Source organism: Lepisosteus oculatus, chromosome 18 (assembly GCF_040954835.1).
Source record: "Lepisosteus oculatus isolate fLepOcu1 chromosome 18, fLepOcu1.hap2, whole genome shotgun sequence".
Lineage (NCBI taxonomy): Eukaryota > Metazoa > Chordata > Actinopteri > Semionotiformes > Lepisosteidae > Lepisosteus > Lepisosteus oculatus.
In genome coordinates, this window is record NC_090713.1 from 17,706,006 (window position 1) to 17,766,953 (window position 60,948).

The 60,948-nt window shown below is 40.8% G+C and overlaps 2 long non-coding RNA genes, 1 pseudogene and 1 gene segment (V, D, J or C); 1 reads left to right on the forward strand and 3 right to left on the reverse strand.

Annotated features, from left to right (window-relative positions):
* LOC102696355 (L-amino-acid oxidase-like) overlaps positions 1 to 11,377 on the reverse strand; it is an 11,839-nt pseudogene extending 462 nt beyond the window's left edge.
* Positions 11,378 to 30,275: 18,898 nt separating this feature from the next.
* LOC138224038 (uncharacterized) lies at positions 30,276 to 31,157 on the reverse strand. Its single transcript, XR_011182392.1, has 2 exons — positions 31,089 to 31,157; positions 30,276 to 30,869 (listed from the first exon to the last, which is right to left on the reverse strand). It is a non-coding gene; the product is annotated as an uncharacterized lncRNA (long non-coding RNA).
* Positions 31,158 to 41,515: 10,358 nt separating this feature from the next.
* Positions 41,516 to 54,856, forward strand: LOC138224030 (Ig kappa-b4 chain C region-like). The segment is given in 5 exon segments: positions 41,516 to 41,601; positions 41,772 to 41,849; positions 41,939 to 42,074; positions 52,712 to 52,749; positions 54,302 to 54,856. Coding segments are annotated over 5 exon segments (624 nt in total).
* LOC138224034 (uncharacterized) lies at positions 46,428 to 47,350 on the reverse strand. Its single transcript, XR_011182388.1, has 2 exons — positions 47,264 to 47,350; positions 46,428 to 47,039 (listed from the first exon to the last, which is right to left on the reverse strand). It is a non-coding gene; the product is annotated as an uncharacterized lncRNA (long non-coding RNA).
* Positions 54,857 to 60,948: the final 6,092 nt, after the last annotated feature.

Below are 60,948 nucleotides of genomic sequence, written 5' to 3' on the forward strand. Positions count from 1 at the left end.
ATGGCCGCCAGGTCGCTCAACGCCAGCTCCTGGGAGTCCTCGTCGCTCATCCCCAGGAAGAACAGGGACTCGTCCGAACAGGTGTAAGAGGCCAGCACCACACTGACCCCGCTCTCAAAAGCTTCGTTCATGTAGTAGATAAGCCGTGATGGGCGATCTGTGATGGACTTACCCCCGTGGATGCCTTCCTTCTCCCAGAACTTCTCCTTGAAGACCAGGAATATTTTAGTTGAACTGTCATAGTGGATGTTCCGCAGGGCTACTCTTTTGCGCAGGGGGAGAGGGGGGTTAAATCTGACAATCAGAGTAGCCTTGGCCGTGCCAGTGAACAGGAGGTAGTCCCCTGAGGTCGTTTTAACTGAGTTGTCCGTTTTGTCTCTGTACGCAACCTGGACGCCCTCGCTGGTCTGATTTATTTCCAAAACTCTTGAATTCAGAAGCACACTGGTGCTCCGAAGGTCTTTTCTCACAGCCTGAGGCAGCCAATCTGTGCCTCCATCTATTTTGTAAAATCTGGGGTAAAAAGATAAGAAGGACAGATCATTTGTATTATTCATTTGACTTATCATTTTCCAGTTCTGTCAGAAGTTCAAGTTGATGACTTCGTCAGGCTGCAAAGGAACAGGTAAAGGTTTATTCCATGCTGAAAATAAAATAAATTAAAAGCTACACAACATTTTGGCTGTGCAGCCTTCTTCAGGGATGAGGGAGAGAGGAAAACTGGCAGTTGATATAACATGGGAGAACAAACGCCAATAGTAGTGAAGAGATGGGAGCACGAGAGAAGCAGCATCGACACTCAGGTGGTATAAAGTAAAAAGTCTGTTGTTGAGAGAAGGGAGAAGGTGGGATCCTAGTTTCATGATTAGTTTGGTTTTGGATGTCTTTCTGGAAGAGGAATTCCCAAACCCCTCTTTGAGACGGAGACGGAGAGATAAGTATGATCATGGCTGTTAGAGGTGAAATGGGAAACTGTGGGAATGAAAGAGAGGAAAGAGGAATTTTCTGCAAGAGATGCAGTAAATAAAGTTGCTGGAAATACAAGATGCCATCGGAAGTGATCTGGAATTGTCTAGAGGGGCTGTGAATATGCGTGCCATGGGATATATATTAACAAGTGATTCAGCAAGTTCTGTTGCAAGGGAAAGTATCTGGTGTGGATGGTTGCTGAGGGCGGTCTAGGGAACTGTTAACAAGAAGGTTATGCAGATTAGGTGGCTGGCAGTATGAGATGATTGGGTGGTTGGAAACAGTGGAGTACAGTGGAGAGATCATCCTGTAAGATGGGGAAGTTGTTAATAGTCCTAGAAATAGAGAGTGTGTTAGGGTTGTAGGGAAGCACAATGAAGCAGAATGGAATGTGGTTCTGAGACTGGGAGTTCCTAAATGATAAATAATATTGATCCGAGGGCTGTTTTTGCCTCAGACGAGGGCCCCGTCAATAACATAGGTGGGGTATCAACTTGTTAATGAAAACAAGGGAAAAAATATTTAAAATGTTAAAATGAGTTTGCAAAATGTTTTTATTGCGAAAGTTCTAGGTCATGTTTCTCTTTGATTTAGTGATCAGTCACGAGTTCTAACTGAATTGTAGGACTGCAGAAAATATCCAAGATTCTTTATCAGGGACTATACTGTACAGTATACCTTATGAGCAATAATGACGCCCAAGACTCAGATGCTTTGCAAACATTTGAGTTTTACTGTAAGTATAATAAGTTTTGGCTTAACTCGTTTGGTTAAGAGGCAGCCTCCTGACCACAGGATGAGGAGGCTCAACCATACAGAAAGAAATAAGTGAATCACAATGCTGCCAACAGAAAAACAGAGACAGAAAAAGTGTACAGGCACAGTATGGTATGCAGACATTATGTTGAAAAGAGATAGTAGATGTTTAAAGCTGTAGGACACCAGAGGTAGGATGTCAGATAGACCCAGGGCCGAACTGAGCACCTCCCTAACTACAGTTAAGAACTTCTGTATGATAGCATGTTTAAGGCAACTTGTTCAAGGGACCATTTTTGGAATAAATGAATACATTGAGGGTGTGGGAAAATTTGAATAAATAATCAGATCAGCTCCACAGATCTATGTAGGAGAGACTTCTTCACGCAAAGGAAGAAGGTTGTGGGACTGTGAAACAAGCTGCCCAGCCATGTTGTTGAAGCTGATAATCTTTCAAGAAACACCTGGATAAGATCTTTGGATCAATTAACTACTAAACTACCAAACAGGCTGAATAGCCTCCTCTTGTTTCTAACCTTTCTAATGTAGCCTGTAGAGATACTTTTGAAAGTGATACATTAACTCCATCCATTCACTTTCTAACCATTTCTTCCAATTCAGGGTCACTGGGAAGCTGGAGGCTATCCCAGCAAGCAATGGAATGTAGGGTACATCCTGGATGGGACGCCAGTCCATCACAGAGCAAACACACAGATACAGACACACATTCATACCAGGGCTCTGTTCTCCCAGACGCCAGTGAAACTACCAGTAAACCTTTAGACTGTGGCAGGAAAGTCACACAAAAACAGGAAGAAAATACAAATTCCATGCAGGTAGCATACCAGGTCTGGGATTGAACCCAGGGCCCAAGCGATGCTAAATGCTGCACCACTGTACTGCCCAATACACATTCATTCTTAAATGAAATTTCCTCCAACTTTCCTTTTTCACAAGTTGTTTAAACAAGTTTACCCTTACATAAGTAAGATGGAATTGCAATGCATGACATTTGTAAAGTACTGTATTTCTCCCCAACAAGGTATACTTCATAAACAGACAGCACTGACAGCTTGTCACTCAGGCTTGTGTGCTGACTCTTAAATTACTCCCTAGGGGATGAATAAAGTATTTTGAATTAAATTGAATTACTTTGTAGTTACTCCACTGTCATCATTGTAATTGTCAGTATTGCAAAATGTTCTTCCTTCCAAACCTAGTTTTACTACGTAAGAAAATGCCACAGGTTTAAAAATCTCACTTGACATCATCATTGATGTCATTCTCCCTCCTCAGATTTTCGCTGAAGGCCGTGTAAAACAGGGACTGTGCGTTTAAGACATCTCCAATCATTTGGATAGCATGTCGGCTGAGGTTACTTTCTCTCTTTAGATATTGCTGTTGAGACACAGAGCAGACAAATCAAAAATCCATTTTGACTGGTAATATACAGTTTTTAAAGCTTGGAACTTGTAAGCTCTTTGTAAAAGAAGATAACATGGTCAAAAATCACAGATTTATTTTAATTTAATCTATTTAATTACTAGTAGTTGGATGTGTTGTCTTCTGTCAATGCTAACTACTGTGCCACCAGATACCAATCATTAAAAAAAAACTAAACTAGATCTGTAAACAAACACTGAAGTGGTTTAATCTTTAGACTTTTGCCAAATTACAGTGTAAGGTGTATCTACAGTATATTTCACTTTATGAATGTATCTGTAGAAGGCTCAAACATGATTATTATAATAAAATATGATCATCAACATTTTTTTCTCTATACACTGCGGGGATAATTAATGCTAAAAACCATCATGATCAGAACTCCAACGTTCCAACAGCCAACATCACCTTTACAGAATAGGTATCATATTTCTTGAGGACACGCTGGCACTGTGATGGATCTTTCTCAATTTCATCAATGACCTAGATAAAAAAATATTCTCTTAGATCATCAAGGCCATGATAATCTAATTTTTCTTGAGCTCAATAACATGTCTAACAGAGTGACATATTATTAATCTTTCACATAAAATCTTAGATGATGACCGTTCTCATTTTAAAACTCAGCTCATCACGTCAATGTGCCACTAGAGACTGCACTTACCAATTAACAGCACTGATCTTGATCTTAACCTTCTGGACATTGAGATTAATACAAGCTTCTTATTGTTCTCCTGTTGCAAATTCTGTTTGTGACCAGGCTTGAGCTTCAGGTCAGAAGATACTGCTTTTTGACTAAAATCTCCTAGTATACTTTGAAATCCACCAGTTCTTCAGTTCTAACTAGGACAGCTGGTCTAGAGGAAGTATACCATCTCTAAAGTAGAGCAGACGCATTTCTGCTCTCCACATAAGGGTTGCTATTCTGGTTTACCATCAGCTTCAGCTTTCGTCCAATCATATTGTCTCAGCTATTGGGATTCAATTAGTCACTCATGTCTCACTATGGAAATCCTACAGTCCAAAATAGATTCATGAGGCCAGTGATGAAAAGAGAGAGAGTGTCTTTATTTTCCCCGGGGGACAAGTTGTTTTACAGCAGCAGTGTTGGTGTACATTGGTGAACAGACAAACAGGGAAAAAAAGACAGAACCAACAATATACAGACATATTTACATTGAAGGTCAAGGGGTAAGTAAGGATATGGCTACAGGTATGAATGAGAACTTAAATCTGTTGGTTTTGGAGTTGGGGGTGAGAAGGGTAATCACAGATGGATTGTGCTTTACGCAAAACACGTGAATGGAGAGAGCTGGAAGATCAGCGTAAATGACCTTCTGACATATTTTCACAAGTCTCCCCAGTTTGTTCTTGCTTCTCAGATACAGGTCACCAAACCAGTAGTCCAGGGTAAAAGTTAGAACAGATTCAAGGAAGGGGTCTATTTACCCACCCATCTTTCTGGGTTCTCATTGAAAACCTTTAATCTACCCCATTAGACATGATCCTCTAGATTGTGAACATCACAGTCAAAACTCTCATGGATATATTACCTTTCTGATTGCTTCAGAGTACAGCTGTTTAGCAGATTTCCCCCTTTCAGAATCCTTCACAGTGTAGCCCATAAGATCTGGATTCTTATCAACATCATGCACCCGGTTGAGTTTCCCATTAGTAAAGTACCATCTGCGTGGATGAACTCAGATAATTTGAGTCCATAGTGTTGTACATAGTGAAGGACTAGTCTGAAAATATCACAAGAGTTACAGAACACAGAACATTTAAATGCAGATCTGAGAAATATCAGAATGTAAATTCCTCTGTTAGGTAACTGTTGTCTTAAACAGATATGATCATGTTAATATTTTGATATAATAGTTCAACCACAAAACTGTTGAGTCACATATTAAAATCCAGCATTAAGACAAGACAAATTTTGTCCAAAATATTGTTTAAAGCTCCTGTTCAGGGACCTGGGGTGTGTGTGCTTGGTTTAAGTTAAAACTTGTCTTTCCAGAGGAAGGCATTCACTCAATGTAAAGGAAATATGGCTTCAGAACACAGAGCTTTCAGAACACAAAGTTTCTTTATTAGACTTTTGAAAAGCTTGAAAACCACATGTTAGTCAAGAAGACATCTTGAGAAGGGGAATTATTCTTCAGGATGCTTAGAATTCTGCTACTTAGAAGTCTAGATACTCACAAGATCAAGATAATCAGTGATGACCTATCATGACCTAGAGTGATAAAGGAAAAAACATCTTAGATGTGCACTGGACCCCTGGGTTCAGGTCTAGACCTCTGTGGAAAGCTCTCTGATGGGAGGTTGTGTGCTCTCACCATGTTCTGTGTGTTGTTGCCCATAGTCCAGAAACCCACAGTACTGGTATCTTAATTGATTGCTAGGAAAATTGGCCCTGTTGTGTGCATTTCTGAGTTTATGTCTGACCTGCGATGGAAAGCCTGTATCCTGACTCATGACATCCAGCTCCCTGCATTTTTCTAAGACAGGTTAGAAAATGGATTGTAGTTCCGTTTAAGGTACCAGCCTGTAAGAGCTGGGGGATGCTTTTAATCTTAAGTTAAGTTTAGTTGCTGATTAGCTTCAGCTCAATAACACCGGGACCAATTCAGTCACCAGTGATAAAGGAAGCTGCAAGAAGCATCTTTTATCAGGGGCCCGATAGTAATTGTCACTAATCTGACATTCAGGATGCCCTGTCAACACAAGGATGAAAGAGCTCAACTCCATTTTGACATGCATGAGCATCTCCATCACTTCTTTATTCACGTTACATCGTGGAGAATAAAACCTCTTGATTGAGGGATGTTTGAAGAGGAAAATCGAAAACCCCTTATTAGACAAGTGTAGAGAACGAACCCATCCATTTCCCAGTGCGGGGTCATGGGGCAGCCACAGCCTATACCAGCAAGCCACTGCACTGCATGGTCAGTGAACTCTAACTGTTGCTTGAGCAGAATATAATAGGTCAATTGCAATGGACTTTGATACAGCACACAGCTGCTTTCTAATTCGCTGACTAGTTAATATGGCACCTTGTGAAGTATATTTCCAGCTCTGAGCTCAATTGAAAAAAAAATGTGTGGAACACAGCTGCAGAGCATCTGAACTTGTGCTTAGTACGGTGCTGAGGGCTCTAGTGTTGTTGTTCTAATGTTGTTCTAATGAGCACAAACCTCTGGAGGCGCCCGATTCAGAGCATTTCAATTCATCTGATTAATAAGTTATTATAAAGGCCATGTTAATATAATTACTGTTTGTCTCATGTTCGTATAACTGAGTAACTCCCAGACAAATAAGGTTTTAATTTAAGAATTTAATTTAAGAAGTGCATTCATGCTAAACTACACCAAATGAGGGTCTGTAACTACTAGTGCAAAACTGAATTGCAATTAGTCAGGAAAGAAATGAGTACAGCAGCTATAGATTTGAATTGAATCAAATTGTAATAGCTTTTATTTCTAAGCACCATAATTTCAGCTCCTCTTGTGCCTTATCAAACTCTGAAGCTAACACTACAGGGAAACACTCTGTCGGGAGTTGAAGGAATTCTCATGGCACCCAGCTCTGCCCAGCTCTGCCAGCCCCTGCTCTCATAAACTGTAATGTAGCTGTACTATAAAGTTGAGTCTTATGCACTTTCAGGGGGTATTTTTTGCTCTTCGTCTAAGTTTTTTTTCTCTTAAGCAAATGCTCAAATTTCCCTACACAACTATTTCTTTGTACCCCTAATCCCTCAAGATCCCTGATTTCCCCTGAGAACCACAAGTGTAGAATTCCATCCCAATAAAAAATATTCATTACTCAGATGTGAGCACATTTAACACTTACAGTGCATACATTTCAATGGAGTGTGTTTCCTTCAATTGCCAGAATATTCACAATCATATTCTAAAGGCTCTACATGAATTAGATCTAAATGTAACAGACTTAGTCATTTATTAATGACTCTGGGGTTAGAGCAGGGGATGCCAACAGGCTGAAAAAGCTCATCAAAGAGCAAGTTCTATCATTGGGTCTGATCTGGACCCCATGGAGGTAGTGGCTGAGAAGAGAATGGTGTCCAAATTAATGACCATCATTGACAACATCTCTCACCCCCTCTATGACATGCTTGTTAGAATGAAGAACATGTTCAGCAATAGGCTGATTCAACCATGGTGTGACAGGGAGCGCTACAGAAGGTCATAAGACTTTTCAACTATGTGTCTGGGCGGGGGCAACATTGACATTGACCTGATTTTTGTGCAATATATGCTGGGTGATTTGTGCAATATATTTATAATGTGCAATACATCTTTTTGTGTACTGTACATTCTGGTTTGTTTTGTATCTTCTGTACTGTTCAATTCTGTATACTCCATTTTTTACTTTTAACTGCACTTCTCACTGACTCTACTGACAGTATTGTATTATTGTATTATTGTATTATTGTATCATTTTGTTACACTGTGCTGTGTTGACTATGCCAGGCTGCTGTTGCACTGCAATTTCCCTCACAGAATTAATAAAGTATCTAATGATGTTTAATAAGCTTAATTAAAAATAATTGTGATTTAACAGAAAGCAATTTTAATTAATTACAACATGATCCATCACTTGGAGAATTTCTTAGTTACAGTTCCATTATATTCCATTTCAACTATATACGGGAACATTCTAACGTCATCCAGTGTTCTGCTTAGTACGCTACCAAGATGCTTAAACTACTGTACAGTATATGAGGAGGTTAAAGTTAGTTCCCTACTTTTAGAACGACTAGAGGGCAGCAGCTGTTACTTTTGTTTTAATATGGAGCTGCATGCTAATCATGTGTTCACAATTTCAGGCTAATATTGTTAAATAGCCTGGCATGACCATTTAATATCTCAGCTGCAGCAATAATCACAATTTTGTTCTACCAATTTACTCAATAGTAAAAAGTTAAACATCAGCACTATTTTAGGTCATCTTGTGCCATATCAAATCCTGAAGCTAGCACTCCAGGGAAACACTCACTCAGAAGTTGCAGGAATTCTCATGGTGCCCAGCTCTGCATGCCAGCCCCTGCTCTCATTCCTGTAGGTGAGAATGCGTCCCCCGACTCTGTCACTGGCTTCCAAGATCTGGACCTGTAGAGAACAAGTCACTGTGGGTACAGAGGGCAAGGGTAACAGGACTGTGACAGGCCTACCTCTCAGCTGCTGACTGATGGGTACCAAGCACATAAAGAAACACACTTAAATCAAATTACCATAAAGAAACTTTATTCAATCAAAGGACTATACTCAACACAAAACCCAACACCTACTACTACTCTGAGTGTCTCTTTATATACCAAACTAAGTTTAAATTAATCCTTTGTAGGAATATGGCCTGCAGCCCTTCACCTGTTATTTAATTAGTCCTATGATGAATCATGTAATGCAGTTTTCGATGAACGGAAGACCTACTGACCTCTAGTGGAAGGTCAGCTGAAACGATTATCTTAATTAATGCTGACACAATGCAATGACAGGTTCCTGCTGGGGTACTATTTGCAATACTATATTGGCAAGAATATTACTGCAATAAAAATTTGTTAGTGATCTGAAGTTTGTGGAGAATGGTAGCCAATAGAAATAAAATGTGTCCTGTCTGGGATATTTTAATGGTTCCTTTGCTCAACACCATTCTGTGCCAGATTCTCCATGTGGTACCATCAATCCCAAGTGTATTCCGTGTCAGTGTTTATGTGCTGGGAGTGGCATTTATGTATTCCTTCAACTCCGAACAGCTGAGAGAGGAGAGAGCTCCACTTTCCATGCATGGATCCTTTTTGCTTGTGTCCACCTGGTACTCCAGTTCTCAAATGGAATAAAGCAAGCCAACCGCGTGAATAAATATTTTTTTAAAATGCTGAAAACAAGAATTTCTGAATGTGTTCTTTTCTGGGTGTATTACTGTTTTCGAACTGTATTACTGACAATACAGTGTCCACAAAATATTCCTGTTTTGCAAATTATGTTGCTATCTGTCCATAAATCTCTTATACATCACATCTAATTAAAAAAAAACTCATGGCCACCTAGCACCATAGCATAATTTGGCCCTTGTGAATGAAATGTTTGCTTTTTTAAGAAAATAAATAAACATGAGAACAGTCTATAAAATCTTTGCTGAATCAATATTGCAACTTAAGGTCTCCAAAATTCAAACCGGAGCAGAAGAGTAATATAGCATCAGTGGATGAGGTGTGGAAGGATTTACTCAGTCCTGAGCCACTTCAGTTACCACGAACACCAGGCAGGATTCTAACACCTTCCATCCTCCAGCACCCCATGTCAGCCTGCTCTGCCAAGAGGATTGTCAAGCAGTTGGGTGGAAACAGAATTGCTGAACCATTCTTAACCTGTTCTATACTAGAATAATGTACTGTACATGAGAGACCAACATGTTTTAGAAATACAAGGCTGGAACATTATAATAACTGTCCCCCACAAATCAGAACAGGGGTCTGAGGGTCAGTTCATGGAGCGTCTAGTATCTTTTGTTTTTGTTCCTCCTGAGTTTCAAAGTTTGTCTACATGATTAATGTCATAAGATAAGATAAGATTACTTTATTAGCCATATATAATTTCTTGTATAAGGAATTTGTCATTTCGCATACACCAGCTTACTCTCCATGAGACACACAGGCAGGGAGAGAGAAGCTTGGGGTCAGATCGCAGGGTCAGCCATTTATACAGTGACCCTGGAGCAGCTGGTTTTAAGGGCCTTACTCAGGGCCCAACAGGGCAGGATTTCTCTGCCAGCTGCAGGATGTGAACCTTCCAGCCATAGGCACAGATCCTTAGCCACAGTGCCACTGCTCCCTATGTTACCGGATAAGTATGGTCATTTATAAGTATGGTCATTTAATTACCTGAGCTTTTACTGCCATTAGCAATGTGATTGTTTTCACTAATTAGCCATCCAAGACCTTCAGAAGTACAAGACCAGCCTGTAGATGTCTAACTGTGCAAATCATGGAGTATGAACAAAATTCTGAAGACGCTAGACCCTCTAGGAGCTGAGGGTGAGACTGCTGCCTCCTGAGGCAGTATGTGAAAATCATACATTGTGTCCAGCATCCTCCAGGAGTTTGGCAGCGATTAATCCGGAGATCCCTGCTCCAACAATCACAAAGTTCTTCGGAGGGCCAGTCCTGATGAGGCCTTGCTTCACGTCTTCCAGCAGGTGCTTGTAATCGTTATCGCGGAAGCACTGCTCAATGACACTGCTGCCTGCTTGCACATGTGCTAAGAGCACCACAAAGCAGCCCAGCAAGATGACTTTGGGGAGAAGAGCAATATGAGGTTAGGCAAAGGACACAAAAGCATTAACATGTGCCGTACGGGGCAATGAAGTTATAAAAAATTATACAGGGGTACAAATTAATACACCAGACAGTGACTACACTTGTTTCTGTGAGTTCATAACATTTTAATCCACAAGGCCCAGTGACTCAGATTCTTAGGTCCTAGAACAACTCAGGCTGGAGGACCTTTCTATATTTTCTTAAAAGCTAAATGCATGTTAATGAAACAGATTTCCTATATGATCTTTTGTTTGAATGTTTATTTTCAGCGATGAGTATAGATCAAATCAATGAAAACACAACCTTTTCATGTGAGCCTGACACCTCTTGGGCCAATTAAGGTACAAAACAGGGCCAGCAAAAATACAACCAGCTACACTGTGTGGCAAATGGCACCAGAGACATCAAGTCATTAATCTTTTCTTGTCCTCTCTTCATCCCACTGACTGATGGTCCCTGCTTGAGCGCTCACCTGTACACTGTACACCTAGCACTCTGCTTGAGAGAAGAGTCAAGGTCTGGGAGGTGAACTGTTTGGGAGGCTTATTTAAGAGATTGCTCTGTGATGACAATCTCATCAAAACTGCCTCACTAACCGGACAATATGTCCTTTGCAACCACTAAACAGAATAAAGCTAAATTTAGAAATGAAAAGTTAAAATTAAAATCAGACTTTAAGATTTTCAATTATGCATTTTTGCATAATAAGTCACTTACACTTTTAATTTGCAAATAAACATTTAGTTTTAACAATGCATTTGAGCTGAAAACCTTCCAGAATAGCTTATGAGTTAATGAGAATCGTTAGAGAGAGAATCAAAAGAATATAGTTACTTGCACATGATGCCATGGTCCCAGTCTGTATTTTTCCTTTCTATAAAGAAAAAACAAGGACAGTCCTTTGCACTGAGGTACCATCTTAACTATATAGCACCGGAGAGTCCAACTTGTAGGAGTTGCTGGTGTGGAGATGAGCACTAGACTTCCTTGCAGTTTGCTGAATTACTCAATGAATCCCTAAAAAGTGCATACCTGTTACAACTCCCTGGAAGGGAGAAAATTACGTCTTTAGTACCTACTCTGTGTCCATTTAAGAAGCAGAAAGACAACAGTTCTAAATAATAGTGTTGTTTTATCACAGCTATGCTACAGTATGTGGGATTCAATTTTAAAACTACAAAAGAGCTGCATGAATAATTATTTTAATGAGACATTAAAAATAAGTGCACAAGTAGAACATGCATGTTGCCATCACTAGAATCCAAAATAATAGCATTTCTGCTGGGTTTCCCTTGTTTAAAATGTTTCTAATTGTCACTTACCTGGAGGGATGATCTTGTTGCGTTCAAAGTTGGGAATCCAGCTGTTGCCCTTGTGCCTCGTATTTATACTGTATCTTCTCTGCAGTGGGAAGGAGAGCATCTGTTTTGGCAATCTTTGAAGGAAAGACATCTGTGCCTCACAGTCACTTAACTCGTTTTTCCAGAAAGTGGTTCGCCCAAGAAGCCATGTGGGAAAAAGTATTTATTTTGTTTATTGATAATTTGCTTTTATTACACAATATGAATTAAAGGCAAATAATGAATGGGAAGCAAAAAGGATTGCATAACATGTAAAACAGCAGTAATTGAGAGCTAGCTTCATACTTTGACAAAACGTACATGTTGCCAGCCCCTGAGGAAATTAAAAGAACCCAGTCTCATCACACAGCCTCTTCTTGTGAAGCAAAGCATGGAGATGAGAATTTCTGTAAATTCCTCCAACATCTTTCTCAAAACATATTGTTTCTTTTATGAGGAAACAAGCTATGTTTTATATTTGTCTTTCAGTGGAGCTGTCCAGTCTCTTTAGACAACATATTGTTAACAAAAGTAGGTTTGTGTTTGGCATTAACCCACTGACCATGGGTTAAGCGTGTGTGAGTGTGTGCTTGTGTCTGTCTGCCCTGGTTCCATTAGATACTTTACCATCAAGTACCAGGGCTCTGGGTTCAGTTCCAGGGGTGCTGTCTGTGTGAAGTATTTATGTCAGGTCCAGTCTTGTTAGACCTGGAGGACAGCTTGTCCAGTGGTTCACATCCAGTCTTGTTATACCTGAAGGACAGCTAGTCCAGTGCTTCAGGTCCAGTCTTTTTAGACCAGGAGGGCAGCTGGTTTACTGGTTAAGTTCTAGGGCACATCTGATTCAGTGGTCAAAATGCAAGAAGTGTTATACCACAAGGCCATCTGGCCCAGTTTCTTGAAAGACGTTTTGGGATACTCATGGAAAATATATACTGTATCGTGATGGAAAAAAGAAATGCATCACCTCCTCCTCCACACACTGGCTCTCCATCTCCGTGGAACAGGCTGAAGAGTGACTCACCCGTGAAGAGGACCCAATGCCTCTGCTGACGAGTCCATCACAGCCTCTGTCTGGCCCACTCCAGTCAGGTGTGATGTCTAGGAGGTGTGAGCAGAGGGTCTCTGACAGGTCACCTTGCTCTAATTCCAGCAGCATGGAGTCTCACTGTCCTGTCACTGATACAGGCATTGTGTCTGCCGGCAGTTTCAGCAGCAGTACAGGTGGCAGATCTGAAACAATCTCTCAGATGGACCAGTCTGGTTTGTCGGTCCTACTCTGGTGTGGTCACTCGACAGCGACCGGATCTTGGACGGTCATCTGTCCTGCCGGTCTGCTGAAACCCTCTCTGCAGTCGGGACACAGTGAAGCGGCTTACTCCAGTGTCTGGCAACACTGGCACATGACATGCCTGCCTGCAGCATGCCAATGGCCCTCTCCCTGGCTTCTGGTGACATTCTAGACATTATGTAATGCACAGAAAAGTGTGGCCTTTTTCTTGCAGTGACCTAAGCTTTGAATTAAGGCCTTTTTAAAGGTGACCTGATCAGGCATTGTTCCACCTGGACCTCGTTGTGTAAAAGTGCACCTTTTGTGTGATTGGCAACTTGCAATGCCTCACTGCACGAGCTGTATTGCTGGTCCGAGGGCTGATAACAAATTGACCACTTTTTGTGAAAGTACATAAGCTATAACTAAAGTATTCTCATTCCAGAAAATGTTGTGTTTTTTCTATCAGTATACAAGTATATATATGAATACCGATTACACAAAATACACAATAATGTTAATATTGTCAATCAACTATACTAGTTGATTCACACAAAAAGAAATGTTTGGAAAAAAACAAAATAACCCACAAGAGGAATACATTTTTTATTGCATTGATGATTCCTCCCTAGCCTTTGTCTGCTCACACTCTTTTTAGTTGGCTATATTAAGGGAACATTTTCAAAGGGCTGAACTGCACCATATATGGTACAGTGGTCCTGTAATGGTGGGAGCAGACGGGGGGGACTACAATTATTCCTCATCAGCTCAAGTAAAACCTGGCAAAAGCAAATAAGTTATATGTGTCTTATTTCAATGACCATGAATTATGGTTCCTTACCAAAAACTATGAGGAGGACAAATCTGTTCTAAAGCAGAGGAACAATACTGTAGCCTCTGCAAAAGCCAGAGAAGATGCCTGGTAAAGAATCACAGATAAATGTAATTTGAAAGTTATTCATGTAATGCAATGGAGTATCTCAGGATATAACAAAATATTTGAATTTGGTGAGCACTCATGTACATTATTTATATCACTTTGCTTACAACCTTATGGTATTGAAGTGGAGTTTGCATTTAAGCCTTTAAGTGATTGTACTGTATTTTTATACAGCATTAATTAATAAATATATAGTAATACATTATAATAAAAGCAATATATAAATGCAGCTCTATCACAACAGGAGGACCTGGCAGCAGGTCAAGAATAGAAGTGTAAGTGGTTCTTCCTTAGAACTTGTCCTGCCCAGTCCTAGGCTCATTATAACACACTGGGGTTGCTGTCTGTACACCCATCCCACTATCAATCAGGGACTCAGTCTCCCAATGAATCATGCCAGTTGTAATCCCTGGAATGCCACTGAAAAGGTGCTCTAACACTGATGTAACTGAAGTAGTGCTACACTCATCTGTACTCTATGTGTTAGCAGAACCCTAAAACCCCAAAAAGCCCTGAAACCTTAAACCTGTTACTTGTTAGAGCGTATATCCTCAATGGATCACAGGAGTTTGTTTTTTTTCTGAAATGGCCTGTGGGAGGCTACTCTTGAGTCGACTGCTGGTTATTTCAGCACAAACGTTTCAGAAGGGCAGTTACATGAATGACCAGTAGCACAGTGGTGAGTCGTTAATGCACTTAGATGTTGCTGTATTTACCCTTTTTGCATTTTGCTCTGATCCATTGAAATACAATTCTATCTCTTTTCAATTATTTAACAATTTCACTGTTAAAAATATTATGACGAAACAACAGCCACTGTTAAAAAAAAATCTTGGTGTTCAAGCAAATAATAATGATGAATAATTTCACAACTTAACATCGGGAAATATATAAGAGTTCTGCATTGTCTTTTTTTTAAATTGCCACAGTTGTGACGATAAAGCAGTTTAAACCCAAACCCTGGTTATTATAATATTTTTGCATCTTTTACTAAAGACTCTGTCCATTTGTATTTTTTGGATATTCTTTGTTATAAGTCAAAGGGAAGAAATTAGTATACAGATGCAGCCATTCAAAGTGTGTGGCACAGACACGTACTGGAGGTAATTGGCTACGGCCTCGCATGTCACGATGCAAAATACCGCGGTACGTGATTGGTTGACCAACAGGGGCACTCGTAGTGCGTTGGTCGGTCGTAGAAAGATTTAAATGTCTTTACTGTGTCCGTTTTAGTATTGAATATTTATATGGAACTTTACCACTGAAAGGAAATCTTAGTAGCTGAGCATAAAAAGAATAGGAGCATACTGTAATGTGCGTGAAGGCCATAAACAATATTAATTTTGGAACATAAACATACAGTATATGGCTGGTCTCGGTACTTTAAAGAAAAAATACATATCAGTATTCCATTTCTCCTTAAACATTTTAAGCATCGAAGTCTTTAACTAACGTTATACCGGAGTCAACAAGCATACTTTTAGAATTTGATTAAAAGGGAATATAATATGGAATCGCGTATCTAAAAAAATTAATAACGATATAATTATATTCATGTACCGCAACACAAGAATTGTACATGCTGTACGATGTCTGTTGTTAATGTTTGTAGGGCTTTTTCAACACTTCTCACGCGACCTTGCTGGTGGTGCTATGGGTTAGGTCCCTGACTCCCACATCACATGTGGAGTGTTCAAATCTGGCTGGAGCCATGACCTTTTTTTTTTAACAAACATTTCTTTGAAAAAAGAAAACGTTTCCCTGGGTCAGAGATTAAATAAAACTTCACTCGCACCAAACAAATTTATATTTCTAAATATCACAACAAGATCGAATTTAAGTCATTTTAATAACGATTAATGGTCACCTATGCGTTACAATATAAACATTTATATTGATTTAAATCGCATTTAAATCGCCTTTATTTAAAACCCATAAATAAAGCTGATACTGTTTGGACTTTTACTTATTTAAAACTGTATTACAGCAGCACAATGCACAATGCAATGTAAATCGCTATCTTTGTCTTCTGCGTAATAATGTTCACCTCTCTGTCCAGCAAATTAACAATAGTAATTATAATGAACTTTATTGTATATGGCGCCTTTAAAGGTGGGTCCTCAAAGCGCTTTACAGGATAAAAACAATAACAACAATACTGTTAGGCTGGGCAAACTATTATTATTTTTTTTAAAGAAATACAAAATGTGATATAATGATGTGTTCCGGCTTAGACATTAACGAATAGCATAACACAGGGGCAGTGTAGTGGTCGGCTCTGGCTTTCCCATCTATACCGACGCACTGCAAGTACAAACCCCCTCAATGCGGGAGTGCTGGGTGTGACGAATTAAACCGGTTTCACAGGTATTTTCAAAGTAGAAGGGGGCGAGATTTCCAGCAATCCAAAACACAGTAAGTACAGTACTTACTAGTTAAGAAAGCTAGGCTCCTCAATGAAATCGCTTTAACATCCTAATGCATTGGTGTAACAGTCCGGGCAAGCTTCTAATGTCTCCCGACTACGGCGAAAGGAACCCTTATTTCATTGGAAGACAATGAACATATTCTAGCCCTAAATGAATTAATTGCAAACATGGTTTACATAAAAGACATTTTTCCAAGAACGTTTAGCCTTTGTCACTAATGAAACCACTAAATAAAGACATAAATATAGAAATCTTAAGATTTTTAAAATACATGACTTTGCTAAAATGTATTTAAAAATAAAAACGATTACAAACGCCAGCGGAGAGAGAGAGTGCTTACTTTGTCAGCACCCAGACAAAAATACAATGATTTTTATTCATTCTTAATCAGATTGAATCATTGAAGGTGAGGAAAAAGAAGTGAAAGAGGGGAAAGCTTAATTGACTAGAACAGGGGAGGGATATTGGTTTTGCATAAATGGCGGGCTATGGAAATAAGGTCTATTTGGGAATGTGGAGTGACATGTTCTGGCTGTTTGTGAATTATCATTGTTGTGTATGGAGTGTTGAGGTATTGATTTTGTGTAATGCTTTATGTTGAAAATTGAGATGGATTTTGTTTATGATAAAGAGGATAAACTGGGATGGGAGAAGGGTTTGGTTTTGTATAAGGGGCGGGATTATGATAATTGGAAGAATTTGAGAGAGTTTACAGGCTGTTTTTGGTTTGTATTTCGAATAATTTGTAGAAGATATTGAGATTAATTGATAATTGGAGGACGGTTTTGCTTTAATGGTTTGATATATTTGATTTTGTATTGTGGTTGTTATCTATGTTTTTGGTTGGTATTATGTTTAGATGGTTGTTTTTGTTGGTTGGTCGTTATTATGGTTATTATGTTTATTGTGTCATTTTTGATTATTGGATGTAATAATCAAAAGAGAGAGAGAGAGAGCGAGTGCCTTCTTTTTACTTTTGTAGCCAACAGGCCTCGCAGATCAGATTCCCTTCCCCCTGCGGAAAGACAGACACATGTTTTCACAGTTTAGAAGTTGCTCTTCAGAGGCAGGCGTGCAGCCCCTAGATAAAACATCAACTTTATTTAAACTCCAACAAAAGTATTTATGGTTTTTAATTACCATACTCTTATGGAACATGCCACCAGCCATGTGCATTGAACGATTAAAAATAAAAACGATTACGATTGGCACTCCTGTAGCTTTTTCACAAAACCTCCTTTTTCACGAAACTTCCAACAGAGCTGTTCAACCGTTTTTTATCGGGCACCTCTTACAGATGCAGCCATTCAAAATGCGCGGGGAATACCGCATTATTTTGCGGTACGCTGTACGCAGTCTACCGCAAGCTACCGGTAAATACCGCGAGTTACCGTAAATTCTCCTATAATACGACAAGCAAAATAATAGTATCCGGAATTTCCGCAAGGTGGAGCTCAACCTCTCATGTTTGAGCTGTGGCCATCACAGTCTTTAACGAAGATATTACTAATAGTATTAATAATGAATGACCTTGGACAAGCTGTAAGTGTAAACTCAAAGTATTGCCCTGGTCAACATTCTTTTTGTCATTGACCGTCTTTGTAAAAGTAACACCACAGCATTTCGCAATCACGCATTTGTTTCCAATAATGCAAAGTACAGTGATTCACCATGCCTTTCACATGCTCATAAAAGAGATTGATTTAGGAACATAAACATATTACCGTATGCAAACTGTACTGTATACAGTATGTATATGTATATTTAATGTCTTAACTGTGCCCGTTTAAGTATTGAATATTCATATCTAATTTTACCACTGAAGGGAAATCTTAGTAGCTGAGCATAAAAAGAATAGGAGCATACTGCAACGCGTGTGAAGGCCATAAACGAAACATGGTTTCATTATGACCAGAATCGGTCTTGAGATATTTTTAACTTGATTTACAGTATTTGAGAGGTATGTCTTAACACCGATACTACAGTACGTAAATACTGCTCACGTATATGTTTCTAGGTTTATATTATGCATTTCATACGGTCAAATTACTTTTGAGCAACTAATAAGAAGCGTGAAACGGTATGCGTTTTAGTTTTATTTTGTGCTGGGACCCGTGGATTGATTAGAGATATCAAGTACATACAAGTCATTTTTTTAAATGTTGTAGTTCGTCTTGAAAAAATGTTACGAGTACATCATCTATCAACAATTACACAGGTTCTGTTTCCATATTGCGGATTTTGGTTACCTAATATTATTTTCTAGATTTCACATTGTGAATATATGATTTGGGCAAACAGAGCCGCAAAGAAGTACATTATTGATTGTTGTTTTTTTTTTGCAGTTTTATCTAGAACAAGCAATGCTTAAACCTTTGTCTGATTCTTGTGAAACTATCCACACGACAGTTACAGTACCTAGGAGTTGACTTCAGTGATGTCACTGATGGGATGTTTCTAAAAATCCATCCTCTGTAAAACGTCTTCTCTAGTTGTCCTGCATATGTATTTGCTAATGAAGCTGTGTGTTCTGAGCCTGGATCTCTACATTTCTGTATGAACCAGCTTAGAGGGCTAAAGACAGCTTGTGTTTAAATTGAGTGTAAGGCAATTTATGCTTCTAAAGTCATGGTCAGCATTTATTATTGTACTGTGCTGTAAACTTGTTCTGTGCCTAGTCACATTATTTTATAGCATTATCAAATCCGGTGGCGCTGTGTGTTAGTTTCCTGACTCCCATGTCACATGGTCTGTGATTGAAACCTGTGAAACTGGTTTAATTCATCACAGCCAGCACTCCGGTTGTAAAGTAGAAGCAGGCGAGATTTCCAGCGAAAGATACCTCCCCCTTCTTCAGGTGTGAGGCTCTTCTGCTCAGAATGAAACGCTAAAATGTAATGTAGGCTCTGAATGGGTTCAATTATGATTTGGGCTCGATTAAGGTCGCTGCCTTTCATCTAAAACCCTACTTGAATCCTTCTAAACTAAAAATCAGTGTTAGTGAGTTCTAAATAAAGAGGTATCCAGGTAACAGTAAACCTGGCGGACAGTCTGGGGAGATGGCCCGTTTTCCATGTAAATAGTTCCCTGGTTCCGCACCCCTTGGTGTTTCTCTCGGTCTCTCTCGGGTCACCTGATCATTAGCTCGAAAGATTTCAGTGCTTTGTGTATATTCTAATGGTAGTGGGGGCAGGGTGTGTGGGAACAGGTTTGGTTGAAATTGCATTGGAGATCTATGTTCTTCACACCTGAAACATTTTCTCTGAAAGCATTTTGTTCTCAGTTTAACCGATCTTGTTACAGCATGTTACAGTTTACTATTATTAACCATATTAATTTTAAGTGCTTAATGTAAAATCTTGTAAAAATATATTTTCATTGCTCAAATATACATTAAGTCTGACTATCATATAATAAGTTAAATACAAAACTAAATAAAAAATAGGGTTAAATATAATTCAAAATATTTTGCTAACAATGTTAACTGTTTATGAATAATAAAATGTATTAACTAAGGAGTAGGATGGCACAGTTGTTAGTATGTTTTTTGTTTTGTTTCTTTTTCATAAATACAACAGTAGTACCTGATGTCTCAGTGGCTCTCAAAATTAAATTATGCATGCAAACCTGTGAACTAGAAAGATAACTAAGATATCCATCCATAATGGTGGCAAAGTGGTTAGCATTGCTATCTTGCAGCACTGGGGTCCTAGGTTCAATTCCTGCCATCCTGTGTGTGTGGGGTTTACATGTTCTCTCTGGGTTACATGGTTTTTCTCCATATGTGTGATATGACTCCCTCTCGCACTCCAAAACATACTGGTAAGTTAATTGGTTTATGGGAAAACTGGCCCTGGTGTGTGTGTGTTTGTGTCTGTCTGTCCTGTGATGGACTGGCGCTATGTCCAGGGTGTACTCTGCCTTGTGTCCGTTGCTTACTGGGATAGGCTCCAAATCCTCTGTACTGGATAAAGAGATTAGAAATGGAAGTAAAGGCACTGTGTGGATGGAACTATACACAGTGTTAGAAACCCACTATGAAATGGCAGCATCTCACTGAGAATAAAATATTTTATAGTGCTGGCTTAAGGAAACAGCCTTTCCACCTCTCTTGCACATCAGTATCCATACCTAGTTATTTAAACAAATTGCCTCTAATTATAAACATCTTAATATGCTGGCTCTGTGGATCCGCATCAGCTATGTTTGCCCATTCCTTCAATTCATGTGCATCCAACACACAGTTCAATGCCAGCAACTACACATAATCTAAAATACAATCCTTATTTCAGTATCTATGTAAACATATAGTCTGTTAACTTCATCATCTTCATCAAAAGTATGCCTAACCCCATTAGGAAGTGTTCTTGTTATAAGTGTATTCCTCAGATTTCCCCAAATTATCTTCTTCTTGCCAACATCTCTAGTCTTTTATCCTGCAATAACTCAGCCAACACTTAAATCTCCAAAAGCTGCTTGTGTTAATTTCTTTAAATCACAAATATCATGTGTAAATACTGGCCATGTAATACTCTGCATTGTGGACTAATAGTTTATTTTAAAGGGAACTAGAGAAACTAAGAACTAGAGAAATCAAGAAAGGCTTTTTTTCTAGAATTAATAAATGCACATCCTGTTCACTGGGGAAGTTAAATCCACACTGAGCAATCTTCAATATGTTCAGAATATGACAGCAAGAATCCTATCAGGGATGCATTACACCTGTTTTCAAGTCCTTGCACTGGTTACCTATCAGATTTCGAGTCAACTTCAAAATCCTTATCCTCCTAATATACTGTCTTACAACTGTTATTATTGATCACCGAATTATTGTACTTGACATGACTTCATTCAGCCTTTCCTGAACTTCTATGACAGGCAGAGAGAGTGCTGTTTCTGGTGCGATCTTTTGCAGCTGACATTTCACTGTTTTAAACGAACAAGAAATTAGATTATAAATCAGTTATTCTATATAAACACAGCGTAATTGCCCTCCGAAAATCCTCTTTTTCTTGTTCGTTTTAGAGACCTTGATCGAAACTGATTTTAGATGTCAGAAAGGATTTATTTTCTCTGTATTTCCTACATTGCTTTGTCGAGATTTTAACTTTATATCTAACTTTATATCTAGGCTCAGATTTCAACTATAAATCGTACAGTAATTAATAGCAGTAAATACTGATGTTTTGCGCCCTCTTACCACAAAAATATATGTTTTGTAGTTGGGATTAACTTTATTTCGTACGCGTAGCTTCTCCGATTCGGACACCGAACAGTTAAAGATGGCGGCAAATCAGACACCCAGAGAGGGGGGGGGGGCGTCTTCTTGCCTCCATAACTAAAATGCAAATAGGAGTGGCTTAAGCGACATACACAGTCGTGTAATTGACAGTTTGAGGTAGCCTATCGTGTAAATTTCGCTTTGTTGCTGATAGGTTAAGCTTTCGAAACTCTGCCCCAAAGTCATGTGACTGATTTTTCGCCCTGTTTCATTGGTTAAACGCAATGATCACAAGCACCACCATGGTAACTGGGATGTGTAGTTTTTAATTCCGTATGAATTATAACTGTACGTACTGTCTTCATATTTGGCCAGGGCTTTAAAGAGAAGGCGCGCCAAAAAATGTCGGTGCCGTCGTCTCTGCTTTAAAGGTACCCCCGTGCTGGAAGAATTTGACCTCAGAACGTTTGCCCAGCGTAGTTATAGTGGACATAAAAACAAGAGTTCGCTGGCATTATATCCTAGAAGACAGAGACCGGTGCCAGACCGGTAAATGCTTGATGAACTAGGGATTGGACAGTTTCCAAGTGCTTGTACAATCGATGGAAATGTTCAAATAAATGTACAAAAGAAATAAACAAAATAATCATTTATTTCTTTATCATATTGGCTAGCTAATGTCCTCTCTTTGCTAGTTAGTGGCTGTGTTTCTGTGTTGGGTAGCAACGGGTGACTGTTCTCAGGCGGAAGATGTAAACAGCTTAATTTTCTTGTTAAATAATTTTTAAAAATTAAAATTCATTCTATACAGCAATCACATATTTGGGTACCGTTTCATAAAACTTTCATGCTTAAAATGTTTAGGGAGAAATGGAAGACTGGTGTGTATTTTTTCTTTAAACTATCAATACCAGCCATACACAGTACAGTTTATGTACATACAGTAATGTTTATGTTCCTAAATTAATATCGTTTATGACCTTCAGATGCGTTATGCTCCTCTTCTTTTTATGCTCAGCTACTAAAATTTCCCTTTAGTGGTAAAATTCCATATAAATATTCAAAACTAAGCGGATTGAAATGTGCACAGTAAAGACATTAAATGATTAAATCTTTTCACTACCAACCAATGCACCACGAGTGCCCGTGTCGGTCATTTTGGCCAGCCAATCACTTGCCCTGCGGTGCCCTACGGTGCCCTGCGGGTTGGTTACTGTACCGCGGGTTTTTACCGCTCATTTTGAATGGCTGCATCTGTATGCCAGGCGTAAGCGATAAATATACAGTATTTAGCTGAAAAGTTGTACAACGCAAGACGTTTCGTTACTCTAGGAGGTTTCGTGAAAAAGCACATTGTGCTGCTGTAATAGTTAAAAAAGTCTAAACAGTATCAGCTTATTTATGGGTTGTAATTTTAAATAAAAGTCCAAAACCGCACTCAAAATGCAATTTAGCGCTTTCTGGCAAGAGGAGACACCCAAATTAATAATGTAACATGTTACTGTTTGTGCATGAACATAGTTACTGTATACTGTTATTTCTTTAGATACGAGATTCCATGTTTTTTTTTTAATCCCTGGCGGGACCGGGAGTCCATAAGAATCGAGTAATAGGTTTCATTGCGCTTTGACAGATCGTCTTTAAATCAATTGTTGATTTAAAGTTTGACAGTAAATGTTTCTATTGTAACGCATACTGTACAGCCTCTATTTCTCTATAAAAATCTAAAAGGTCATTTGCGCAGCCTAAGAGGGGGACGAATGCAGTACAATAGATTAGCATACTGTAGAGGAAAACAGTATAGGCATCGCTGATATGAGGACTTTTGAAACCAAATTTCCCAAATTTAATATGTGCTTTTCTATATTTATTGTAAATTGATTGTCCATAATATTGCTATTCTAAGCAAGGAGCGCTTCACCCCGCCTGCTGTGGGAAGAGTTGGCTTATTCCTTCCCTGCCTCACCGAAGGCAGACCCTGCCAGGCCCTCCTCGACACCGGCTCGACCATCACCCTGCTGCGACCTGGTGTCCTGCCAGGCACTGAGGCAGCCGGACCCCCAGGGCGCTCACCGTGCAATTTGGAGCTGAGAGGGTGAAACACGGCATCACCACCCACCTGCTGCAACCAGTCCAACCCCAGGATACGGTCCTCACGGAATGGGGAAAGGTACTGTAGAAGGGGTGTTCCACCCTTGCAGCCCCAAAGTGCACAGTGAGCGCCCTTGGGGTCCGGCTGCCTTGGTGCCCGGCAAGACACCAGGCCGCAGCAGGGTGATGGTTGAACCGGTGTCGACGAGGGCTTGGCAGGTTCTGCCCTCGATGAGGCAGGGAAGAAATAAGCCCTGGCTGTGGCCAACCCTTCCCATGGCAGCCTTCCCCCTTTAGGCCGCCCTGCTCCTGTTTCCCGACTGCCTCCGGAGTCCCCGGGGCTCCAGCGCCCGGCACTCCCCTGCGATGTGCCCCCTCTCCCCACAGCGGTGGCAGATGACCTGCCGTCGTCGCTCCCCCGGCGTCGCTGTGCTGGGCGTCTCCTCCTCCCCATCTGATTCCCCGTGCGCCCCTCCATTGGTGCCCACCGGTCTCCTCGAATACGGCATCAGCCTGCTCAGCCAGAGCCAGGGCCTGCTCCAAGAGGATCAGCATGGCCAGCATCAAGTGACGCTGCACCTCAGTCGGCTCCAGGGCCAAGAGGAACGTCTGGAGTGCTATCTCCCAGTGGGCCTCCTCCGGGAGAGTAGGGTAACCCTGGCGGGCTAAGCAGGCCACGTCTGCGGCTGTTACCTTCACTGTTACCTGGATACCTCTTTATTTAGAACTCACTCTTCCCCCTGCCTGTCTGGCTTCTTTTAATCCTTCTGTGCCCGGATTGCACATATGTAAGATGTTTTTCCACGAAAAAAAGAGAAATTAAAAAAAGAGAAATTAAAAAAAGAGAAATTTCACCAGAGCCTCTTCTCGAGTCTAGTTTTTAGTTTAGAAGGATTCAAGCAGGATTTTAGATTTTAGATTTTAGATGATTGTAGATGAAAGATAATTCCCTATTAATCAAACTTTAAGAGTATGTATCGGCTTGTCCCCCCCTCCCGCCCCTCTCTGTGTACAGTAGAGCCTCCTGTCCAGCCAGTACAGGAGGCTCTACTGTACACAGAGAGGGGCGGGAGGGGGGAACAAGCTGTCCAGCCGTGTGGAATGCTACAGAACCCTAAACAGACAATACACACTAGCCGAATATTTGAGATATCCAGACACAGCTGAATGAGCTCCACCAGCCAGGACAGGCAAATAAGATACACTTTCACAGACATTCACAACAGCGACATATCATAAAACGTTTGCACATATTGTTAAATTATTACTTGTTTTTCAGGAAGTTAAAAAAACACTTGAATTACTTATCCAGTCTCTCGAAATAAAATTATTTTTCAAGCAATGCAACTAACGTCAGGCAACGTGTTTTTTTTATCCAACATTGACAGCCACATCTTAAATCCTGTCAGTCAGCTCTTTTTTCTCTATTTGAATTGTGGTGATTCAAACAACTTGGGATAACAAGTGGTCTCAAAGTCACCTAGCTCACAGAGCTTCAACAACAGATGACAACTTCCTTAGTCCTTCCTTAGTCTTCCTGAAATTGTCAGATTATGAGTGAATAAAAGCATTTTTATTAAAAACACGTTTGCGTTTGTTTGGGAGCTATATTTCGTATTTTTCATATGTAAGATATAATGATGTGTTCCTGCTTACACATCGCACAACTTTAAAAGCTAGAAAAACAGGTTTCGATTCACATTATCTGGTGAGCCTTGTTTTGTCAAGGGACAGCACATACTTTGAAAAGACCGCAAATGTATACAGTAAGCAAGGGTTAATTGCACTATGGACCGCACAAAGAAATTTAAAATAGTCTTCTTTAGGTGTGAGGGCAGGAGTGGATCACAGCAGGCATAATCAGCAAATTACAAGAAAACAAAGAACAGGGCAGGTGAGACGAGTATCCAGAGAGCGAGTGATCAGAAAAAGGAAACAATTGTTACACCCGGGTTTTCGACGCAATTTTTTTTAACTTGCTAACACATCAGACACATTTCCTGGCGTATTGTGTTTTAAATAAAATAGGAGTGTTTTTCCCTGGTATTAGCTCATCGGTATGGTGTAAGTTTTATCTGTGCCATACTGTATACAGGTACAGACTTCAAGCTGCACTACTGTATCGCTTTTGTAAGGAGACGGACTATGGCCAAAATCACGAAAGTCTGATAAAGACAGTCTCACGTTTGTGGACAGTCTGTCCACAAACAAAACATTCCTGTTAGACAAGAGAAATGTAAAAAAAAACAATTACTTTTTGTCAATGAAAACCGTTGTGTGTGTCTCTCTCTCTGCTGGATGTCTCTCTCTCTCAATCTCTCTGCTGAATGAATAAAAGCATTTTATTAAAAACGCGTTTGTGTTTGTCTGGGTATTTACTTTGTAATCTGTGGTCCTTTTAATTGTTTTTACATCTAATGTATTGCTTTGAGATGCCACTTTTAAAGGTGATATGTAAAATAAAGTTTTTTATTATTGTTATAGAGAAACATGATCAGATTTTCCCTGGTTCAGAAAAAAGACCTAAAGTACACTAATTTGTCACTCTTCTCATTCCCTGTAATCGTTCCACTTGTATGTCATTAGAAAGTACAAGTTTCTGCTTTGTCTAAGGATGGTATCAAAAAGTAGTCTAAGTGGTGAGAAAGCTGTGCTTAATGATGATTAAGGGACTTAAAAGTAAAAAGAGATGCTTCATATTGCTTGACTAATTTTAAAAACTAAGTTATAAATGCAGACGCTCTCTCGGTGCCGCACCTGGCTTCTGAAGTGGTTCCATAATATCTGGTATACGGAAAAGAAAGCGTAGATAAAAAAGCTTGGATTCTCATGTATCTGATACAAGTATCTTTTAAAACAGTCTTTGCTGTGCTCTTGAGGATCCTTGTGATATTTTGAGCTCTGGTTGAATAATAAGTGTTGCAGTTTAAATAATTTTCGTAGTTAGAAATTATGAAATGCTCTGTTAAAAGCAAGGGAGTTTTTATGTCCGTTACAGTAAAAGAAAATGCCTGACAAAGTAGGGCTTGGACAGATTACAAGTGCTTGTACAAATGTACTAAAGAAATGAGCAAAAAAAGTCGTTCTTTTATCATATTGGCTAGCTAGTTGGCTAGCTAGTCCTGTCCTCGTTAGTTAGATCAACGAAATGCTATGGTGTTTGTCAAAGAAAAAAATAAAAGTATTTTCGTTTAAAATGATGGTTAGAAAGAATGTGGATCAGCGTAATACTTTGAGTTTACAACTTGTCCAAAGTCATTCATTATTAATACTATTAGTAATATATTCAGTAAAGACTTTGATGCATAAAATATTTCTGCATACTTAAAATATTTATGATAAAGGTAGGTTGTGTACTTTTGTCCAACTGAGCAATCTTGCTTTCATAAAATATACCAACTTTTTAATGACTGATGATTAACATGCTGTTATACACAGTTTAAATTTAAAAGCTCAGATGCTGTACATGAGGAGAGAATGCCATTTCCTTAGATACGCGATTCCATGTTTTTTTTGAATCCCCGGCGGAACCGGGCATCCATAAGACTCAAGTAATAGATTTATTCCATGCTGAAAAAAAGAAGAAAGAAAACACATTCCATAAGAATCAGCGCTTTTATATAGTGCCTTTAAAGGTGGCTTCTCAAAACGCTTTACAGGATAAAAACAACAATAACAACAACAACAATATTGTATTTCATTGCACTGCGACAGATTGTCCTTAAATCAATTGTTGATTTAAAGTTTGACTGTGACCCTAACACTAACCCTATTTTAATTTTTCAAAGAAATGTTTGTTAAAAAAAAAGTCTCTGTTAAAAAAAAAGCTCTGTTGTAACATAAAGTTTAGTGCACAAGTGTGGCAATCCTTATACATACATCTGCATTCTAGCAATATCTTTTCACACTTTCTATGCAAATAAACTATTTGAATTAAATAGCAGTGTGCTTTCTATGAGAGTTACTTGGATGAGTGTTCAGTTGGGTGGACAGCTGGAGACAGCTACATCCAGCGAGGCCAGTACATTCTCTGACACAGCTCTGAGTAATAACTCAGAGTAATGACTCGGAGGCAAAGTAAGATAAACATTTATTAAAAATAACACACAACTAAACAACACAAAGTGTTATAGACCTACAGCAAGTTTATATCACATACTGTACAACTAACAGATAGCTGAGTTTCTCCCCATTGTTGCAGATTCTGAACTGCAAATTATTTATTTTTTTAGATGTTGTCACGTAGCACTAGGCAACAGAAGGTAGGACCATGTGTGTGGCTATTCTGGTAACTGTGGTTCAGTGTCAAATCGAAGGACGAAAACGTTGTCTTGGACAAAAACTAGGAGGTCAAAAGCTGGGAAGGTTCCAAGGAGGCGATGTACCAAAACAGGAAGCGAAGTCGTAGTCGAGGACGAGAGCGAAGAGTCGAAATGCCGGGAGAGGAGATATCATAAGGAAAAGGCTGGGAACGTACAAGTATGGAACTCAGGGAGGAAACCTCAATAGTGAGCAAGGAAAGGAAGACAAGTGAAGGTTTAAGTAGTGATGGGTTAATTGGCACGTGGGCGTTTAGGGAGAGTAGAGCTCGTGGAAATGTGGCAGCACTTGCATGCCTGAATGCAATTCATGAAAGATGTGAACTTTCAAAAAGTGAATGGAAATACCCTCCCTCCCCCCTTGCCTTAGCTCCTTGCACTGTACAAATCAACAACATTTTTGAAAGGTTTTGAAAGAATTGTCGCCTTGTTTCTCCCGACAGTCATCAATTTCCCTACGGGATTAATAAAGTACTATCTATCTAACATTAACATGGAAAGATGGAGAGTTAGAGAGCTTGTATTACAGCTTGTGTTACAGGGCTGTACTAGAATAATAATTACAAAATAAAGACATTTTAGAAGACAACCACTGTGTATTTAGAAAATAAGTTGGAGGTCTTGGAGCAAGTATCAGGGACAGTAGATACACCAGAGCTCATGACATGTGAGTGCGAGGAATTAAGAATCTGTGAGGTTCAGTGAGGTTCCTGCACATGGTCTTGCCCTGGAAGGTTACTAGTCACACCGGGACACTGGGAGCACAGCACACAAATGTACAGGGACTGTGCAGGTGTGTCCTCGGGACAACAGAATTACAACACCTGGGACAACACGTAGGGTGTCAAATAGCTGCTAGCACTCAGAAGGGAAAACTCAGCACACAGAGTAAGATTTACTAGTCACAGACATTAAAATTGAAAAAAAATGTTTCAGTCTCCACAGTCCATGACCAAGAGACAGTGACCTACTGAAGTCTGAAACAGAATATGAGAAAAGGAGATTATTAATATTACAGAATCACTCTAGACTGATGGCAATATCACTGTCATAACACTTATCTTGCCATTCTGACTCTCTGAACACAGAGCTGTGTGGCAGGCAGGAGTGTTGATGAAATTATTAAACAGGGCAGGAGATCATGACTGAAGGATCTACAGCATCATAGAAGCTCAGCTCAGGACCAAACAGGACTGGAAATCTCTCTACACCAAGCCTACTGTCACTGGGGTCAGGAAGGAAGCACCATAAAATTGATAAAGTGGGACTAACAGTCAATTTAATATATGCATTAGGGATTTTCTACTGTTATATTTAACACCTGGACTCTGTTTAAGAAACCCACTGTGTCATGGAAGCCAGTTCTGACTCCCGTGATGTGTGTTATTAAAGACCCTATGCAGGACGTTATAATCAGGAAATGACTGGAGAAGGACATCAGGGAAGACACGGCGAGGAATGGACGGGATGATGGACAGGGGGGCAGTGAAGACTGTGATCCAGTGCATGGGGGAAGCGCAGACAGACGAGTCCGAAAGGAAGTCCAATGGGAGAAATCAGGGAGCAGTGCAAGGTCCAGATGCTGGAAGATCCAACAAAGATGAAGGAGACTAAAATCAGAAATACAAACTGGGACCAGGAACACGAAAGGTTAAAACCATAATGGGACAAGGCACTCCGAGCCCCGGACTCAGTAGGTCAGGACGTCCGGGGATAAGGCCTTGCCCTCGGACTGCTCCTGAGCCGGCGGGCCTTCAGACGCCCATCTTCCAAAGCTGAGCCCAGAACTACGGAGATACCGGGCTTAAATAGGGAAACGGGAAACAGCTGGGATAAATAAGGCTGGGGAACACAATGAAAAAGGTAGGAGCACCTCTAGAGGAGGGATGATGTTGTGACACCTACCTCACAATGCTGGGGCCCTGGGTTCCATTCCAGACCTTGGGTTCTACCTGTGTAAAGTTTGTATGTTCTTCTTGTGTTCATGTGGTAGGTTAATTGGCTTCTGGGAAAATCGGCCCTGATGTGAGTGTGTCTGTACTGTATGTCAGAGTGTCTGTGTACCCTGTAATGGCCACGCTCTGGGCCTCCATTACCTTGAATTGGGTAAGTGATTATTGAAAGAGATGTGATACGTAAAAGATACAGCTGAAGCCTGTTTATTTCTAATCTTTAACCTGTAACGATTTATTCATTAGAGATACAGTAAAGCAGATAATTTGGTTTTCATCATATTTTACTTCAGTATCAGAAGACGTTTATGTTTTGTTTTATTATTGAAGTTCAGTGTGTTTTTGTGCAGCTGAGCTCCTCCACAGTCTTTGTCCTGTGTCACTGCCTTCACCCTCAGCACCTGCAATAGGTCCCAGCTGCAGCAGTGCAGTTGCTGTGCAGCCCTGCTGAGAGATGTTTTTTTGTATGAGTGTGGAACACTGTGTGAACACCCATTTACTGTTTGGGTAGTGTTGACCCTGACAGTAATAATCTGCTGCATCTTCAGCCTGGACTCCTGTGATGGTCAGAGTGAAGTCAGTCCCAGATCCACTGCCACTGAAAGGCTCTGGGATCCCAGTCTGGCGATTAGTTGCTCCATAGATCAGGAGCTTAGGAACTTCTGCAGCTTTCTGTTGGTACCATTGGAGGTAGTTGTTACTATACACTGCAGGACTGGTCTTACAGCTCATGGTGACTGTCTGTCCTGGAACAGTCGATATTGTAGGAGTCTGGGTCACAGAAATCTGTCCACTGGATTCTGAAAATGAATGGGAAAATGGGAAGGTATTGAAAATACCAAATTATTCTGTAAATCCGTAACACATTATACAGTATGATAGACATGTGAAAAGAATATATTAATAAGATATCCATTATGATGCTTTTATAGTTTTTCTCTTTAACTAAATTAACATGAACCTTGATTTTTTATTCACATGCTTTATACATATTTTAAAATTTATAAAAATTGACAAACCCATTCCTTCCCTGAACAGTGATGAGGAGTGTCCAGATAAAGATGTTGAAGAAAGTCATTGTTGCTGTTGTTTCTGTTACTATGAAAGGCAGCTCTCAGTCTGGAAGTGTTAAACTTAAGGGCAATAAACACTCCCAGAGCACTGAAGCATGTGCAAAGTGTCTCTTCTATGTAAATTGTCTTCTTGGGTTCAGCAGCACTTGTAGCCAGTCAGTGCTGGAAACACAGGCTTGATGCTGTGTGTTGTGACAGAGCAAGGCGAGCAGTTTAGCATCAACACTCCTAGGAACGCAGGACCAGACAGAACACACGTTTATAAGGAGCAGAGGATGAGACACAATCGGCTAAGCCCTTCTTCCACTCAAGACGGCTGAGTGTGGAGAGTCTGGTGAAAGCAGTACTTATCTCTGTGTCTTCATATACTGTTCAACAACACAAATGTCTTTGCTTACTCTATGATCATGTAAGCCATACCGGGGTATATGTGCTCATTTGTTGCTAATAAGTAAGTCTGCATGCTTGCATCTTTAAATAATGGGACATTTGTTATTCCTTGTGAATCCTCAAAGGCCAGAATAACTGTGAACCTCTCTCTCAAGGATAAGTAATGTAATTCTGGTGCAGCTCTTCCTTCTGAGTGATATTCCAACAGAACAGTAACAGTGACTCTGCTGTCATCAGTGAAGCCTGTGAAGCCTGTGTTAATGTTTTCAGCTGCAGCTTCAGTTTCTCGCCACATCTTGAGATTTCATAGGCAAAAATACCCTAGGGACAGTCTAAGCTGAGTGCAGCCAGGCTGATTTGCCTAGCGTGGGGGAGAGTGGGCTGGTGGAGGGAGGTGTCACACTGCAGGGGTATCAGAGAGCTGCATCTGTTCAAGGGCAGGAAAGCAAGAGGGCAGGTCATGGGTCTGGTCAGGCTGTTTAAAACAGAACATCAGTAAAACTTTATATGAAAAATTACTGAGGACTTATGGATATTAGATACTTCAGCAGCTTGTTGCTTTAATCTTCTCTGTGAGTAAGTTTTACTAATGTATTAGTGCTGAACACTTGAACTGCCCCTGTATAACAGTGGTTAAGGTACTAATTACATTTCTGAGTTTTAAGCGTTTGATATATTTGATATATTTAATAGTGCACACGAACTATATTTTACCAATAATTATTGTGCAGCGATATCTGTCTATAACTGGCACCTATTCTGAAAGTTGACCATTTGTTATTTTCAGTCATAGGTATTTCATATTTTGTCAAATATATGAGTCTATGGGTGGCACAATTGTTAGCTGCCTCACAGTACTGGGGCTCTGGGGTCAATTCCTGTGGTGTTGCCTGTATGGAGTTTAGATTTTCCCCCTTGTTTGTGTGGGTTTCCTCTGTTTCAGGGGAAACGGGTGTTCCTGTTTCCTAGTACTGTCCAAAGACAAGTTTCTAGGTTAATTGGTTTTGGTTGAATTTAATATACTTTGACAGTGTCCAACTGTATAATCCCCCGCAAGTGGCTCATTACTCTTCTTCCCATGGGGCTGGAAACATCCCTACAGTCCATTATGTGTGCAGAGTCTAATGCCCAGGGCTTCTTCACAGAGGGACAGGTGGCCTGATGCACTGTTCTGTTGCATCCTGTTCTGTTCTCAACCAGCCCTTTTTAATCACATGTCCAGTCAAACCTGTATGCAATCCTCATGTTACCCATGAATGTGTGCTCATTGTCCAGTGTCTGTGTTAATGGGGTCTTTGATCAGGGAAGAAAATATGTAGGATAAGGCATGAAACTACACCAACACAGAGGTGTTTCTGGCCCATCAGATTAATTTAAAATCTACTGTATGCAGCCCTCAACACCTGGTGCTGAAAAACCCTCCTTGTTTGCTTTGTGACGTGCTGAAACTAAAACATGAGTGTCTTTTTAAAAACAATCAATTCTTTGGAATTTTGCCAATTATAAGTCATATATAATATACATGTTTTTGTATTGTTTACTCACAAAATTGCTTAATATAGGGAACATTGCTGGAGAGCTGGATTCTCCTAGCAAGTGCAATATCAAGTCTGTTCGTGTTTTGTTTTCATTGCAGTTTAACACGCAAATCCAATCTCACAAAAATATGCTGCAGTAAAGTGCAGAAGCACTCTATCAGCAGGTTTCTCTTCAGACAGGTCCTCTTAAATTACACTGCTTCTCGGATTATTAACCAGAAGTTCGTTAAACTGTTATTTCAGTGGAGAGTCAGAAATAAAGTCAACCCGACTCTTATAATCTTGCGCTAATAAAATGACTGGCAGATGGAAGTCAAACCCAAGCAGTGTCGTGGTTGGTGGCAAGAAAGTAGAGCTCAAGCAGGAGCAGCGATAGTTCAGATATTCCCAGATATTTTCATTGACTGCAGAAATAATTTCAATCAGAAACTTGCAAAGCGTAGCCACAATCTTAATATTTTTTTAACACATGAATACTGTTTACACATAAGTACAATTTCAGATGTTTTAGAAGGGAAATTTCACTATCATTGGCATTTTACAGACAACCTATTCAACTGGGGAGAAGCACCATTTGGAAAATATTGTTTCTGAGGTTTTGTGAGCAAGCCTGCATGTTTTATAGTTTTCAGAGACAGACCCTGTTCCTATAGAGAACATGTGAAATTGAGCTGTAAAAATGACTTTGTATCTGTTGTCATTTTGTTCTTGGGACTTGTTTCAGTGTTGAAGTGAGCTCTGCTCAAAACAAGTTTCATCTGTCCTGCTGGCTTCACAGTTTGAAAAAGTGTGCAGTTTGGTTTTGAAGATTAATCTGATTAGTGATGCTGGCAGTTAAAATGTATGCAGCATAAGCTCTCCCTAGAACAAAATATATTTTTCATTCCTGTATGCTGGTGTTTATAATGATTCATGTGATTTCTATATTACTATTTATCATACATTAAACAAACGGTTTACCCACGCTGACATTCACATGGACACATGAGCTGCTGATGAGCTCACATAAATGATCACATAATGTGGATCTCTGTGTTTGTGCCTTGTGATGGACTTTTGTCCTGTCCAGGGTGTATCTTGCCAATATAGTTTCCAGCTCCCCTGCAATTTACTGAGTAAAGTACTTCACAAATCCTACAAAGGAAACTGCTGATTTGTGTTAAAGCACTGAACAGACAAGGACTTAAGAGTTTGAGTGAGCAGAGTTACTGTAGGAGAAAAATGTGTGTGAGCAGAGTTACTGTAGGAGTGGAGTGTGTGTGAGCAGAGTTACTGTAGGAGAGAAGTGTGTGAGCAGATTTACTGTGGGAGAAGAGTGTGAGTGAGGAGAGTTGCTGTAGGAGAAGAGTGTGTGTGAGTAGATTTACAGTAGGAGAAGAGTGTGAGTGAGCAGATTTACTGTAGGAAAGAGTGTGAGTGAGCAGATTTACTGTAGGAAAGAGTGTGAGTGAGCAGACTTACTGTAGGAGAAGAGTGTGAGTGAGCAGATTTACTGTAGGAAAGAGTGTGAGTGAGCAGATTTACTGTAGGAGAAGAGTATGAGTGAGCAGAGGTGCTTTAGGAGAGGCAGCAGTACTGAGCTGAGATTATGTGGAAGAGCTATAGAGCTGACACAGACACATCAAGACATGCAGCTACCCAGACTAGCAAATTAACTTTGGCGAGCGAATAGCACTCTGTTTCATTTCTGCAATCCAGGCCAGAGAGGAGTCACTCAAGTAATAGGAAGTTAAAGAGTTTGCAGGCCGAGTTTGCAAGACACTGTCAGACAATATGGTGTTGGCATGCCCCCTTGGATGAAGATGTGTGTTACATTTACAGTACAGCATACAGTATGATAAACTGATTTATAACTAAAGACAAAACAATATATTTATTGTTGGTGTATGTACAACTTATTTCTTTACTACCATTGAAAAAATAAGAGAAAGACATTCCACAATACAGACACGCCTCACAATCCACAGACACATCATAGACACTTATAAACATCTATACAACTGGTAACCCACTGAAGCTAAGCAGGTGTGAGCCTGGTCAGTACCTGGATGGGAGACCTCCTGGGAAAAACTAAGGTTGCTGCTGGAAGAGGTGTTAGTGGAGCCAGCAGGGGGCGCTCACCCTGCAGTCCATGTGGGTCCTAATGCCCCAGTATAGTGACGGGGACACTATACTGTAAACAGGCGCCGTCCTTCGGATGAGACGTAAAACCGAGGTCCTGGCTCTCTGTGGTCATTAAAAATCCCATGGCGTTTCTCGAAAATAGTAGGGGTGTAACCCCGGCGTCCTGGCCAAATTTCCCATTAGCCCTTACCAATCATGGCCTCCTAATAATCCCCATCTATGAATTGGCTACATTACTCTGCTCTCCTCCCCACTGATGTCTGATGTGTGGTGAGCGTTCTGGCGCACTATGGCTGCCGTCGCATCATCCAGGTGGATGCTGCACATTGGTGGTGGTGGAGGGGAGTCCCCATTACCTGTAAAGCGCTTTGAGTGGAGTGTCCAGAAAAGCGCTATATAAGTGCAAGCAATTATTATTATTATTATACAAAACCCCAGTAAACACTCACATCCCAGCGACTCTAGACAGAGTCTAACAATTTCTCTCACTCTGATCTATATTTGCTCTTAGGATTCAGAGAGCAGTTGCACATGAAAATGGTTAAATTTCTGTCACTTCAGTGTGCTGTCAGGAATTTAGAAACAGCAAGATCATCTTTGCCCTGGGTCACCTGGATTTGAACATCCCAGCAGGCACAGCGCTCAGGCCTCAGGGTGGAGTGGGGACGGACTAGTGACTGTTTTTTGATTGTACTGGAGTTTGTAAAAATTTAAATTTCAGAAAACCATTTTATTTTGGTGGAAACATTATTACTAATATCCCTGTTGTGTAATGTTTATCTTTGATAGCATGGACTTAAACATGATAACTTACAAAATACCCATATCCAGATTGAGTATAAACATGGTCTAACAGTGATATCTATTTATAATTGTAAAATGTCTGGTTGATGCAGCATTAATAAAATCTGAAACAATAAAATTAAATCTTAGTATCGAGAAAAGTATTGACACATGAATTAAACTTTAGAGACGTTCATAATGCAGCCATTGTGCAGACTCAGGTCTGTCCAAAAGCTTCAAGGCAGCGCCCTCTAGTGCAGACTGCAGATCAGTGTCAGTCTGTAGTTGAGGAAAGGCAGTCAGACTGAACTGACATGTGACTTTCAATAGCACTAAGGCTTCATTATTGAGAGAGATACGATTAAATTAGATAAAGGCGAAGTGTAGTCAAACCATTTTGTGAAGGCAAAGTATAAACACTTGTCAGTGTATTAACCTGAATTCTTCAAATTTACTGTGGCTGATCAAAACTATTTCTTTGGGAGATGAAGACTCTTATCTGAACTAAATCCCGACAGGCCTGAGGGAAAAGACCTGTCGTCCTCAGTAACCTGACCAGATAGCATAAGATAGTCAGATATTTTTTTAAGTAAGCAGATTGTTTTCTAAATGATCTATAAATTACTTAGAGCAATAATGACCTGTTTAATGATCACCTGATCAGAATGAAACTGAGGTCTTTAGAAACTGGTGACCTAAGGGTGACCAATAAAGCCTGCTGGAGTGGGGTTGGGACATTGGGGGTCACACTGTCTCCTCTGCACCTGGATAGATGAGGTCATTTTGCAAATAAAGACATGATAAATATTACAGTTTGTGCTTAACAACTGTAAATATCAAAACTGACAAAGTGCAGAGTACAGTAGGTGACCTAGAGATATGTGCACTTTGGGTTTTTAAAGAAGATTCTGCTACTTAAGGCAACTTTTAGTGTCTTATCTCAGCATTTTCAGTAAATTGAGTTCAGTAAATTGGTCAAAAACCCTTTCTATCACACTTCTAAGAAATGGCGACAGAAGTTTAAAACACTGAATCCAAACAATAATGTGAGATTTAAAGTGTGTTTGTCTGCAGTTGAGCTCCTTTACAGGCTGTGTCCTGTGTCTTTGCATTCACCTTCAGCACATTCAGTAGGTCAAAGCTGCAACAGCGCAGTTGCTGTGCGTTCCTGATTAGGGAGGTTTTTGTACGTGTGTATAACACTGTGTAAACACACCACTACTGTGAGCACTCTGGCAGTAGTAATCTGCTGCATCTTCAACCTGGACTCCTGTGATGGTCAGAGTGAAGTCAGTCCCAGATCCACTGGCACAGAAATGCTCTGGGAATCCAGACTGATGGGTAGTTGCTCCATAGATCAGGAGTTTAGGAGCTTCTCCAGCTTTCTGTCGATACCAGGCTAGTCTGTGCTTAGAGTTATAAACTTACACTGCTGTTCACTGGATTCTGAAATTAAAAAATCAAACAGCATATGGTAAAATATTTGGAACACTTCATTACATAATTTTAACTTTCAGTGTTTTATCCTAAATAATTAATTATTATCACTTTAACTATACTGATTTCAGCACAAATGCTTCATTTGTGAACTGAGATGGATGAGTCAAACATCCTCTTATGGTTTGTAACATGTTTTAATGTTCTTCTGACTGGACAGATGCAGTATACCACGGTGGGCGTGTTGCATCAAAACGCAGTATCACGCGGTGTATCGCGTCATTTGACGTCATGCTGGAAAGTATCCGGAATCACCTTGTAAAACCGCCAGGAGGAGCCAATAAAGCTTAACCTCTCATGTACAGCATTTGAACTTTTAAATTTAAACTGTGTATTACAGCATGTTCATCATCAGTCATTAAAAAGTTGGTATATTTTATGAAAGCAAGATTGCTCAGTTGGACAAAAGTATACAACCTACCTTTATCATAAATATTTTAATTATGCAAAAATATTTTATGCATCAAAGCCTTTACCGAAGATATTACTAATAGTATTAATAATGAATGACTTTGGACAAGCTGTAAACTCAAAGTATTACGCTGGTCCACATTCTTTCTCACCATCATTTTAAACGAAAATACTTGTATTTTTTTGTTTGACAAACACTACAGCATTTCGTTGAATCTTTCCAAGCCCTACTTTGTCAGGCATTTTCTTTTACTGTAACAGACATAAAAACTCCCTTGCTTTTAACAGAGCGTTTCTTAATTTCTAACTACGAAAATTACTTAAACTGCAACACTTATCATTCAACCAGAGCTCAATTATCACAAGGATCCTCAAGAGCACAGCAAAGACTGTATTAAAAGATACTTGTATCAGATACATGAGAATCCAAGCTTTTTTATCTATGCTTTCTTTTCCGTATACCAGATATTATGGAACCACTTCAGAAGGGTGTCAGCCAGTCAGATTCCAGGAATCGGTACTTTGAAGAAAAAATACACACCAGTATTCCATTTCTCCCTAAACATTTTAAGCATCGAAGTCTATAACTAACATGTGAAATAGCGTGTAAAAAAGTGGTAGTTTTAAGCTTTTCTTCTAATATAATATGGAATCGCATATCTAAAGAAATTAATAACGATATAATTATATTTGGGTACTGTGAGAGGGCTGTGTAGGGCTGTTTCACACCTGCTCATGAAGATGTGTCTTCCCCAGTAGCCTGCTGGTCTATGTGCTGGACTAGTAACTCACAGGTTGTGTGTTCAAATCCTGCCGGTGTCTTGGTTTTTCTTTCAACAAACATTTCTTTGAAAAAATAGAATAGCAATATTATGGACAATTAATTAACTTTTTATATTTATAAATATCACATATCTTAATTAAATGAATTTAAGTTATTTTTAATAACAATGAATAGTCACCTTCTTTCCTTCTGACAACTGTCCCTGCTTCTGTTTCCTGCTTCTATCGTGTGCGTGTGTGTGTGGGGGGGGATCCCTTTAGATCTCCCTCCAGATTTAAAAGGTTATTAATCATATCTTCGGTGTCACATCTTCCCAGTGTAGGTGATCTTTTGCTGCCTGGGTAAACTATCACAAAGCTTTAGAGAACTTAACACTTCTATTATCAACAAATTGTAAATACGACATTTACATTGGCGTTATTAATTTTTCACTTGAGTGCATGGAGGATTGTCATCTGTCACTGAGAGTAGACCCCCCCTCTTAGGCTGCGCAAATGATCTTTTACATTTTTATAGAGAAATGAGGCTGTACAGGCTGTATAGAGGCTGTACAGTATGCGTTACAATATAAACATGTATAATTAATTAAATCACGTTTTGATTTAAATCGCAAACGCGTGTTTAATTATATGTATTTTTTGATTAACAGACAAATGCAACATAAATTGTTATCTTTGTCTTCTAAGTATCTTAATAAACTTTCAACATAGCTTTCTCCCCGTTTAGATTTATTTTTCTTGGGATTTTGGGATCAAACGTGGAAAGATTAGATTGTAATCGTTTTATTTTTTAAATACATTTTCGAAAAGTGTAATATATACTAAAAAGCTGTATTTATTTAATACCACTCGATACTTATATTAATGGAGTTTAGTTGATACTGTTTAAACTTTTATTTTAAATTGTATTACAGCATTGTACACACGTTTTAAAAGAGAAGAGAGAAAACTCAAACCTTCTTCAGGTTTGAGGGTTTCTGCTCTGAATGAAATGCTAAAATGTAATGTAGGCTCTGAATGGATTCAATTCAGCGCGAATTGTAATACTAATTAAATGACCCCGGGCACTTTCCAGCCCCTCTGACAGCAGGAACTACTACTGTAACTACTGTAAGGAACTATTCTTACAGTAGCTCAGCAGCTCATTACAATATAGAGGTTCATACCGTTTTTTTTTACACAGTGACACAGTGTCGCGTTGTGAATCTGTTTTTCTGCGTTTACAAAGAAAGTGGAATACAGTGACACTACTTGCTATATACTGTAGATACATATGTTTAGATATTTAGACAGAGAGAGGGTTGAGGCGCGGAGCTCAGTTCTGCTGCCTAGTTCCTAGTTTCTCTAGTTCCCTTTAAAATAAGCTATTATTCCATATGTGTGAGAAGGAAAGCGTGACCCAGAAATATATAGCCCCAGACAAAAACACACGGGAAGGACAAACAAAGCACAGGAAACTAGGGACAGGACAGAGTAGGAGCGCCCTCCAGCTGTAGAGGGCAGGACAATATCAGGACACAATGTTGTGCTGCAGATTTCCCTAGGGGGATTGGAGCTGCCTGACAAGGTCCACCTCCATTTATTATTAATATTTAATTTATATGGCTCTTCTCTGGACACTCAAAGCGCTTTACAGGGAATGGGGACTCCTATGGAGTGTAGCCCCACCTGGATGATGCAACAGCAGCCAAAGTGTCCCAGGAGGAGGCCATGATGGGTAAAGGACAGGGGAAATTTAGCTAGGATGCCAGGGGTAACACCCCTACTCTTTTCACTAAACACACCGGGATTTTTAATGACCATATAGAGTCTGCACCTTGTTAAGGTCTCATCCGAAGAACGGCACCTTTGTATATGTACAGTATATGTTGACTGTCACTATATTTGGGCATTAGGACCCACACAGAAAACAGAGTTAGCTCCCCCTACTGGTCCAATTAACACCTTTCCAGCAGTAACCTTCTTCTCTCCCAGAAGTTACAGGGTGGTATAGCTCAGACTGTGCCTAAGTGTACATAATGTAAACCCAGAGAGCAGCGTGTGTCTAAATGTTTCTAATCTAAACCCAAAGATCAACATGTGTATGATCTTAGAGCTTAGAGCTGAGAATGCTAATGGTGGTACCCACTACTTTCAAAACTGGTCAATTAAGTTCAATAGCTCGTTAACTATAGTATAAGTGGAACGATGGTTTGTGACAGAGTCCCTAGCTGGCAGTAGGAAACGGTGGAGAGGCTGTAGTTACAGAACTAAACCACTTGGGTCGCAAGTGAAGGGTTGACAGGGGCTGATGAGGTTCTCTCAGCTGAGTGTGGTCAGCAGAGTAAGACTGATGAATCTCTTTATAAACATGCTCTTTTCATGACCATGAAAAACAGAGTCAGTTTGGAAATGAGTATTGTTGACAACTTCTGGGTTGGAAGAACTAAAAATCAATGGTGCAATCTCACCTTTTGGATAATTCAGCCCTTAGCCAGCCAAGGGAAGACAGATCGAATCTCTGTCTAAGTCATAAACTGTGCAGCCCTAATTAAACTAGAAGCCTGTATTTAAGTGTTTAGATTAAGTAAAATGTGATTTTAAGTAATAGCTGATTATGAATATTCCAATAGCTGTAGAATATGAAATATAAACTGTCTATTTGCATGCTTCAGTCTCTGTTAAACATGGTATCACCTCCACCAGTAATGTGTCACAACACACAATACTAAGCCTATGATTCCAGCAGTGACTGGGTGCAAGGGCTGCTGAACCCAGGAAGACAATTTGCATAGAAAAGACACTTTGCATCGGCAGTACATGCTATGGGAGTGTTTATAGCCCTGTGAGTTTAACACTTCATGACCGAGAGCTGCACTTCAGGGAAACAGAACCCACAGCAACAATGACTTTCATTACCATCTTCACCTGGACACTCCTCATCTCCGCTCAAGGTAGGAATGTGTCTGAAATATTTGATGAACGTAGTTTACAACTATAGGTAAAAATGAAATGTTTTGTATAAAACAGGAACTCAATGAAAAACAATATGATATTTACTATTAATCATAATTTCATAAATATCATAATTTGAATTTAATTATGTTCTCTTTGTCATTTGCAGAATCCAGTGGACAGGTAACTGTGACTCAGACTCCAGCAGTGAAATCTGTTCTCCCTGGACAGACAGTCACTGTGAACTGTAAGGCCAGTGCAGCACTATACAATAACCAATTCCTAGCCTGGTACCAAAAGAAAGCTGGAGAAACTCATAATTCCTGATCTATGCAGCAACTATCCGTCCGACTGAGATCCCAGAACGTTTCAGTGGCAGTGGATCTGGGACTGACTTCACTCTGACCATCACAGGAGTCCAGGCTGAAGATGCAGCAGATTATTACTGTCTGGCTCATTCTACTAGTGGCCTGTACACACAGTGTTACACACCCGTACAAAAACCTCCCTCAGCAGGACTGCACAGCAACTGCACTGCTGCAGCTGGGACCTCCTGCAGGTGCTGAGGGTGAAGGCAAAGACACAGGACACATCCTGTAGAGGAGCTAAGTTGCAAAGAGACACAATGAGCTTCATGTGTATTATTAAAAGATTACTATTATATTTGACTTTATTAAAGTGAACAATGTTAATACAAACATAAATTTAATTTCAAGAATAAACAAAATAAAAACTAAAATACACCCAGTGCATAAGTATTCTCCCACAAAGTCTAAATCTGGTGGAAGCAACATGAAAAGAATTTCTGTACATCTTTGACTCTTTTTGGATACGTTTTTGCCAACTGTGCACATCATGATGGTGCAATTTCTTTATATGTTCTTCTTTACAAATATACTCAAGCTCTGATCAACAGCAATTTTATTTCTAGTGCTCTGTCTTGGTCACTCATTGACATTTTCTTTCTTATTCTTGAGTCACTCCACTGCTGATTTAGCCTTATGATTTGGGTCATTGTCCTGTTCAAAGTTGAATTTTCATCTCAGAAATGAGAACTTTAGCAGAGTAAAGCAGGTTTTACTCTGACATTTGCTACTTTGCTCCATTAATTGCCCCCTCACTCTTGACAAATGGAGTTTATTTAACGAAAGTTTGGGAGGGATGACAACAACCACACTCAATCATTCCCAGCCGTTGGAAATTAGCAATCACTCCCTTCATCCTTCCTCCACCAAATGCTATAAATACCAAATGCGATATCTCTCTTCCTAGTGTGCGACTTTTGCATCCCACCTCCACCCCAACTCCACCTCTGCAGCTACTCCTTGGATACCTTGCTTGGGGATCCTGGCCTCCTCGTCCTATGGCCAGGAGGTCGGCTCTCAGCCAAGCGGGTTAAGCCAAATATTCGCTCCACAATAGTTAGTTACACTTTGATCTTGGGCGTTGTCATTCCAAGTGAAGTCTCCCAGTTCCTGCTGAGGAGAAGCAGAACTATAACCTGAAGCTGCTCCACCATGCTTGGCAGTAGGGCTGCTGCTGTCTGAGTGATGGACTCTATTGGGGTTGTGCCAGGTGTAACACTTTGTATTTAGACCACAAAATTCCAGTTTAGTCTCATGAATGTTTTACAGTAACACTGTGCTGAATTTTATTTCAGTAATGGCTTCAGTATTTCATTAATGGTATTCTTGCTTCTGATGTTAAAGCTAGCACAGTTGACTGATATTGTTGACTCGAAGGCAGCCAGCATCTTTATTACCCTACAACTCAGAACTGGGTGGTGGTTAGTGTGTTTATATAAACAAAAAATGGTGCAAAAATGTTGCAATACTCTCCAGTCACTGCTCATCATCAGTGAAATGAATAACAGTGTTACTGTTAAGAGGTGTCAGCCCTTCTGTTTACCAAGGGAATTTACTACTGTTATTTTTGTGGCTGTGTACATCCTGCCCAGCACCGACTCTAAAGAGGTGTTGCGAGTCCTTTACGGGGCCATCAGCGATCTGCAAACTGCTCACCCCATGGCTTTGTCATTGTTGCCGGTGACTTCAGTGGTGCCGATCTTAAGACAGTTCTTCCTAAATTTTGTCAATGTGTTAATTTTACAACCAGAAGGGATAACATTATGGACTTAGTTTACACAAATATCAATGCATACAAGGCTGTTCCCCGCCCCCACCTGGTCTACTCTGACCACATCTCTGTTATGTTTATTCCAGCATACAGACTGCTGCTCAAACTTGCCAAACCAGTTCTGAAACAGATCAGAGTATGGTCAGAGGGAGCTATCTCAGCATTACAGGACTGATTTAAGCACACAGACTGGAATATGTTCAGGGAGGCTGCTACCTATGATCTTCTCATTAATTTAGAGTATGCAGCATCTGTGACTGGCTACATCAGTAAGTCTAAAGATGACGTCACTGTCTCTAAATCTATCATCACAAGGGCCAACCAGAAGCCATGGCTGACTGCAGAGGTCCACTCACTGCTAAGAACCCATGATGCTGCATTTAGATCAGGCGATAAGGCAGCCCTCAGGACTGCGAGGGCCAACCTGTCTCATGCCATCAAGGAGGCAAAACGAACCTATGCAAGGAAAATCCATGGCCACTTCCTGGACACTAGAGATATGCGGTGCTTGTGGCAGGACATCCAGGCCATTACTGATTACAGGACTATTCCACGTGCCAGTGATGGTGATGCCTCCCTTCAAGATGTGCTGAATAACTTCTATGCATGGTTCGAAGCACTGAATATTGTGCCTGCGAGGAAAACCACACTTCCTCCCGATGATCAGGTGCTTTGCCTGTCCACAGCTGATATGAAGAGGACATTAGCCAAAGTTAATCCACGTAAGGCTGCTGGACCTGATAATATTCCTTGAGCATGCAACTAGGTATGTGCAGAACAGCAGAACAGCTAGCTGAAGTCCTCACAAATATTTTTAATATCTCCTTGTGCCAGACTGTCATCTACATATGCCTAATATCCACCAATATTATACCAGTGCCGAATAAGTCAGCTGTGTTCTGCCTCAATGATTACTGGTCCGTGGTGCTCACAACAATTATCATGAAGTGCTTCGAAAGGCCACATAAAGTCCAGACTCCCTACCCCTCTGAACCCCCTTCAGTTTGCATACCACCCCAACCGGTCTACTGATGATACTGTATCTCTTGCCCTCCACCTGGCCCTGTCCCACCTGAACAAGAAAGACACTTATGTAAGAATGCTCTTTATTGACTTCAACTCAGCATTCAATACAACCATCCCCCAGAAGCTGATAGGAAAATTGAGGTTGCTTAATCTCAATGCCTCCCTCTGTAACTGGATTCTGGACTTTCTGACCAAGAGACCTCAGACAGTCCGGATCGGTAATAACATCTCCAGCTCCATCACAATGAGCACCGGAACCCCCCAGGACTGTGTGCTCATCCCACTGCTGTTCACACTGATGACTTAAGATGATTCTGCCAAGCACGGATCAACTGCATCATCAAGTTTGCTGATGACACAACATAAAGAGAGGAGGTGGAGCAACTAGTGGACTAGTGCACAAACAACATCCTGTCTCCTAATCTAAATACAACAAAAGAGATAATCATTGATTTCAGTAGGACCCACGCTGATCACTCCCCACTGCACATCAACAGCTCCCTTGTGGAGATAGGTAGAAGCACCAAGTTTCTTGGTGTACACATTACAGATGACTTCACCTGGTCCCTCAATAACACCTCCCAAGCCAAGAAAGCACAGCAGCATCTCTATTTCCTGCGGTGACTGAGGAGGGCAGACCTTCCCCCGCCCATTCTTACCACTCTCTACAGAAGCACCATTGAGAGCACCTTGACCAGTTGTATCGCCTGGTCACCTTGACCAGCTGCTTCAGACCGCAAGACCCTGCAACGAATTATGGAAACAGCTGAAAACATCATTGGAGTCTCCCTCTCTTCCATTTCTGTCATCTGTCACAAATGCAGCTTACACAGGGTCTCCAGTATTGTAGATGACCCTTCCCACCCCTCCCATAAACTATTTGCCCTCCAGCCATCTGGACAAAGATATCGCAGTGTATGGGCTAGCTCAACCAGACTCTGTAACAGCTTTTTCCCGCAGGCTGTCAGGCTCCTCAACACCCTGGAATCTACTTGCACCCACTCCAATTCCAGAAACAGGGTTTAAATTTCCCCAGTGTTTAGTGTATATTGTATGATGTATTCTTTGTACTATTCTGTAATAGTTAAATTGCACTATGTGTATATCCTGTGTACACTGGCTTAGCAATTTGCACTATGTCCATCCTTTGTACAATGTCTATGTCAGTGTCCTGTCTGTAATTGCATTGTGGACCAGGAGAAACGATATTTGGTCGGTCTAGATAATATTGGTCTGAGCTCAGGATTCAGCAATGTGGTTAAAGTGTTAGGTGCCAACAATTCAACAGTGAAGCTGACAGGCAGTCAGAGTTCTTCCTAGTGTGTCTCTCTAGGAGCCCACTGTCACCTCTGTTGTTTGCCTTCTCTTTGTTACCACTGGCTCAAGTACTCTTTCAATCTACGATCTGAACCCTGTTTCTTCTGACACTGCTCATCTCTGTGCATCACAACACACTGATGATGTACTACTAAACATAGAGACTGCCAATCTCTACCTCTTTTATCAGCTATTGTGATGATTTCCTTGCTCTGTCAGGGTGTGAATTGATCCAGGTCTGTATTACTGCCATTTAACTCTGTAGCAGTGAAAGCTGACTGTCCTCTGACTGTGTCAGACGGTTTGCCTAAATTATTCTGGAAGAAATGGACCTGCAGCTAGGAAATGAAGGATTGTGTGCAGAAGCACAATAGAAATGTTTAATTAATCATGCAGTTTTGAGGGATGAATTCAACTCAGTTATTAAGAGTTACGTTGACAGGAAACCCTGTCAATGCAGAAAGTCCTGCTTTGCCACTGTAACTCAGTGCTTGTGTACAGCTGAGATCCTTCACAGTTTGTGTGTTGTACATTTGCCTTCACCCTCAGCACCTGCAGTAGGTCCCATCTGCAGCAGTTCAGCCTTTGTCCCGCTGAGGGAGGTTTTTGTATGGGTGTATAAGACTGTGTGAACATACAGTATAGGCACCACTGAGATTGTGTTCACTCAGACAATAATAATCTGCTGCATCTTCAGCCTGGACTCCTGAGATGGTCAGAGTGAAGTCAATCCCAGATCCACTGCCGCTGAAATGCTCTGGGATCCCAGTTTGACGGGTAGTTGATGCAAAAATCAGGAGTTTAGGAGTTTCTCTAGCTTTCTGTTGGTACCAGGCTAGTACATGCTTAGAATTGTATATGTTCACTGCAGGACTGATCTTACAGTTCACAGTGACACTCTGTCCTGGAGCAGTAGATTTAACTGGAATCTGAGTCACAGTAATCTGTCCTCCGGCTTCTGAAATTTGTAAATAAGACAGAGCATATGGTAAATAGTTACAATTGAAAAAACATATCAGGAAATACAGTATAATATTATGTCTTTTTGTTGTATGATTTCCTTCTTTGAACAAAACATCTTTTGACCTTTAAACATCAAATAATTATCATCACTCATAGTAGTTTATTCTATTCAATTAAATAGCATGTTCATTAAATATTTCAAATCAAATGCATTCCTACCCTGAGTAGAAATGAAGAGTGCCCAGATAAAGACAGTGATTAAAGTCATTGCTGCTGTGGGTTCTGTTGCCATGAAGGACAGTTCTCAGTATGAAGTGTTAAACTCACAGGGTTATAAACACTCCCAGAGCACTGTAGCATGTACCGCCAATGCAAAGTGCCTTTTCTATGCAAATAATTCTGGTGTAGCTCTTCCTTCTGTTTGATAATCCAACAGAACAGTAACAGTAATCCTTTCACTGGGAGTCAGAAGCACAAGAATAACTAGAAGCAAACAGAAGATGTCTGGAGTCTGCCGTATTGAGAAAACCTGCTCCCATACTGGAAAAAGTCTTTATTTTGACAGACTCAAAATTCCAGCATTTATTCAGAATGTTTTTTTAGAAAATAAGTAATCTGTGTCTCTGCATATCAGACTTTGTGCCTTTAAACCCACCTTACTTATTTATCCTTTGTTTGAATGATTTTGTCTTTTAAGAGTTAAATATACATTTATAAGCATGTTGATGTTGATTTAGAACATAACCAGTGTGATGCAATCCAGCCTCCTGAGATCTCTCCTCATATGAAAAATAGCAGCACAGCTCCATCCTCCTTATCAATGACTCCCAATAAAGAAATGTGAGGAGCTTCAGTTCTGTGTTAAGTTAAGTGTGATTGGAAACAGTTTCTGTTGGTCAGCAGGCATAATGGTTATATCCTGTAACAGTGGTTTAGTTTTGGTAGCTACCCTCTCTACATCAGTGTTTATTGTACAGAAGTCTGTGTCTTTATTAAACCCTTTTCCAAAATCAAGCAGGAATCCTCCTGGAATTTGGGACTGTGGTCTTTCCAGGTGGTTATGTGTTGAAGCTCCTCTTGAAGTCATCAGTCCTTTTTAAAATGTTTTGGAAAATCACCTTAAGTACTTTAGTACTCCTGAAGTGAATTGATTGTACCTGTTGAGTTGGAGTTGTTGTAGGAAATTCTTCATCAGAGGAGCAGGACAAAGCCTTGTGCAGATTCAGTTTTATTGAGCTCAATAATGACATCAATGTGTGTTGGGTCTGCCCCGCAGGACAGACAAACCGCAAGGGTTTCCCAGCTCTTATATACAGTATGATCTCAGGAAGATGTTTTGTTTCACCACTTAATGGGTATTTGTCTTACCCTTTGATACAGTATGTAGCATGAGTTGACCAGTTGGTCCTGTCCCAAGTCCTGTCCTTTGATGTGTAGCTGTGCTTTGATATGTAGCATGTGTTGACCAGTTTGTCCTGTCTCAGGTCCTGTCCTTTGATGTGTAGCTTTCAGGTCCTGTCCTTTGATATGTAACATGAGTTAACCTGCTAAGTCCTGTCCCAAGTCTTGTCCTTTGATGTGTAGCTGTAATTGTTGGAGCTGCTTAAGATATGTAAAGACAGTTGACATATTACACAATGTGCTTGAATTAATACTGTAGTGTTGAATACGGATAAATTATATATATTTTTTCCATCAATAATATATATATATATAAGTGTTTTATGTTCTACTTCAGAGTTTAACAGGTATAATCAGATTGAAAACCAAACATCAGTGTATCTCTTCAGGAGCAGAGTCAGATCTACCTGAAAGACACAGTCCCACTGGGAAGTCAGTTTGGTTTTGAAAGTGTAAAATAATCCAGGCTCACTTTTGCTGGGGGAGTGCTGAGTGAGCTGGCATTTGTTATGGTAACTCACCTGTCATTCAGTGTCAGTTACGATTTATGATAGGAAACCTGTATCATCTGCAGGCATTTTACATCCACACCTGGTGGTGGTCCTCATTGTATTCCTCATCTTGAGTTCCTTAGTTTCCTAGTTCTCTAATACCCTGTGCTGTGTCTTGGATGTTTGACTCTTACTTTGCTCAGAGCACATCACACCTGGATTTCTCTTTGTGCTAACAACCTGTGTATTACTCATGCTTGAACTTTGCCTTCTTGTCTTAACTGTGATTCTGGATTGGCCATTTGCCCCTTAGTGTCTTCATTGTGTCTCTATGGCATCGGGCAACACTTGCTTCTGACCCCAGATCTGGACTGTCTGCCTGCACCAGTCTCTGCTGGTGTCCATAGGCTGTGCTGCACCACACGTGCCTGCATGCTCACCACAGCTTGGTCCTGTCTGTCTGTGCTGTCTACAGTCTCCTGTTCTTGTCTCTCTTTCACAAAGACCATGGTTTCATTTTCTGTTTTACAACAACTTCTTAATTCCACGCTAGGTATTGAAAATGACATTCTCAAAGAACAGTAAACAAAAGGATTCATTTGGTCCATCTTGCTCATGTGACATTTCAAATGAGTGAATCTCAAATTTTATTTAGAAGCTTTTTGAAGGAGAGACCAGACCTTGGACCTGAACCACCTGGGTGGTTTATTTTATTTTCTGAATGTGATCTTCCATCCTCAATGAGCTACAGAGTCTGAAGTATCCTTTGAGCTGCCCCTGTCAGGATTGAGATTGTTCAAACCTTCAAGTCTGTCTTGTTCCAGAATGAAGAGATTATGTTCCTTTAACCTGTCTCTATAGCAACCGACAGACTGATGGTTTATCCATAGAGACCAAGGACCATTGTTATTCTTTCAGCTCTTTCTAAGGATAAAATCACATTGAGGTGTAGCAAGTAAAACAGAGGACTGTTCTGCATCAGGTATTACTAGTGCATTGAAGATCTACTCTGGGTTTAAATTCCACTCTTTGTTCCAAATACAAAAGCTGTCTGTCAGTGTTTTACTCCAGACTGTCCTGATGACCCTGAAAAATCAGCATAAACACCCAGATGTCCTTCCTGCAGCTTTGAATCCCCAAGAGACAGGATTACAAGTTTTCCATGAGCAGTCAGAGCTGCATCCTTACCACTGCCATGATCGCAGAATCTTATCTCTGCTAGACTTTTACACTTCTAAAAATGGAGTAAAAGATGACAGTAAATGACAAAATATAGTTAATCCTTATGTTCCACCTTTAACAACCTGCTGGTTTCCTACTACATTAGTTATAGCAGTGGTTCTCAAAGTGTGGTCCACGGACCACCCGTCATCCGGGATCGTGCGCCAGGTGGTCCGCGGGCTGACCTAATCATCTTTCTCAAAACAAGCCTACGCTGTTTAAGTTTAAGTCTGAGGAAAGAATATTGTCGTGTTTGCTACTAAGGGGCTCCCCCTAGGAGCACTGTTAAGAACTGCAGGCTTTAAAAAGTGGGAGGAGGGACTTGTGTGTTGATTCTAGGTATCAGAGTTTCACCAGCCATTAAGGGGACTGTCTGTGTCAGTAATGGGGCAGTGAGCACCAGCCTAGTAATAGCCTTGGCTGGCCTGAGGGTCTGCCGAAAGGGCAAAGTTTCCATTCATTCTCCTTGGCTGTACCCTTCTGTTGCCTTTGTGTTTGAATGAAGCATGAGTTATAGGGGACCATCTCGCCTCTTCATTCTCCCCATCAACGCCTATCGCTTCAGTGTTTTAGTTTTATTCACCACGAATGAAATGATTTCACACATTGAAAACGAGTCAGTTTGGCAGTGATGTCCTTGGCGCCTTGCACCAGTGTATTGTTGCTAGTGATGCACGGGTCATCTGCCCAACCCGATCTAAAATCTTTTTTTTTTTAAACGAGTGAACCTGTGCATCACTAGTTGTCATGACTGCATGGTTACGCAGTTTACGTTTTGATATGTGAGTGTGGTTCGACTGTTGCTCTTATTGTTCATACCATTTTGTTCTTACTTTTGAATATTGTGGCCCCCTCGCCTGGCGTGTGTGGTGTGTGGAGAGGTGCAGGATGGGAGGAGAAGACAAAGGGGGACTGAGGGCTACTGGCCAGCGCGGGTTGACCATCTGGTGCGGTTGCACATTGAAGTGGGATGTTGGGCTGCCATGTAAATAGTTATCCTTGGTTTATACCCTTTTAGGTCTCCCATCCAGGTATTGCCAAGGCTCCCATCCAGGTACTGACCAGGTGTGAGCCTGGTCAGTACCTGGATGGGAGACCTCCTGGGAAAAACTAAGGTGGCTGCTGGAAGAGGTGTTAGTGGGGCCAGAAGGGGGCACTCACCCTGCGGTCCATGTGGATCCTAATCCCCCAGTATAGTGACGGGGACACTATACTGTAAAACAGGTGCCGTCCTTCGGATGAGACGTAAAACCGAGGTCCTGGCTCTCTGTGGTCATTAAAAATCCCAGGGCGTTTCTCGAAAAGAGTAGGGGTGTAACCCCGGCGTCCTGGCCAAATTTCCCATTGGCCCTTACCAATCATGGCCTCCTAATAATCCCCATCTATGAATTGGCTACATTACGTTGCTCTCCTCCCCACTGATAGCTGATATGTGGTGATGTTCTGGTGCACTATGGCTGACGTTGCATTATCCAGGTGGATGCAGCACATTAGTGGTGGTGGAGGGGAGTCCCCATTACCTGTAAAGTGCTTTGAGTGGAGTGTCCAGAAAAGCGCTATATAAGTGTAAGCAATTATTATTATTATTATACCTGTAACCACTTAACCACCCTATAGATCTGTACCCCAAATGTCCCGAGCGTGTTATAGCCCGATGACGCAGTATTTGTGTGCCCGTGTCTTTGCTGCTGTGCTGGGAATAAAGGGCACTTTCCACTCTAACAGCCTGAATTTCTCTTATAAGGTGGATGCAGGTGATCACATTACCTGTAAAGTGCTTTGAGTGGAGTGTGAAGAAAAGCACTATATAAGTATAAGCAACTATTAATTATAATTATAATGTCTTACATTGAGTTAAAAAGTTCTGCGTGTAATTTAAAGAAGCAGAAGGCTTATTATGGAGCACTGGCTCAAATCTGGGACTCTGAAACGCAAGTATAGCAACGATAGTGACAGCACAAGTGTGAGTAAGATGCAGAATAGGAGTGAAAATGTGAGTGAGGTAATTTGTGAACCGTACCAGCAGTGCTGGAATTCTAATTTCAAGAGTTTGATAAATGTGATGTGCAAGGAAGCGGTATAATACTCCTGCGTCCAGTCCAGGGAGACATCTCGGTTTGCAACTTGTGATTGCCGGGTTCGTCGCGACTCACTGAGGATAAACTAAATAGCACTAAAAACGGACAGGTGAGAGATTTTAAAAACGTATCAATAATTCGGTTCCTGAAGAAGGCTCCACGGCCGAAACGTTGTGTTCTCTTTCTTCTTTTTTTCAGCATGGAATAAACCTATTACTTGTTTCTTTGCAAACCCCGCAGGACTGCGCGGCTCTTAGAGAAACACGGGCGCTTTTATGATCATATTTAGTGTTGAGATTATTAATGTCCTTTACTTAACACCTTCCACGATCTGGATATAAAATAGTTTAAATGTCAGGATCCTTGGGTTTCCAGGCGAGATAAAGGAAGATATAAACCTGTAGAAACGCTGTAGACGCTCCTCCGGTTCGGGAGCAGGTTTTTGTACGAGCGCTGAATCAAGTTAAAGCACTGTGGTACACTTTCGGCGGCGGCACCAGACTGAGCGTTGGAAGTAAGTGATCTCTTCGTCTTTTCAGAGCTGTTTCTGTGTGTTTTTCTGAAATTATTTTTTGTCACAGAAATTGCAACTTTGAAGCCCATGTTAGGATTTTTTTTTTAAGTTCCTACTTTATAAAGTTGAAGAGTGTTGTATTGAGAAGAGCGATTTGAGCCCGGCTAAGCTGCTGCGGCGCTCCTCTACAGTGCGGGATACTTTACAGGCTTAATCTCGTGTAAATCCTGAGTGTCAATTTATTATGTTTGCTTTATAGTATAGAATGCTTCTATTTTGAGTAGGCTTTAACGTGAAATGTGCATTAATCCGGCTGGTACTGGAGATACAGAGTCGGTGTCAAAAGCGCACAGCGGAACGTTTCCACATCCCATGGTCTGAAACCCGATTGAGACTCTGTTGGGTTCAGACCCCGCCCGTCCAAGTGAGACCAGTGATACCTTAATGTAGCCGTTGACTCGGATCCATTTCAGGCGGAGAAGAGCTGACAGGCGCGGGCTGTGGAAACAGAGCCGCGTCTCCGCTCCGGCTGCACTTCGGGGGTTGACAGAACCCAAACTCAAATATCAGGAATATAAATTCGTATATACAGTATGCACTCGAGTTATTGCTGTTTAATTACAACATATAAACTTAAAGCATCTTTTTACATCTTTTTTTGAAGAACAGAAAAAAAATATAATTCAGCGTGTACAGATAAGCTAAGTGTTGAAGTAGATTAGTGTCGTTTCAATGTTCCTGAAGCGTTAATAATTATTTTACAATTCAGCGGCTACACGAAGATTTGACGGTTTAAAAATCGCTTAATGATCTCTGCTCTTGGGTTCATAATTGCTTTTGAATTTGCACTTTGTAAGATTTTGAATAAATAGGGACAACGGAAATGAAGACAAGAAAACGTACTTTTTGTAGTAACTGTACAGTCATCATATTGAGTTCCAAAAATGCTTAATCCAACAAGAAGTGTTTTATTAAACAATTAAAAAAGTGTTTTATTTGTACTTAATATTTCAAAGCAGGCATACGTTTTTCTTCTCCAGGGGAATACACTATCGAATTTCACAGTTATTTGTAGCGTCTTGCACTTATAAAGCCTCAGTACCCGCCAGTGCTGATGGGTCCTGCAGACGATGAAACGATCCTGTCGTTACGGATCAGATTTATTCAGCGGGTGGCGAGAGGCGCCTAGTTGGGCTTTTAGTACAGGAGGCAGCAGAGATACAGCTTTAGTTTGTAGTCCTCAATAAGCAAGATATGTTTAAACCACATTTAGGGAAATAAACTTTCAGACATTACCAAAATGAGGTGTATTTAAGGAATTTTAAATTCATGTATTTCCAACTGATGAACTTTAGTCCTGAATGTCCTGAAACAGTTATTCAGACCCTGTACAAACGTGTTGAACTTCCTTTTCCTTTTCAGCTATCTGTCAATAGTGAAATAATGTCTATTTTGCGACAGTTCGGGTTCTTGTTCCCTGTGGGTCTGTGTGAGTCTCTCCCAGGCGGCTGTGAGTCTCTCTGATCTCATTCCAACCGGTTTCCGTCTGCAGGTAATGCTCTGCCGTCTCTGTCCCTCCTGCCGCCCTCGACTGTGGAGCTGAGCACCAAGGGAAGCGCCACGCTGCTGTGTCTGGCCAACAAGGGCTTCCCGTCCGACTGGAGCCTGCAGTGGAAGATCGACGGCAGCTCCAAGAGCAGCAGCGTCACCAAGACCCCTGGGATCCTGGAGAGCGACGGCACCTACAGCTGGAGCAGCACCCTGACGCTGTCCGAGGCCGACTGGAAATCGCTGCACTCTGTGACCTGCGAGGCCAGCCAGGGGTCCCAGGCTACTGTCCAGAAGACCCTGAACAAATCTGACTGCCCAGAGTAGCCCACACAGAGGGCAGCACCTCATTGCTGATGGCTGTGTTGTGTTTTAGCTTTATCTCTGTGACTGTAACCTTATTGCGCCCCTCAGTACTCAGATGTATTTGTTAGCAACGTTTTAGACGCGCTTAGCTTCTCCATCATCCGCTGTCCAAGTGTGCGTGTTGTTTAGTCCTGTTGTACGTGCTGTTAGTGAGACAAAAATTATAGTAATAAAGAACTTTTGAATCATGAAATTAGTCATCCTGATCTTTATTATAAAAACTCCTTTGCACCCCATAAATGCATATTGTTCTGATTTGATCGTGAATTATTTAGAGATGAGTGTTCAAGACTGGCAGACGCTAATGGTGTGTAAAACAACCTGTGAGTGCATGTTAGGAATTATAAAGAACACCCTCACAGTGAGCTCACTGCAGGCTCACAGCTGGCTCTCTGAGAGTCAGGTCCCTGTTGCTGCACTTGGTGTTCCAGATTCCATACGAACATAGAAATACCTACAAACAAGAGGCTATTTGGCAAGAACCCAGGCTATCAGCTACAAGCTCATGGCTGGGTAGCTTATTCTATACTCCTGTCACCATTTTCTATAAAGAAGTGTGGAATCCTGCCAGAAAAAGATTATTCTCTGCTACCCATCACACTGCTTAGCTTAAATAAGAAAAAATAACCAAAATATAAAGGAGTAATTGTAAAATAAAATTAGATGGTTGGAATTCTTTAATGTTTTACAGAAGTAATAACTGATAAAAACAATTATTACTGCAAACCTCAGACAGCTCTGTTCAAGGTGCTATGCTGCCTCTGGTCTTCAGTTTGAACTGCTGCCAGTAAGAATGTGTTGTATTGTGGAAAACGTTCACACAGTTATTGTCACAATTATAGTCCCCCCTCCTTAAGGGTGCTCCAGCCCTTTCACTAAAGACTTTATTCTGTGCACCTGTTTCCCATTCCCAGCCCACCTTAAAAGCCAGGCGCTGACGCTCATCCGGGCTCTGCATCTGATTTCCATATCGTGCGAGTCCGGGACCTGGAAGCGCCTGGTCCCGTTAAGGTTTTAACCCCTGTTCCTGTTCCTTGTCTGCCGGTTCCGGTCCGGCCTTCGTGTTTTTAATTCCCTTGTTCTGATGGATCTCCTGGTTTTGGACTTACGCTTGTGTTTTGGATATTCCCTAAGGACTACTCTTTTGGATTGTTCGCCTCGGCCACACCTTCCCCATGCACCAGCGCACCTTGGACACGCCCCCTTGTCTTCAGCCCCATTTTCCTGCATGACGTTTCCCCAGTGTTTCCCCACTTCGTCGGATTGTGTCGTCCGCATAGGGTCCGGAAAGAACTGTTCGTTACAGTTATACTAAAAAACTGATAAATCTGCCTCTAAGCAAGAAGATTAGGGTTCTCAGTCTCACTTCCTGGAGGACCTGGTATCTCCTGGTTTGTGTTTCATCTCAGAACTCCACAGGTGCTCTAATTATGTAAATAAAAACAAAACTGTAATACTTCTCCCCAACATCAGAGGTGTTTTGTAGATAACTGTGCCTTAAGTCACATGAATGTTCTGTGTTATCAGCAGTAAGAAACTGTTACACTCTTTCCTGTAGGAGCACAAAATTACACACCTGAAACACCACAGCAACTGATAGAGCTTGTAATCAACCAGTCAATCAACCTGTTGCCGTGAAAACACTATCAAGCTGAAGATCAATTTCACCTATGTGTAATGAAATCCTTCACTAACATTGTTCCAGCAGGTTATAAAAAACAGCCTCGAGATTAACTCCCAGCTCACTCTTACTGCTTTGTTTATCAGTTTCTGCTTCTTGGCTTCCCTGGCTTTCATTGATTATATTCTTCACCATGTCTATGGATCTTTTTGTGCTTCACTTGTGTTTTCCAGTATTTTGAATCGCTCTTGCTTGCATTCTCTCCTGCACTATGAACTTGCTCGCTTTGCCTGACTATGCTTCCAGATTTCCCTTTGTGCCTCAAGCCTTGTGTCTCAGGCTTCATATCCTGTTAAGACTCCAGCTATGGACTTCACTGTCTGCTGTTTGTTAATTTTCCTGCCTGCACTCAACAGCCTGCTAGTGTGTATGCCTGCATGTTGATTCACCCCCTGCCTGAGACCACTGTGCTCTGTCAGGATAGTGCAGCAGTGTTACACAAACAGTAAGAAGAATTCCATGTGTAACTCGGAATATAATTGGCTGAATTGACTGTCCAGGTTGGAACAAAAAACAGAAGACTTCAGGTCTTCTAGGAATAGAGGTGGAGATGCCTGATGCAGATCCTTCTTTGGTAGATTTACTGATATTTTTTTTTGTGCAGAGACTGGAGACTCAGGGGGTTAAATTATTTTGTGGGTCTAATGGAGCAACACCTTTCTGCACACTCTGAACCCTCTGCTCCAGCTTGAGTCTCCCAGTAATGGCCGTCTTGTCGTCATCTGAGATCTTAATGAGCTGCATGATCATGGGTGTGAAGACCACAGTGGTCACTATCTGTTCTGTTTTGGGGAACGGGGGTGCACTTCACTGAAACAGGGCTTTCCTGGTGCATGAGGTTGGCAATCAAGCACCAGGGATCAGTTACATGTAATACGTTGAGTTAAATATCCTTCTAGTTTTACCCTCAAGTGTTCTGTATATTTAAGGGTGTTCCCTGATAGTTTGTTTTTTCACGTTGTCTTTACTATTGTTTCAAATTGTAAATGATCTTGCTGGCAATACTCACAATATCGGAAAAGGCAAATAAACATTCTCACCTGATTATCACATCAGTCAGATCCACAAGTTCCAAATCAAAACGTAGTTCTTCCAAAAGGGCAGCACAGTGGCACAGTGGTTAGCATTGCTGTCTTGCAGAGCTTGGGTCCTGGATTCAGTTCCTGGTGGGTTATCTCTATTGAGGTATGTATGTTCTTCCCATGTTTGTGTGGGTTTCCTCCATGTGGCCCAGTTTCCTCCCATAGTCAGAAGACATACTGGTAAGGTTAATTGGCTTCTGGGAAAACTGGGCTTGGTGTGAATGTGTGTTTCTGTCTGTTCTGCAATATATGTCCTTGTGTTTGTTGCTTGCTGGGATGGGTTCTGTGTCCTCTGCAACCCTATATTGAGTAAAAATGTTTAGAAAATGGAGGGATGGATAATCTGCCATCACCCGATTTTCCAAGGAAGGCACAGTTTTCTAGTCCCTGAGAAAAACTCCTGCTTACACTTGATCTTGATCAGACTGAGATTTTTTATAGGCTATTGGACTGTCTGACAGGAGTATTTATCCTAGTTTGGGCTGTGAAATTTAACAGTGTTAAGTTACTAAGATCACTTTTTCACGTCATCTGCAATATGTTTTTTTTAAATAAAATAAATGAGGAATAAAGTGAGTAAATTGAGGACAAGTTCTGTTTTCAATGACAACTGAGAGACGTTTATATTGGGGGGGTGAACGAGCAATCTGAATGAAAGGTTTTGTTCAAGGGTCCAACAGCAGCATCCTCCTGAGGTCTAAACCTATTGCATTTATGTATTTATGTATTCATGCTTGGTATTGTTTAAATATTTTTGTAATGCCAAACACTTTGAGGTGTTTCCTTCTTTTGTGACATAATAATAGGATTGGCAGTTATCACTAACAATAATAGCAGATAATGAATTGATATTTGTTGGGAACTACAGTATCAAGCCCTTTTATTTTGTCTGGGTAAGACCTAGAACACAGATCATCAGTACCTTCAGTCTTATCAATTTTCTCAAAGATGAAAGGACAGAGTAGAAACTGAGCTGCAGAGTATATAGAGTGAGCTGAAGAGTTAGCAGTAAGACCCTGGATTATCAAGCTTCTAACCATCAAGTGGATTCAGTGTTTCTTTCAGTCTTTATCACAGTTTGACTTTGTTGAGTTACATGGCAATAGACTAATTAGTGCACATGAATATTAATAATTGTCTAGAGTCTTTAAAAGGGACCTGTAAGCTGATCTGGGTGCCAGAGAAAGAGAGACAGACTCTCAGAGCAGGTAGAAGAGAGTTAAACCCAGCCCTTGTGTCATGATGTAGACAGCAGTGTTAGAGGGAGAGGAGCCCCTGGAGACTCTTCTCCATCTGGGCTGTCCTGCCCTGGCCCAGCTGGAGGGCTCATCCTGTCTATGCAAATCCTCTCAGCGGCAGCTTCAGTTTCTCGCCACATCTTGTAATTTCGTAGCCAAAAATACCCCGGGGACAGTCTGAGCTGAGTACAGCCTGGCTGATTTGCCTAGCGTGGGGGAGATAGGGCTAGTTTAGGGAGGTATCATACTGTGGTGGTGTCAGAGATCTGCACCTGTTCAAGGACAGGAAAGCAAGAGAGCAGATCATGGGTAACTCCCAGTAACACTTTATATAAAAAGTCACTGAGGGCTTATAAATATTAACACATATTTCAGTAACTCTGTGCTTTAAGCATCTCCTATGAGGTGTGACCAATTTTACTGATGTACAGTAAAGTTGTGAGTTGTAAATGCATCGTGAAGACCTGTTTAATGCATTTAAATACATTTCTTAGTTATAAGTGATTACATTTAAATGTATTTACTAATAGTCGATAAACTGTATTGTAGCAACTATAATAGTACAGTAGCAATAATATCTGTCTATAAATGGAAACTGGATAATGAAATTGGACAATTTGTCATGCTCAGTCATTAGTAATGTGTGTGTGTATATATATGTATGGTGAAATTTTTGAGTGGGTCACACAGTGGTCAGCATTGCTGCCTCACAGGACTGGGACCCTGGGTTCAATTCTGGACCTGTGGTGGTATCTGTGTGAAGTTTGAATGTTCTCCTCAGGTTTGCATAGGTTTTCTCCAGATGCTTCATTTTAGCCCCACAGTCCAAAGACATACTGGTAATTCAAGTAGGCAGCTGTGTCAGCATGTGTAGGCTGCAAAGGAACAAGTAAAGGTTTAAACCTTTACTTATTCCTTTACTGTACTGGTAGATGACTTAGCTTCTGGGAAAACTGGCCCTGGTGTGTGTTTGCTGGTGTCCCACCTAGCATGTATTCTGCCCTGTGCCTGTTGACGGTGTTGGGATAAGCTCTTCCACAGCCCTGAATTGGGTAAAGCAAATGACAGGAAGTAAAAACACACAAAGGCATTTCCTGTTCATCACTCAATTGATACAGAATACTATTTAGAACACCTAAACATCTGACTGTGTTATTGCATACAGACTAGAGAACCTGAATCTTCAAAGGGAAATAGTCTTGGTTTGTGTGAAATCACTGAAGAGACATGGACATGTGAGTGTGTGTGAGTGAAAGAGTTACTGTAGCAGAAGAGTGTGAGTGAGCAGAGTTACTGTAGCAGAAGAGTGTGAGTGAGCAGAGTTACTGTAGGAGAAGAGTGTGTGTGAGCAGAGTTACTGGAGGAGAAGAGTGTGTGTGAGCAGAGTTACTGTGGGAGAAGAGTATGTGTGAGCAGAGTTACTGTAGGAATGACTGTGAGTGAGAAGACTTACTGGAGGAGAAGCAGCAGCACTCAGTTGAGATTGTGTGGAACAGCTAGAGGCGCTGATGGCATCAATCAGTCTCGTATTTTGATATAACTGAAAACAAGCTACTCCGGGCACTGTATCAAAATGGCTGCTGAAGAAAGGAAGAACAGACACAGCAAAAAGCACAGCTGCACAGGCTGGCAAGGTGAATTCAGTGAGCAACCAGCACACTCTCCCCTCTTTGCAATCCAGGTCAGAGGAGAGACACTCGAAAAAAGTAAAAGAGTTTACAGGCAGAGGTTGAAGACATTGTGTAGAGCACTGCCCTCTGCTGGATGATGATGATAACAGTGCTACATATCTGAAAATGATTTATAACCAATAATTAAACACTCTATTATTCTGCTGGTGATGTAAGTACAGATCTGTAACTTAGATATTTACTACCAGCAACACACGAGGATAAATACATTCTATAACACAAACACAACACACTTCTTGGGATTTAGGTGACTGCCTAGGGCCCTGAGCCTGTCAGGTGCCCCCTCAATTTGCAACATGACATTTTCTTTAATCGGTATGTTCAAATGTTATGAATGCATTCAAAAATTGTTTTCATGCAAACACTACTTTCCTCATTGCACAGCACACAGTAAAAACTGCACCAGTCACAAGGAATCTCAGCCTTTCACATAGTCTGAGTTTCTTTTGACACTGAGCTGCACAAAGCAGTGCTAACAACGCAGGGACTTGACAGATTGTGAATGTGAAGTATACCAGTTGGCTAAAATGGTGTCTTTCGAATAAAAATTAGCTGCCAACTGTAAGGGTTGATCTCTAAACTTTCTCTCCACT